We start from the raw sequence: 52,315 nt of genomic DNA, 5'->3' as shown, positions 1-52,315 counted from the left end.
ACACACACACACATATATATACACATATAATTGACCATATATATATATATGGTAATTTCCATGGTGGTGAGAATGCATCACGTCCTTGTCAAACTTCATGTGAATTAAGTCGTAATGACAGCTGCATCTTAACTGCACATAAACATAACCCTCGCAGAGTGCTTTAGTCACCACGTCGGCAGCTGTAAACCCTATTTCATGCATGGATGTGCACATGCAGGACGTATGCGCAAGAAAACATGTGCTCTGTGTTCTTCTGCACTGCCTCCTGCTGTAGAACCTGTCAGCTGCTGTCAGGTACCGCGTTTTAGCGCGATGGAAAACCGTAAAAGAGTGGAGAACCTGCTGTGGTAGTGTATGAGTATTCTCTGACTGGCTGTCTCTTTTTTCACTTTGAAAAGACCTCAGAATGGCAGGTCTTCTGTGAAACTTTTCTCCCCCCTACTCCACTCCTGTGCTCCCTCTGTCTCTCTATCGTTGCCTCCCGGTGTGCATGAAGAGCCCCATTCCTTTCTCTGCTTTCAATTTTGGCCTTCTTTTTCCTTCTGTCAGAAAGTGAGATACAAGTTCAACCTCAAAGCAGTGACCCGCAGAAGGGTTGCTGCATTCGCTGACAATATTAGAAAGCAAATAAAGCAGTCAGTCAGAGGGTTTGCCGAGCAGGGATGAAATGGCATGTTGAGAGTCACATATGGGAGAGAGAAGAGGGTGACGAGGAGAGCAGGGAGGATGGTGGTACGGGGTGAAAAGGAGAGGGAAGAGAAAAACCTGTACAGCATATTTGCTTCCACAGAGCTGAGTTGTTGCTGTTGAAGTCGGGTAATAAAGCTCCAGAGATTCCCATCAGAGTGACAATATTAGAGTTTGTTGGCTGTCTCGCATCTTCCTCATCTCTCTCTCTCTGTTTTTTTTTTTTTTTTCCTCCAGCAAGAACTAACAACACACTGCGCTGCATAATCATAATCATTTGGTGTCCTACATACTTCGAAGGAGGGTTATTAGTAAGTGGGATGAACTACAGGCCATTGGGAAATGCGATAAAAGGTGAATCTTGACCCTTTCGTCACCTTTGGCGGTAGATGCTGCAAAAAATATCTGACCAGAAAAATGTATGTTTTACATGGAGATAAGGACACTGAATGTGAAACCGCTGCACACAGATTGCTGAGATAAACGTGGTTGCAGATTTCTACCGCGAGGCATTGAGTTTTTGAAAAAAAATCCAAATAGACAGATATACCGAATGATTGCAACTGGCTGCATGGCGCTTAATAATGATTCCATATCTCGCCTGTTTTCACTCCTAATCATTTCATCAGCCGCTCTTCTCTTGCTCAGCTGCTCATCACAACCTCTTCATCCACTCTCGTCTTTGGCGCTGCGCTTTCGTTCGCATGAGTTCGCCCCCTTCAACAAAGGGCTTGTTTACGCTTCTCTCAGCATCTGGTTTCTTTACTGCAACTTGAATTTACAGCCGCCCACTCGTGCGAACACTTGTGCTGTCTGACAAAGTCCCACGAACTATTGATTTTGAAATCACGGAATTAACCTCGGCTGCATGATTTATGATGCATCTAAGGCTGCGTTTCCAATGACGTTCCTCTGTTGTGAGCTATGGCGTGTCAGCTATCGTTGGATTATTTACTTGGTGGATTGCTTTTCCTTCATATATATGTGCATGCTACAGCAACAAAATTGATTAGACTTGATCCAAATGGACCTTGCGCCTCTTTTCCTGCAGTGTTAGACAAACACACACAGACGCAGAGATGCATATATGCTCAAACATATAAAGAAACTGATATGAGGCAGTGAAAAGAAATCCCCCAGCTTGCTTGTTTCCAAAGTAATGACAATGCATTTGTTTGGCAAATACCAGCTTTGTCACATTTATTTCATTTTCACACAGAGGAGATATTTGAAAGCTGAGCTGGTTTCTTTACCGCTTTTGTGAAATGTGATGGTTTGGCAGAGAATAGTTTGGCACTCTCTTTGTTGACACTAAATCTAAATACTTAAAATCCGGTAAATCATCATTTTCCAGAGTGTTAATAGGTCCATTTGGCAAGATCTGGACCTCTGTTGTTTGTTCAGTCAGCACTTGTGTGAAGCCACAGTCTGGAAAAACTGAGGTTTCCATCAGTTTAATCATGTCCCCTCGCTTTGCACCACCGCTGCTAAAGGGTCGGCTTAATAGAGTCATCACCGCAGCACTGATAGTAATCTTGTCTGAAGGATCATTAGAGGGATTCAATCGGTGCAAAAGGTTTTAACTCTTACTGACCATTTGACAGCATTAGGGCTGCCGGTGAAGTTAGTCTAAAATTAGGAGTTGCAAAAACGAGCCCACATCCGCACTAAGTAGGCAGAGAATGCAGACTTTAAATCTTTTGTTTTGTTCCAGGTCTGTGGGTGTCCACAGGCATCTCCAGTCAATTTTAGATTTCTGCTTTGTATACTTTGTCCTTCCCTCAGCTCCTCCCATTCATCCTCCACTCTTTCTTTTCCTGAATCAGAGGGTAGTTTGGTGTCTTTGTTGCTGGATCCTCTGTTGCAGTCAGCGTAGTGTTTGATCTGCTGGGTGGCCTGTATGTATACTGCTCCTCCTCTACTCTGAAAGTCAAGCACACACTGATATGAATAATTAAAGCGCTGGGGAGAGGCTGAGTCTTCTCTTTTACAGAACTCGACATCCCAACAGTGTTACCCTGTTTGTCTGCGCGCTAAAGCTTTACTGAATCTGTTTGTGAATGCGTTCTCTGATGTTCCTCCCCTCATTCCCTCTTGAGATCAGCTGGAGCTTAATCACCGGTTACAATAACACTGACAGGAAATTAAGATTTTCTGGGCCATTGCAGTAACCTCTGAAGTTCTCACCCCTGCTGACAACTATCTCCTGACACTTTCTGTCACCGTTTTTTTTTTTTTTGTGCTTTCTCTCATCCGCTCATCCTACCTTTCTCCGCCGAGATTGGGGAAAAGGGCAAGAGGAGCCTGGCTGTGATATGAAATGCTCTGATTGCGTCTTGGACTCCTGTGTCCTTAAGGAAATTGAATTGACCGGCGGTTATGTCTCAATACAGTGAGCTCAGTGACCTCCCCCACCTCATTCTTATCAGCCCAGCCCCAGACTCAGCTTGGCCTTGTCGCCGGGCCAGCTCGTCACCGCTCACATCTGGCAGTGTGGGTAGCCAGAGAGGGGACACAGAAACATTTGAAATTCATGCCTCGGAGGACCCAAGATGCTGTATTAGAACTCCAAGTTGCCTCATGCTCTAGAGACTTGAAAAGAGCTACTGGCTATTTTGTTCTTCCACTTTTTCTCACCACTGTTCACCCGATTACACTCACGAGTCCACTTTGCTGCCATTCAGATTCCTCTTCTCCTCTCATGCTCTCACACACCTAACTGCCGACCTTCTCATCAGCTGCTTCTGCTGATATCCCCTCCCCTCCTGCTCTTTCCCTGTCTCCTCTCCTCATCTAGCACTCTCGCTCCACTCTCTCCTACTTGCCTACAGCTCCATTTTTTTCAGTGCCTGCTCTTCTTCATCTTTCCCCCCATCGCCCTCCTATGCTGGATTGTAAACACAAAGCACATAATTGCTCCCCGTGGCCCCGTGATTTCCTAGTAATTGCTATAACGATGCTTGCTGGTTTGCTAATGTCCCCCTACTCCAGTCTTTGCCCAAGGTCACTTCAGACACAAATAAAAGAAGGCAAGTTAAACAAACAATCCAATTGTTCTCACACGTCACCCAGGAGGAAACCTTCATTTCATCTGCTCTCCTCTTTGCTGATTTGATTGTTGTGAAGTCAGTTGTTTTCATATTGAAGAAAACTAGTTTGATGGCAGAGCATTTTGTGTGTGTCCCTGTGTGTGCTTTCGCCAGAAGAGACAACAAACTACAACAGTAGCCTGTCGTTTTCATTTTCCTTCGCAAAGTGTCACTGCCCTACCAGTGGGACCTCTTTTCCTATTGTGTGTCCCTGTCCATTCACATACTGTGTGCAAGCCACGCAGTGTGTACGTGTGTTCATTTCACAGTGAATTGCAGTCTGCTAGCCTACTATCACCAGCAAATTTAGCGGTTTGACAGTGCCGCTCCTCAGAGACTGCAGCATTTTGGCTGCTGTGTGACATCACCTGTTGATGTCACTGCAAAACTGCCATCTCAGTGGGTAGCTGTGCATGCAGCTTCAGACAGATTGTGAGAAGAGTGCACCAAGATGACATGAAGATCCCGCTCCCGTTGTGTCGCTGGGTTGCTTTGGTGATGGACGACCCTGTGAATGACTGTGACTGCAGAGCGGGTGGCCTGCCATGGGGGAGGCGGCGCCATCACGCACGGTCCCCCTCCATCTTCCCACTGTGATGAATGTAAAATTGATAAAGGCTCATTAATATGCGTAGGGAGAGGGAAAACCCATTGACTACCTCAGCACCTCTTGCCGCTTGTTTTGGGGAAATTAATTTAATAACTGGATCAGTAAAGCACCCTGATCACAGCCCTTGCACCAATTTGCATATTAATGTAGCACGGTGCATGCAGTCTGCACTGTTTATGGACGGGTGGGGCTGAGGCGACTGTTTTTTAATTACCTTTACTTTGTGCTGCTCGGGAGGTGTCAGGAGTGGGGTCTTGTCGCGTCGCATTCGAGGCTGGAAATGGCACCTTTTCCCTGGTGGGAACTTTCTAATGCTGCTGCATATTTATTTTTTAAAAAAAGAAGAAACAAAAAAGGCTTTCTGGTGGTGGGATTTTTGTTTTCTAATGCAAGCTGAAGAAAAATAATCACACCAATATGAATCCACCCTCATGGATTTCTTTCTTCAGTGGTTTTACTTTGAGGCTTTTGTGCTTTCCCCCATAAATGAATACCTAAACACTTATTAAACGTCAAACCTCAATATGTTTTAATGCATGTGCGAAATATGGTGCAATCATTTTATGAATGTGTGGGCATGATGAAGATTTATGCGGTGTTTAAAATGGAATACATATTCTATAGGCATGAATTATACAATAGTATTATGGGGGCAATGTGAACTCAAATGTCTCAACCTGAAGCAAAATTCAGCACACACTGTAGGCGGAAAGAGAGAGAGAGAGGGAGAGAGGGAGAGGGAGAGGAAACAGCAACAAAAATAAGTACGAGAAAGACGCACCATTTGATTACAGCTTAAAGGAACAGAGAATGGTATTCTTACAGAGGAAAATATGTGCACAGTAAAAAAAACAAAATGTATTGCCTGTATTACACATAGACAATTTTTATAGCCACACTTCTAATCACATAATACGGCAGATGCCTAAGACTTTAACTTAATATTGAGCATACTGGGAAGACCAACAATGGAAATAAAAGGAACATCTTCATAACTACAGCGTTTTATTGCAAATCCCTTATTGAGTTTGTGAGCTTTAATGTATATTATTGGTAATCTGGAGCTCCAGAAATAATGTGTTGTCCATATCTTTCTATCGTCCAATAGCAGAGATGGTTTCCAGTACAAAAATTTCACATTGGCAAAATGTAAAGTAATCAACCAACCAGTGTGTTGGGTAAGCATTTTCATATTATTTGCTATATTGGCCAGTGGCCATTTTGTTAAGCTATGCACGTAAATATGGCTCTATCTTCTGTCGACACAAAGCAGCTTTTGACAACAGAACATATGACCTTGTCGGATGGGCAGATATGAAGTGAAGGCACCTGTAATCATCTGGTGAGGCAGGTGTGAATTAGAAACAGCAGTTTCTGTGTAGAGTTGGTATTATCACACAGCATGTAGGGTAACTTCTGTCTGCACAGTTGTGCATGTCTACTAAAGAAAACCAAGATGCCAACATGTAAGCCAGTGTTCTTGTAACAGAAAAAAAAAAAGAAATCTCAGACTCAAACCTGTGCAGTCCACTCCATGAGACAGTGGAAACACTGGGGAAGTTTCCTTAGAAATGAGCCATTGAATCTCGGTGCATTCTGTGTTTTACTCACACAGCACTACACGTCTCTAAAACAGTCTCCCCCCCATTTCCATTCCCATGGCCACTGCCCCTGGCGTTTTCTGACAGAGCACTTTTTTTTTGTCTTTTGAAAACTTCCCCATTTGTTGCGGAACAGAGAGGACAGAGAGAGAGGAAAGGGTTGTGTCTCTTCTGAGAGCCCCCTCGTATCTTTTGATCTTCTGGGGGAGAGAACAGCATCTTGTCTCAATGACATACAGTATAGAAGGCCTGTGATCTGACAGTCTTCTCACCTAACCTGGATTTCACTTTGTCTGTCACTCAGCCTGTCTCCCTTACAACCCCTCACTTCCTTTGCCTGAACTTTCTAATTTAGAGTGCTGCGTTTGAAGTTGCTTAAATTCCATTGCTGCTCATGATCCACCTTGCATTTCTAATACTGAGGGTGTTTCACATACCTGCAGCCTGCCTGTAAACACAAACTCTTTTTATAAACACGTCCATCATGATGTACTAAGTTTAAATATTAGCTTGCAACTAATGGCACGTACTGACAAACAAACTGGAGCATCACTGAGAGTTTTTGATAAAGTAAGATCTGTTTTGGCTGTAATTTCAGTGTGCGTTTCCAGGATTACAAATAGAGCCTTGTACAAAATCTGTTCTACAAAAAGCACTTATTTAAAACCATTATCATACTTTGAAGTCATAGTCCCCATCTGGGAGGCTTCTCCGTTTAAGTAGGTTAAGCAGTGCTTAACCTGTGAAAATATCAAGTGATTCATTTGTTCATAATACTTAGTCATTTGTTTTAGCTTTTGGACCGCGCTGGTGTCTTTACAAGATATTTCTTTTATTGATTTGTGCTATTTTTGAGAACAATTCGTTCTACTGTTGAAAATGAAAACACTTATGACATCACATTTTGGACGCTGCAGACACTGTAGAGCATCCAGAGTGAAGCAGCTTTCTTCCACACACACCTTACCTCCACCCCAACATCAACCTCTAAGCTCAAGGGAGGTTATGTCTGTTATGTTTATATCATAGGCACTCCTCAAGAGCATGCTGTGCTTCGGAAGCGACAAAGTCAGAGCCCGAATGCCAAATATACTCAGTACATGCTCTGTATTCACATAATAATAATCAGTTTCATGCAAGTTGCTTGGAACTGCAGCTATTCTCAAGTGATTCTCACCCGACACTGCAGGCACAGTAACTGCATGTTGCCAAGAGAACGACTTGAACTTATATATAGGCCAAGGAAACACGACAGTATGTCACCACCCACAGTGGCAACTGTAAGCTACATTTTGTATCTGCAGGTTCAACAACATATGTACAGGATCAGTTAAAGAACTGTTTATGCACAAAGTGTTCATGGGGAGAGGAAAACTTTTACAGGAAGAGCGTCTGTGGATCTTGTGGTGGGAGACACAACAACTAAACTGTAGTACGGATCCCTCCCAGTTTGGGTTCGGGAGGCAGACACCTCTTCTTCTAAGATTATGAAAACCTTCCTCTTTGATAAAGTTTATAGTTAGAGCTGCTCAGGATCACCTGAACTGTGCCTTAGTTATGCTGCTATAGGTTCAGACTGCCGGAGGATTCCAATGAGGCTCCTCTCCTCTCTTCTCTTTCATACATTTATACATCTCCATTACATATCACTAACTCCTCCGAGGTCCTGCGCTTCTTCTCTCTGCAGACGTTTATGGACGTCTCTCAGCTGCTGACCTCAACGACGCCCAAAAATATTTATTGTTCTGTTCTGTTGCTTGCTCTCCATCTGCTATCCTACTATCCCCACCCCCTCATCCCCACTCTCACCCCAACTGGTCGAGGCAGATGGCCGACTTTCCTGAGCCTGGTTCTGTCGGATGCTTTTTTTCTTTTTCCTCCCATTGGGCTTTTTAAAAATTTTTTTTTTGGTTCCTTCCTACCGTTGCTGACCACTTGTTCAGAGGGAGTCCAAAGGCAACTTTGGATTGTTGGGTTCTCTGTTTAAATCCATAAGGTCTTCACCTTACTATGTTAGCACTGTGAGATGACACGTTATAAACTGTGCTATACAAATAAAATTTAATTGAATTGAATCCCTGGTGGTTTGCTACGCATATAAGTTTGCTTACCTCTTTTCATTTTGCAAGTTCACAAAATTAAAGTTGTGTTGAGCTTGTCAGTGTAACTTCCCACATAAGATGAAACTCAAAACAAAAGCGTCACATAGATTTATTTTGCTGCCACAAGAGATGCCACTGCTTTCTGCACAAAGGCGTATGCACTTTATTGTCCCAATCATCATATCTTACTTCTCTGTCTCTCACAATCTACTTTGTATTGTATGTTTTCTTTAGAAAGTGTCATTCATCTCCTCATTACTTTTCCTCCGGTTAGTTAGACTACACTGTTTGCCTGACTTTGATGTTTTGGTGAACATTAGACATTTCCAGCTCTTGCTTGTGCTTGCACGGATGAACAGGAAGCATTCAGAACAAAGAAATACCTCTAAATATTTCTGCATACCATGAAAGCAATCCAAATGGTGTAATTAACTCTCAAGAAATTGGTCTCAGCTGTAATGTATTAGATTGTTACTGACACCAATTTAAATGTTGCTTGCTGCTTTTACAAATGAATACATTTACTTATAGGTGTGAGTCATTAAAGCGGGGAGGGAGGGAGCGATGGAAGGAGTGTGAGCTGAAAGTATTGCAAATGCTTCCTCTTGAAAGTGAAGGACGTCGTATTATATGTTTCAGCATTGTCACCAACACAGCCTGAATGCACCAATTAGCATATAACATTAAAACCACTGACAGGTGAAGTGTATGACATTGATCATGTCGTGACAATGCAGTGTTGTATTGGGAAACCTTGGGTCCTGGCATTCAGGTGGCTTTTACTTAAGCCCTTTTCATACATCTTTACCGAACATTGCTGTCTGTTAAAGTGATAGCATTCTGTCATTCACACATAGGTCCCTTTTACAGTTTTATTTTTCATGACTTAATTCAGACATACCAAGAAGAAAGACTTGGATTTTTATCATATGCACAAGATTTGGCAGCACATAAAGGTTGAAGGAGCTACTAATAGACAAAAGACTAAACCTAAACTAATAGCAAGCTTATCCAGTTTGCCCAAATGAGTATGGATAGCTCAAAACAATATTAGCAAGCAAATTTACTACTGAACAACCAATCTATTAGATTTCATCATTAGCAATAACACTACCACAAAGACAATAGAAATTATCAGTGTGAGTTTCTTGTTCCTCGCACGACCACATTGCCTGCTGAATCACAGTGGTAACAACAACACTCACCGATGGCAGCAGCTTCCCCCAGCAGGACAATGTGTCCTTAGCAGCTTGAGGAACACGATAAAGAGCTTACAGTGTTGATGCAGTCGTGCCACAACCTTCGAAACCACAATCTGATTGAGCATCTGCTGGATGTTCAGGGCTGCAAAGTGGATCGGTGGTTAGCACCGTTGCCTCGCAGCAAGATGGTCGCTGGTTTGCGTCCTGGTGAAGACACTCAGGATCTTTCTGGGTGGAGTTTGCATGTTCTCCCCGTGCAGCGTGGGTTCTCTCTGGGTTCTCTGGCTTCCTCCCACAGTCCCAAAACATGTTGAGGTTAATTGGTGATTCTAAATTGTCCGTAGGTGTGAATGTGAGTGTGCTTGTTTGTCTGTCTCTAAGTGTAGCCCTGCGATAGACTGGTGACCTGTCCAGGGTGTCCCCTGCCTTCATCCTGAGTCAGCCCCCCGCGACCCTAGTGAGGATTAAGCGGTGTATAGATAATGGATGGATGGATGTTTAGGGACAAAGAGGCCCCAAACCGCAAGCCACAGGACCTGCTGCTAATGTACTGGTGCCAGACATCCCCAGAACTGTTCTAGCTGCACAAGGAGGTTCTACACAATATGACAAGTGGTTTTAATGTTATGGCTCTCTGATACATCCCCATTTAAATGACAATATGAGAAAAAAAAAAAGAAATAATTCACTTTGCCTTATGGCAATGACTTCTCACATCCTGTGGCATCTTGCATTGGAGTTCTTGACATGTGTTGTTGCTTAATAATCTTTTTCTAAAAGTTATTTGCAGTTATATTGACTTATCAGACTGTTATTGCTCATTTCTGCTCGTGGCTATATTGTGATGTTTACATTTATGTATCCTGACCCCTTTTGTCTACCGGCACACCAGAGCTAAACCTTCATCTCTTTCCTCCAGCAGCATCCTACTATAATTACAAAGAAGAGGAATCCAAGAGAGCACTCAGTTTAGCGCTTCGTGGTAAACCTTTACTACCTCAGCGAAGTGTGCGATGTCCGGACATCAGGGTCATAAAACTGAATCATCCATGGCTGCAGCCTCGAATGATTCCACTGTCCTTCACAAAGCAAGTACCTAATGAGATTAGGGATGCAGGTGCTGAATCAATAAAAGTTCAAAACACAATTAAAGAGCCAATTAATGAGCAACGTTCTTTGAGGAGGTGAGAAGAGAAAACTGACTTTCTCTCATGCTAACCTTTTATTCCATCTCCACAACCTGGCACCTTTTGCATCCCTGTTGAGTTCAAACATGAATACGAAATGTGGGGGAAATTAAGGAAACTGTGTGCAAGTTATGTTTAATCATGAGGAAACAAATGTTCAAAGCCCTGTTCAGAGTGCCTCTGTGTCACCTCGAGGGGCAGGGAGTTGAGAAAAAGTTTGCTTATTGTGAATCTGACGGAAAGGATGAGTTGTTCCAAGTGTGACTGATGGTACGATTAATGAGAAAGGTGATGCAAACAGGTACAGTGAAGGAAAGAATGAAGGAGCAGACATATGAAACAAGAGTGGGGTCATTTGTGAACATTCCTTTTAGAGAACAGAAGTATCTGTAACTATTAGATGAGTAGAAGGGATAGAATGCAAATGTGCTCTGCTTGTATGCTACACTTTAATCAAAGAGGAGTATCTCAGGACCAGCTGCACTCACACAGATGATTGTGTTTCCATCAAAACAAACCCTTCTTCCCAAGGATGGCTGCATGATTAAAATGGGAACAGGGTTTGCCTCTTAATTCTGGAGTTGTTGTCTGTATCCCTGCTCCTGCCTATGAATCCCAGCCCATGCACTCCATCAAACCAGTTGTATTGCTGCCACCTGCACTCAATCAACACAAGTGCACGTGAGAATGCATGTTCACAGCCACTTTAAGTGAATCAAGGCTGCAACGCCACTTTGTAATCTTTTGTTCCTTTCAGATTTCGCCTCTGCATTAATGCAAGCTGCTCGCGCTGAGAGATTTCTGTAGGTTATCCTGCAAATAAAAATTCAGTATTGGTTACTTGTTATTCAGGCCAACTTTAATTTTAAAGTTGGTTCCATTGTTTCCCTAAGGACCTGTACAGCTCTGCATTAAGGAAATGTTCTGGCAAAGTCACTGCTGACCCCGACAACAATGAAAAATTTAACTGAAGAAATGCCTGAGGGTCTTTCAGTGTAAACTAAGTGCAGTTTCTTCTACGTTAGATCATGCATGACAAGCAGCTTAGCTCTAAACTTTTACTCTGCTATTTTATACTATGTGAAAACTAAGCAGTGCATTTAAGTCCAGACTTTCTCACTTCCCGTTTCTTCAGATAAGTATTGTCCCAGTGGGTCTAATTATAAGCAGCAGCTATAGGTGGCATAAAATCAATAACTAATCACTGTTATTTTATACGACTAACTTTTTGCACTTCAACTGTTACGACAATTTGAACCTTACACCACGCTTTCTGCTTATCCGCTGAACTGACACTGCTGATTTTAACTTACACCAAACTATTGCTTTGCAGTCATTTTACTGGTTTCTGCTTGTTGCTGAATGTGGTCAATCAATTAAGACTAAAGGCTGTGCAATATTTTCATTCATTCAATATTGAATAACAAGCATTTTAAATGAAAATGAAGCTGCTGTGTTTGCAGGAAACTCAAAACTCTCACCCAAATGGAACATCTGCACATCAGATGTTTACCGCAGAATGACCGCTCACGGCTCTCTTGGAGACAACAGGACGTCCTCTACCTCCAACCAGAACCTGGTAATAGTCAGTAAGTACCAATTGTGAAGATAAGATTGCTTTCCCCCCTGTGACCTTTTCACCTTCTCCTTCTTCGAACATTCAGAACTTTCTACACAAGAATTACCTGAACAATTTCAAATCCCAAAATTAAAGAAATCCAACATCACCGGAGTGATGATCCCCACACCAGGTCATCAGAACCAGTATCAAAGAACACCTCATATCTGAAGTGTTTGTGGAGAAGCACACCCTGATACACAAACATCCTTCCTTCTCTTCTTGATATTGTTTTAATCACACGTGCAATGGTATTTCACATTTCACATAATAGATATTTAACAAATGGATTTGTACATTTGAGAAATGAACTAAATTTGGTTTCTATAGGGATTTGGACTCTGACCTTTCCTGGACAGTGAAGCTCAAGACCAGCCCTTGGGATGGACACATCCATGACTGGTCAGATGCTGATTTGAATTCGTCTCCAAAACCTGCGGTATAGGTAAGTCACTGGAATGCAACTCAGGATTTTTATGCCGGCTTAAAAAATAGGGTCTGTCTGCTTTTTACATGCTCTTCTACAATTTAAGTTGGGCTTTGTTTGTCTATGTTCTACTTAAAGATGGGCTTCTTAAGTTAACTATTACAATGCAATGGTTTCTTTGTATTTTTACTTCAGCACACTTTTCCAAGACAGCTCTGCAAAAGTGGCGTCCTGTCTCTGCGTTCCTGAACCAAGTCATCCAGCAGATCATCATAACTGCAGCAGCTTCCCTCTCCCTCTTACAAAGGCTACGTAAGTGTCATTTTCTTTCTGCTAAATGGGTGCATTTAGAAAGTACAACTGGCTTCGATTTTAATATGATTCTAAATTGATCACTGCTTTACCAACTGCTTCCAGGGACGATTACTGTTAATTAAGTAGTGTGTTTACCTGCATTCACTTATTTACTGTTTGTTGTGTGTTACGTTATTGTTGTTCATTGTTTGCTTGTGGTATCAGTTAAATGTTCTGTGTATAATTATCATTGGTTCTATTGTGTTTTTCTTTGTTTGGGAACTGTCAGTCAATGAAGTCAGAGTTCATGACTACAGTCTATAATACTGATCAATACAAGTAGATTTGATACATTTTTCATATTCAATCTAAGATGTTCCTCATTAAGTTCTCTCAGATGGCCAATTTAAAAACATCTGAGTGGTGCCTCTGATAAATGAATGCAATTTTAATTCTGAAATGTCGTTAAACATTTTTGCTACATATAATAAGTGATGCAGCCACGTGGGGCAACACGTTTGCTACACTTGCATTCATTTCACAGATAAATCTTTCCTCCAGTCGTTTACTTTAGCTCCCCCGAATCATAACCACCACTTTCAGTTCACTTTTTCTCTTACCGTCAAGATGATCCTGAGCGAAGAAGACACGCAAATACTGTTGCTCAACAGCAAGGGCCGTGTGCTGACGAGTAAGCCTTAACTGGAGATGATGCATCCTGACATAGATACGATGATGCAATACTCAAATGGGGTCACCCATAATGATTTGGTGCTGTTCATCACACCCCTCGTTTTTTATTGCTATCACTTGCTGGCCCCTTGTCTGAGCATTGGTTGGCACAACAACACACGCACTGGGGCTTGTGAAAGTTGCCTTGCAAGAGAGACAGCGGTTATACTTCTGGCAGCAAACACTTGTGGTAATTCAAATAAAAAATTCAACACACACTGGTTAATAGCATTGGAATTTATGTCTCTCTCTCAGCAACAGGAAAAATAATTAAAAGTGAAGCAGCAATACGGTTTAAGACGACAGATGGGGAAAGTGACTTTTTTATTGTAACTAAATGTGTTGTTAAAGTGGATCACAATTTTAATGTTAGTTCTGCTCGTGTCTGTTGTGGGATCCATTTACTTGCAAACCTTAAGAGAGAAGAATATGGATGTGAATGGATAGATTTTTCCTGCATATTTCTTAGACGAGTGCCTCTTTCCAGTCTCTTGGCTTTATTTTCAGTTTGTTTGAGTGCAGAGATTGCATTATCTGTGTGCAGTAATTATTTCCTTCCCTGCTCCCTGTTAAGGAGAAAGGTTTGTTGGCCAGTCTTGACCAGCCATGCCTGACATTAACTACCTTTTTGTGCTAGTGAAACAGTAAACTCCAGACTGTAGTAAAAAGTGATCTGTGAAACGCTTCTTTTTTTACAATGAGCAACACTTTGCTATGTTTTTTAATTGCCTAGACATTCAGAATAGGTTGTGCTATTATTTTTCCAAGCAGCTGACTGGACAGTCCAATCATCTTTTTTATTTTTTTGTTTAGGCAGTGTGAGAGCAGAGTGTGGTAGATCTAATTTTACAGTAGGAGAACATTCAGTCACTGTTTAATTAACTGCTTGTTTTGTTAACTAAGTAAATCTATATCGACATTCAAAGCGAAATTGTTTTAGCTCCATAACATTTATTTTTCTTACACAATGTGGTTTAAGCACCACTATTTCTATCTGATACTGTTGTGTGCTCTGTATCATTGTGTATTATGTTTTAAATGTCAGCCACTACTGTGTATGAACTCATCAGGGTTCTCTTCGGCTCAGCACTTATTGATAGAAAGGTCACCCAGGATGAATAGGATCACCATGGTTACACAGGACAAGAAGAGTGGAACCTCCTATTTTATTTTATGTCTTCAGTGTTCGCCAACGCAACTGCAAAGAGAGGATGCACCCTCATAAGCCTTATAAATGAAAAGAAGAAAAGCACAGTGGGCTGTTGTCTTTTCTTTTTTTTCTTTCTTTATTTTTTTTTTGCCAAAGTGTCCTCTATACAGCACAAAATGCCAAGATGGCTTCAGGGATATTTTCAGTATAATGAAAACGTTGCAATGAAAGGTCTGCAGTCTGAGAGTTTCATGTGAGCGCTGTCCCTTGTGTTTGACCATTTCCCTGCTAAAAGCACCTGAGAGAAGCAGAGTGACTAACAAGATTAAAGCAGAACTGAGCTTGGCAAGGAACGAAAACTGCGAAGTGTCATTTTTCTGCTCAGATGTAAATACGTTTTACATTTTGTCTCTCGTCGTCTGTGTGCTCTGGATCCTTCACACCACCACCTGCTCCTTTTACCAGATGTTCTGCTTTCACTTTCAATTCACCTTGGTAAAATGAAATGTAAGTGGTGGCTGTTGTAGTTAAATTCAACACTGTTTGAGTACATGGAAACATTTATCACCCAGAATGTACAGAACTGTATGTCCTGGTTTTTTAGATGGAAAAAAAATGATCTGTTTTCAAAGATATGGTGTAATGCAGCCCCAGAGTTTGCCTTGTCAGTATTCACATGCTGTCACCGCATCATTTTAGATTCAGTTTTAGTGGTGACAGCCACTCACTATCTAAGATAGATGTAATTATTCCAGAATTTTAATTATTTTTAAATTATACCATTTTGCATATTTTCTGTTATTTAGAGATTTTAGACATTAGTCTGAAAAACAGCTTTAATTTGACTCAAAACACATATTTTACATTTTTGTGTGTCTCAGTTTAGTGACAGTGAACAACAAGGAGTAAACACTTGCAGATGCCTTAGGTTTAAAAAGCAATAACAGAGGCATTAATAACAAATACATAAGCAATAGTACACCGATTGGTGCTGTTGTTAGCAATGATGCGCCACAGCAAGAAGGTTGTGGGCTCAAAATGCTGGTCAGTTTTGACTCTTCTGTGTGGAGTTTGTATGTTCGCCCTGTGCTTGCATAGGTTTTCCTGTTCAAAACCGTGCACGGAAGGTAATTTGCAAATTGTGTGAATGTGAGCATGCGTGGTCGTCTGTCTTTATGTGTTACCTCTGTGATGGACTGGCAACATGTCTACGATGTACCCTGCTGTTCATCCGATATCGGCCTAGATATTCTCCAACTACCCACAATGCTCTGCAGGACAAAGCTGGTGCAACTAATGGATGGATGGACATTTAAAGTTGTGTTTTTACACAGTGTCTTTCCACAGAGTTGTCCCCCCTTTTCCAAAATTTGAAACAAAGGCCACAATGAATTACGAAGTCATAAATGGTAAAGAGGATATTTATTTCTCATCACAAATAAAAAGAACCATGCTTACTCATCACAGAAAGAAAAAAAAAAAAAAACAGAAGCGCTCAGTCTTTATCGACGCTAATGTCGGAGTGTTTTATGAGAATGTGAATAATAGCACTCTATGAAGATTGAAATTCTTTAAAAAAGTCTACACCCATACACTGAAGCCCCCCAACCCACAACCTGTACCCATCTCCTCCCAGCTTCTTCATCCCTCCCCGAACAATGATCACAGCATTATTTGAGTAGATCAGTCTGAGCCCTCAGTCCCCAGAAGTCTTAATAACCTGGAAGAGTGTGACATTGTAGAGCACCTGGTGTCCGTTGTTCCAAGTATACAGGACCCTCTCTCTGGGGTTATAGTCCATCATGGAGATGTGGGAGTATTGATTGTGGAAGGGGATGTCTGTGTACTCATAACTTGATGTGTTGGTGTAGTAGGCAAAATAGATCTTGGCACCAGCCAGGTGGGAGTTGGTGACGTATAACGTGCCGCAGATCATAAAAGACTCTCCGGCACTTCGCTTGGGGAAGCCTGTGTCCCAAGTCTGCAGCACCTCCAAACTCTGGGGCTCCAGGCGGCTGATGACAATGTTCCCAGCATTGGGGATGGTGGTGTAAACAGCCCAAAGGCCATTCTCATCCGCCATCAGGTCGATGTCAGAGGAGCCACCCCAGGAGTAGGGGAAGGTGTTGTTGTAGCCGGCCCCACTCAGACTGCGCTGCACCAGCACACTTCGAGAACGGAAGTGGTACTTAATGATAATGTTGCTCTGGTACTTGTTGTAGTACAGTGAGCCATTGTAGACCACGTGGCCTGTGCCGGCCCAAGGGTGTGGCAACAAGTGCTGCACAAAGTTCTGGCCTTTCATAAAATCATTCATCGTGCGGTACTCCAGGACACGCCTTCCCTTGAAGTAGCCATCCATGGACCACACCTGTGGAAAGAAGAAAAATGAATCCCATTGGAAAGGGAGAGCAAACTAAAGGAGCTAATGAGAGAATCTAAAGGTTATAGGAGAATGTTGTTGTGTTACGCCTGAAACACCTCTCTGCAAGAACATTGTAAGTGATGTTTCATTACTGCTGGTGGCAATGCCCTGAGCAAAGTAAGAATGTTGCGTGTGCGTGATATAATCTGCACCTGTTTGAGTGTGAGTGTGCGCCTTCACACAGTTGTGCATACTAGAATGTGTGTTCAGAAATATTGATCTCTCCTGTATGTGGGAGTGAAGATGTTGCCTTCGCTTTGCAGTCAACCACTGCTTGTGCTCCCTGCCCTTTCCAGTCCACATTTACAGAAAATCAATCCATTTAGCAACTCTATCTTTTTCCTCAAGCACTCTCAGCGGATCTCTGCACTGACATGGCCCCTCTCTGGCTGCATCTCCCATCTCATTCCCTCAGTGCTTCCGCTGAGGCACAGTTCAGCTTTTAATTGATTCAATTAAACCGCAGTTGGCTTGGATATTTATTTTGTCCTTAACATATCAAGGAAAGCTTTGCTAAGCAGTAGCTCTCGTTCATTTTTCTTTTATTTTGTCCTGCTTTTGCCTCCATCTCAGGTGTAGAATAGGCACTTTTCATTTGCAGTGGGGAGGTGGAGAGGAAGAGTATGGGAGGAGTTGGGGGTGGTGAGGGACACCAGCTGAATTATGGAAGAGGAGAGATTATGGAGCATTAAGCTTTGTTTCTCCTATGCTTGCTAAATGAGTCCCTGGAGCTGAGCGGGATGCAGGAGCTGAGCCAGGCTGAAGCTCTCGCACATCCAGACCAAGTTTCTGTCTCTCGTCTGTTTGGCTCCTGAGCGACGATGGCATTTCTCAAATATGATTATAATGATTGCTGCGGATGTTGATGTGGCATTGTTGATGTATTTGGCTATTAATACAACGAGAGGCTGATCTAAAGAGTCTAATATGATCTCAGCAAGTCAGGTGATTAAAGACAAAGATCAGGGCATTCAATCACGGAAAATGACCTTTTCTGACCGCAATATCTGTTTAGCCTGTTATGATTCATTGTAGGGAAGAAAAAGGCCAAACTCATCTCTCCTCTTAAACTTCATCAGTTCTCATTCTCCCCCAACAGATGGTTAATAATCCACTCTTCTACTTCCCCATTTTGCTCACTCCACATGCCCCACAGTGCCTCTAGTTTTCCTTCCTGTCTTACGTCTTTTTCTTCCTGCTTCTCGCCCATGCAAACCCGTCATCTCTAATCAGCTGAAACCGTTACTATATCATCTCAGTCCAGAGCATCTCAGCACACTCCTCGTAATTACCCAGGTGATTTAGAAAACTTTAGCCCAAACAACTCATTCATTTCTCCGCTGATGATGAAGTGATTAATCAGCTGGAGTTGTAGTGGCAGAAGAAGACATGGAGGAGGGAAAGAGATGCTATCCATCAGCGACTGAGCCTCGCATTCCCATTTCTCTCTCCGTCTCTTCTCCTCTTTGAGAGCTCATGAGAAGTCCTACTCAGGCAAAACAGTCAATCAGTCACTGAAGTACCATGACAGCACTGCTGTGAGGTTTGTTTTTTTTCTACTGAGCAACTGATAGAGTTTGGTTGACTTTGGCTGTCCTCTATGTTTGGTTATTCTATATCCCTCCGATGTTTGTTGAACAGTAAAGTGGGTTGTAAAGACTGAGAAACTCACTCTGTTGTCTGAGCTCGGTATCATGGTATCTGTCATCCAGGAGCCGAACCTCGAGCCTGAAGCACGCACTGTGATGGGATTACTGACTCCGGTGAGCTTCCCACAGCCTGGGGTTAAAGAAGTGGAAGAGGTCAGGAGGTATGTTTGCTTATACACTCAGGAGAACACACACACACACATTTATTCCTATAGATCACACTTTTCTACTTTCCTTGTATAGTGTTTCTGAAAACTGATGTTCCATTAGGCTTAGTTTTAGACTCGTGTTTTTAACTGCAGGGGTTGTATTTGTGAGCATTTAAAATATATTATTACTACTTTCATAACGTGTCGAGACTCATGTCTACATGAGCGTTTTTTTTTTTTTTTCTTTCGAACAATCTTTCTTCCTGTTTACATTTTCGGTTGTGGATCTTTACTAAACACACTGTCTTGACTGACTGATTCATTCACCAACTGATATTTAATCTAATGCATTTTTTTAAAAAAAATCTTGTGTATTTTGTTGCATCATTTTCATGAGTTGTCTGTTTCCATTACTGTCTTCTATCTTTTTCACTGCTATTTTACCCAGTTTTGTAAAAGCACTTTAGAAAATTATATAAATATATAAGCATGTGAGCATGATTTAAAAATGATTACCTCAATGTTAGACAACAACGAAACATTAATGAGCCAGAGGCTGAACTCTAACTGCAGTCTTTTTTTTGTTAAGTCATCAGTTTATATATGTGGGGTTTTGTAAAATCATCAGTTTAAGCTAACACATTACGTGAGAACGCGATCAATTATGCATTCAGTCTTTTTGGGCCATTTTTTCTCAATTTATGCAGATAATTCGAGCTCTGAGCAAAGTGGAGATGTTGACAATGTGCAACAGAGTCTTGACCACTGGTCATCCTAATTTAATCACCAACTCCTTTCTGCACAGCTGTTGCCAAACTTCTCATTGTTTAAATGCTAAACTGATATCTGATAATAAGTTTCAAATGAAGTAACAATGACCACACACCCACTGATCCACATCCTTATATATAATGTACCTAGTTTCTGCATGCAGGAGTGCAGCCTGGTCTCCAGTAGTAGGACTCTCTGGCGCAGCTCCTCGTAATCGTAGGCCCCCATCTCCTCCTGGATGGCCATAAGCACCAAGGACAGATTCCTCACCTCCTCCCGAAGACGCAGGATCATCTTGGCATCGGCCTTGTACTGTTCCAACACTGGCAGCAGGGGGAGCAGCTGGGTCACCTTGTCTTTCAACTCCTGCGATAGTTATCACAGAGAATTAGACAAAGGGGTGGTGAAGATTAAACCCCAGGGGAAGGGCGAGGACAGGGCATGAGGTTGGATGTGCTAGTCTCTACAGGAGATAATGCATAGACGAGCTAGCCCTTCAATCTTCTACTGTTTCTCGTTTGCAGCTTTTGCCTCAGTCAGGTTTTTTTCACGAAGCCTGGTGCAGGTTCATTTGTTCAACCCCATTAGCACCTCACTGCTAATGAGATTTAATAAGTGTATTCCTGACGTTTTGACTGCACACATCTCTTTCCTTTTAACTACTTTGCACATCACATTGTCTCCTAACATTTATGCACTCTACCAATAAGCAACCTCTTGTGATTTTCCTGTTTTTTTTTTGTTTGGTTTGTCATTTTACTGATCAAACACCCACCTACTTGCTTTTTGTGTCGTCTTCTTTTTACTATCTGTGGAGACTCTTTAGGATAGGAAAGCCACTTAATTAAGACATTACTTTCGATTTTTCCAAACGTCTGTTTGCTGTCATCTGTTTTGGGGTGATTAAATTTCACCCACAGTAAGGAGCACGCACTGCAACTTGTAAACTTGGACTGTGACTCACTGTGTGTTTGGAAGTGAAAAGAACAATGTGTCTTTAGGTAGGAGTGCAGGAAGCAGCAGGAGAACCGAGCTGCCTGCGTGGAAGGCGGAGGGCTCCAGAGAGAAATAGGTGTATCAATAAAGTGTGGCCGCCACAGGAGGGGCTGTTTCCTCCTTGTTAAGGTTTATCGTAAATCTGGTGATGGAGCAGCTCTCAGCCCTGTGGCGCCACATCATAAATCTCATTTTCACTTTTTCATGCCGCGAAAATTCGCTCTCGTTAATCTCCCACGCTCTGCCATCGGCAACTTTAAGCTGCACGCATTCATCAACCAACCTGCTCTGGTCAAATCCTGCCTTTTTTTTTTTTTTCAATGAAGTTTTTTCTCATTGTTAGATAGGATATTTGCATTCTGACAAACACAGACGTATAATACTTTCCATTCTGCATATTTTAGCCATCCCAGGCTTTACTGATAAATTGGCTAATTTCATAAACATCTTCATTACCTTCGTAGGAATAGCTTTCATAAAACACACTGGAAGCAAAACACAGTCATTCGTGCCTGTCCCGGTGCTGAGGCATGGTCCTAGTGGTAAGGCATACTTAGCATTTATCAGGGCATCTGTTAATCAAACTATTTTATGGTCCATCTAATATCTGTAAGAGTGTGAGAAATGTGGAGAAAACCTGGGCAGGACAGCCTGCTGACAGGAAGACAAAAAGGCCCACTGATAATGGCAGCTAAGCCTTAGCTTGTAGAGAGATAAGGTAAAGATAAATGTGAATATATGTGCCTGTTATCTACAAGCAGACACCAGAATGTTAAGTATATAGAGGAGAAAAAAACTCCCTTCTTCTAGTCCCAGGGATTTAATAATTCAGGACTATGTGAATTTATTCAGATTTCCTCTGTGCCTATGACTCAACAACTCCGATATAGATTGAATTTGTGTACCTATGTTTATGCGGTAGTCTACCGAGAGTCATGCAAAATTTTATTGTCTGTGAAGAGTGAAAGAGATTGCAACGCATCTGGCCAAGTTTGGCCACATCAAAAGAATCTGCATTCACTCGACAATTGTATACATACACCACTGTACAGGAGGTGACAGACTGCCAATTACCTGAAAGCCCTTTGGATTGAGGCTGCGGGGATTTTCAGAGGCCACCTTCAGCTTTCCGTCCACCACTTTCATTAGACTCTCAGTGTTCCTTACATACTGCAGATCTCTGTATGTCCGCAGGTCCAGCACCTCCATCGACTGGCTAATGTTTTGAACCTGGGGCATGCAAACAAACACACAATATTTTAATTTGGTAATGTTCAGTCATAAAAGAACAGTTAGGAGTTTGTCTCAGTTTATACCCAAGAGCGTGCAGTCACCACTCATTCTGAATCTAATCAAAATTACATTCACAAAAATGATTGTACAGTTCAAACAACAACTCATGGGTCATCACAGGTATGAAGTTCACATGTTCTCAGCATTTGCATGGGTTTTGCGTCAGTCTGTAGGTTCGCCCTTCAATAAACTCCAGACCTGTTTTATGTTACGATTAGTTCTGGCTACCCAGGGATAAGTGGATATGGAAAAAAAAAAAAGATTACCCTTAAGGCATCAGTTTATTGCAAATTCCTCATTGCAGTATTCCAATTTTGCTGCACTGGACAGGTTTAGCTTCATGTCAAGCATAGCCTTACATGGCACTAAAAGAAAATTGTGGATTTGTCCCCTATTTTTGCACTGAAATCTAAATTGAACTCTTTAACTCTGTGCCTTGTAGGATGAAGCTGTATGAGGGCAAAAAAAACCTTTGCTACAACATGTGCTATATTATAAACTGTTAGCAAGCTTTTGAAATCTAAATGATTTCTTAGTCTATAAAATTAAAAATAAAGCCCTTACTTTGAAAAATTTAACACAAACTTCAACATTTATATACTCAATTAAACAAAACAAAACAAAACAAAAAGCAGAAATGTTCCAGATGAAACACTAGGAAGTTGAAAAAGCAGCACAGTTGTCTGAAATCTATAGATAACTATATAGATGACTGGAAATGCAGAATAAATGTATAAATTATGCAATAGAACTCAACAGGTACCACTTAGGTGGTTAGCTTATAAATATGCCATAGCTATCAAATAAGGACAGCAAACCCACAGAATGATTATATGATTACAACAGTGTACACAAGTTAATAGATACATAGAAAAATGTAGCAGAATGAACCTCATGGAGGAGCAAACATCCTGTTAAGTGGGTGTTTATTGAATCTCAGTTCTCAGAGGACTCAGTTTTGCACTATGTTTAATTTTTACTAAGTACTCAGCTTGTTCACTCTTTGACAGCCCACTCTGTTGCTGCATAACCGGCCTACTGCTTCATACACCCCCTCATCTCCTGCACGTTGCACTGAACTGGCCAGAAATCATCCGAACATTGACAAATGTTACAAGGCTGTCGTGCTTATAGGAGACTCACGTGTACATATGTCCAGCTACCCACACAAACAGACGCCCACCCACACAGACATCAAAACTCCAAGTGCACAAAAGATATTTATTCATATCACTCCTAACGAAAACAAAAACAGACCCAACTCTCAAAGGTCACATTTTGGCATAAAGTCTGTTTTGCACCAAATGCCTGACTTGCCTACTCTCCGACAGCCCACTCAATTACTTCATGTCCAGCCTACAGTTTTCTACACCCAGCTCATCTCCCACATGCTTCATGAACTAGCCTGGGAATATATGGTCAGAAAATATTTTCTCATCCAATTAAAACTTGTTTGACAGCAGTGCATATGGAACAGTTGGAGGAATGTGTAAAGGTAAAATGTTCCAGCAGCCTGGAGTCCAAACAAATACAGTGTCACCATCCTCCAGGGCCGCGGTAGCAGTTGGGATTGCTCCGTCCTCTGAGCCGTAGTAGTAACTGATACACAAGCACTCGGCATTTCACACTTTCCCCTGTCACATAAGATTGTCCCCACTCCCACCGTCCCAGATTTGGAATCATTCGCAGGTGTGTCTGCTTCATGTCCAGTGTGGTGACTCACTTTGAGCCGCATCCCCAAAAAAGTGTGTTTGTGTGTATGTCTGACTGTGCCCTCGTATCAAACTGTATCTCATCTCAGCTCAGTCAGTCAGACGGAGAGGCCAAAAGGGGATGAGGTGTTCAGAAGTCTGCTGTCAGTGCTCCCGAACCACCGTCCTTCAGGGTCTGCTCTGCTTTGGATGTCATTTTGTCTGGCTTTACAGAGAGCTAACAGAGGTTTTGCACAAGGCTACTTTACATTCTTCAACAGACGGCAGTTTTGACATTGTTAGCGAATCCTTGGCTTATTCTGTCAGAGAGAGCTTCTGGGTGCATTTCATTATGCTAACTTATTCTTCCTCGTGTCCTTTCTCCTCCTGCGATGCGGAAATCCTTCCCTCTCATGGAGGGTTTTCCAGTTCTTTAAATGCACCTCAAGGAGATGAGGAGGGAGGAGGGAGGAGGCGTCTAGAGGAGCTTAGAGTGAGGAAACACCTCTCACATTCTCACTGAGAGGAGGTAGGATGCAAAGAAGAGAGGAGACCAAAAGCACCCTTTGTGTCATGATTTTCCGTCCTTCGTTCTTTCATTCAGGTTTTTGTGATTCACCCTCCTGCCTCTGCAGACCGATCACTCCTACCTGCCCTGCTTTCCACCTGTTTATTCACACAACCTGCCTGTCTTCCTCACTAACCTGAAGTCCCGTTCCCTATTCCCTCATTAGCTCCACAGCGTATATACTGGTCCAGTTCCATTTTCTTTCTGCCAAATTGTCTCTGTGCCATGTGCCTTAACTTTCCAGCCTTGTGTCCTTTGCTTCTCTGTTTGATCCTTATCATGTCTTTGACCTTGCTTGTGTTACTGGAGTCTCCCCCCTGCTCACTCTGTATTTGTTGGCCTGCTCTGTGTTTTTGTAATCTTAAACCTGCAAGTTGTAGGTGAAGCTAGGTTTCTGTTTTCATGCTTTTAGGTCTAAGAATTTTGATATTTTGTGGCTCAGGTTCACTCAAACAGTTCTCCCACGTACTCTGGGTTCAAATCAGGGTGTTTTCATGGGCATGGAACCACAATGTGTTCATCCACACCGACTCACATAGTCTCTGTACTTACATCTTTCACTTGTGTGCAGCTCAAATAGTGGTGACCCCTGGTGCCCTCATTATTTGATGGGAGTTCTTGGCTCTAATAACTGATGTCTTACAAGCAGAAAGAGTAGCCTAAACACCCACACTGTATAAATAAAATGCAAATCATTAGAAAACAATATATTTGTAAAGCCTCGAATAATCTTCTTCTGGTGACTGTCAGAGAGATGAGGATTTCACTCTGTGCTAATTTCTTATTTTAAATAATAAATTTTAAGGGGCGACATGCAAAACAGTGAAACAACACAAGCCACGCCCTTAAAAATGCTCTTCACGTGGAGTTAACAAATAACATCACGTGTCTCACAAATATAGATATAATGGACTGTTTTGCTGTGCGAAAACATTTATTTGAACCTTATAGTTTTGAGGTTGAGATATACAGAGTTTTATTTATTTTTTTTAATTTCACGTTTTTTATGTTCTCACCTACCAAATGTTCTTTTCTGTAAGAAGTCACCGTGATTACTGCGAAACTCCCGCATGCAATGTTAACATTTGTCATTATAGAAAGTTGACAAAAAATACCTATGAGCAGCGAGAGTACTTCAAAATATAGAAAGCTATTAAACTTTCTTTCTAGTCAATAGATAAATAGAAAGAAAAAATACATTTCTTTACAGACAGATAGATAGAAAGAGAGAGAGATGGAGAGAGAGTAGGAATGCAGCTACTTTCTTTGAATGGCTTTAATAAGTTTTGCTGTTTCTCTGCCAGGCTATTCCTTTTCTGTTGGAATATAGCCTACTCCTTTTAAGTGTGTATGAGTGTGGATTTTGTCTGTATGAACCTGTGCTTGAAACGGCAGCAGGCAGAGACTGTCAGGGGAAAAGGCAGACTTGAATGAGAATGAATGCAATATGTGAATTCAGGTGTCTCATTGATCCATCAGGGCCTCAGAGCCTATTCAGCATCTCAATTTACCTCCACCTCTCCTCACAGGACCACATCAGTGTCTGCTCCCCTCTGTCTTCTGCTCTATTCGACTTATCTGCTCCTCGGCTTTCACTTGCTCCGCGGATCCGCCCTCTCTTTCATGCCATCACTAGTTTTGATTGTCCACAAAAAAACAGAAAAACTAAACAAAACAGAAGAAGAAGAAGGCAGCTCTTTTATGAATGAGCTGCAGAGCTGAGAACAGCGGCTTGGTGGTCCGCTGAACCGTGGCCCATTAAACAGTTGTAAGCTGCTGAACAGTGTGTATTTAATTTCGAAGAAGACAGGTGGATACAAATGAAAAGACGCAGGTGTAGTGCCTCCAGATCTGGAGAGTCAACAAGCAGCTGTGGATCTCTGGTGAGCCGGAGTCCTCTACCTGCTCTTTTTCTGCCCAGATGTGTGTCAGTTTATGCTCCAGACACTAGTTGGAAATTGCATTTGCATACAGAGCCCCGTTGGTCAATAAAACTTGACTGCACGTAAATAACTGCTGAAACAGTATATCGTGCTTTACTGGTCTGTGTGTGAACACGATTTGTATGGCATTAAATTTATTTCTTCATCACACACAGCACAAGAATGTATAAAAATATATTGACTGACATTTTTCATGGAAAAAAAAATTTGGTGACTGCAGCATTTACTGTAAAATGCAAACCAGGCTTTTGCTATCTTCACTAATTTGTAAAACAGTTAATTTTCTTAATTTGTAACTAATAGATTTATATTTATGAAAGAAACATTACAAGGTTGAGGTTCAGTGAATCCAATTTCATGGATAAGTTTAGGATGTTTCTCACATTTAGACAATTTATGCTACATTCACTTTCAGAAACTCTTTTGCTCAAAAACAGTCTTTCGATTGATGTCATGTTCATCTGCATGACTGATCAACTGTGAGGTAAAGGAGGACTGTTCATTTCAGCAGCCTGCGTGTGACAGACGGCGCCAGACACGACTGCCGGTGTTGGCAGTTTGTATTTTTGTGTCTGTGTGGGTAACAGTCGTGTCTTGAAGTGAGTGTGTTATTGACAGCTGTCACCTTCTCCATGAGCTGGCGAAGCTGCCTGCTGCGTGGGTCGCGGTTACACATGTTCTGGGCTGGTGCGACCACGGTGCAGATACACTTCCCATCTGCGTCCTGTGCCGAGCTGTAGATCTGCCAGCCTTCCTCTGGGCTCGGGTAGAGAGCCTGAAGAAACAGAAAGAAACATACATCTTAGACTAAGCAAAGAAACTGGTTGTTGTTTGTATGTGCTGCTACCGAGCAAGCTTTTCAAAATGCATGAGGATGGACGAGATAGTTTATTCTGCCAGCACGCATCAGCAGTATTCTGAAAAGTTCTCCTCACTTATAAAACATTTCTAAACCAATGCATTTATCTAATACTTTAAAGTGTTACAGAAAGTGTTTGGAGAAAAAGGGAGTCTTTGATTTGTTCCATATCGTGATTAGTTGTGCCCATTCTGTCACCGTAAGTAGCTGCATAGCAATCATTTCTCCATTGCATTATTTTTCCTCCTTGCAACTCTGTCAAAATTACTCCTCCCCAAAGGCAATTAATGGCAACGGATCTCCCAAACTACTCAAAATCACTTGCAGTCTATTTGCAGTGTTAACTGGAGAGCAACAAGGATAAAGAAAGTGGAATCAGATTGACAGAGGTGGTGTTCACAGCAGTGAAAACACCAGAAGACAGATGGAGGATAAAGAGTCATACAGAAGATAAAGGAGAGGGAGAAAACAGAAATGGGTGTAGATTAAGATAAGACAAGAACATTTGTTGAAAGTACACAAAGGGATGGAAAACAGAGCGACCTGGCAGGGATAGAGTAAGGGCTCGATGGAGTATGAAGAAAGACAAAGACGAATGGGAGGAAAATGGGGATTTCAAAGAAAAGCGGAAGAAGGAGGGATCTGGCTGAAAGCAGAGCATCTAATAAGTTTGGACACAGAAAGGAAATGGAGCTGTTCAGGATCGATAATGCAGCCCCTTACCAGTGGAGGAGGGGTGAGGCTAAAAGGATGGATGTCTCTCTCCGACTAATCCAATCAAAAGTAGTGCTGTGCGCTTGCGAGCACATGCGCATGTATACAGTACACAGTTTACGCAAAGGCTCGTCCTGCTCATTCATAATGAGTCCACACACAGTCAGCATATACAGCAAAGTGTAATGAGAGAACCAACAGCCATTTTAGTGATGAAATTAAAGACCCATCCGCGTAAGTGGAGGGAAAAAGTCAGGAAATAAAATGTTGCGGCTCGGCTCTGTGCCGCTCTCCTGCTTTCCTCTGAGCAGTGCTGTGCTCTCGTCTCTCCTTGGGTCGGGGGATCAGATTAAAATGTCTTGGGGGACGGGGGGACTGTGTGATTGGAGTGTAAAGTAGCAACCACCCTGCGAGCCAATGTGCTCACTGTCACATCTTGTCACTCCTGCCAATCCCTTGGCACTCCTCCCCCTCTCTCCCTCGCCGCTCCTGCTCTCACAACCTTTCCCTCTTCTTCCCCTCACCATCTCAGAGTGAGTGTCTTACATCTGACTTACTTCAAACTAAATTGTGGCAAACAGACTGCAGTTCTGGGAGTGACTTAAATATCCTGTGCCAACCATAACAATGACATATTACACGCAATTCTTTCTATGCTTTATCTCTTTCATTATATTCAATGCATATTAAGTAGATGTATGATTTTTCTTTAATGAATGCATTTAAATTTAATTATGCTAAGTAATAAGTAATATTCTATTCATACAATATTACATACATACATTAGTAATGTTGCTGGATGACTAAATGTTCTACTTTCTATGTGAATGACTCACAGTGGACCGTATTGGCACTTTGGCTAAATGATCATTTTAGTATTTTCAATATTTGTGAGTCATTGTGCAGCCAGTCCCTGCAGTGATTTGTGTTTTTTTTCCGTCAGTCAGCACCTTTCTTATAATTAGTCTTCCTTCTTTTAAGCAATTGAGCATCAGAATGCTGCTCTCTGATGAGACAACAGAGGCCTAGAGTAGCCAGACCTGGAGTTAGGACAAGACAGAGGAGGCCGTCTCCACAGCACAACCTCCTCCACTTTCTTTCAGCTGTGTCTGATGGTCTGTTTACTCCTGCCACTGCCTGGGGGGTCATGGGTTGGGGGTTTCTTTCCCCATTTCCATTTCCCTGCCTGCATCTCACTCACTGTCAGGATTTCTGATTTGCTGTGGCACATATATGTGTGAGTGCTCATCCGTGTTAAGTTTTCCTCTCAGCATGCCCGTATATTTCTGTACATATCAGATGATGATACAAAAATAGCACATATATGTGAAGCATGAACATACACTACTTATGTGAATTCTTGTTGTTAAGTGTTGAATAATGCATGCATTTTTGACCTGCGGTAGAAAATGCAGCTGCATTACTGATCTACACCCAAGAGGATTAGTTTGGAATTTGCTGCAGTTGTAATGCATGCTTACTGCAAAACTGCAGAGCATATGTAATGGCTGCTATAATTCTGTGGATGTGTGAGATAGTTGATGTGAGGCCACAGCAGGAAACAATGGCTTCTCATTACAGCTGATATCCCACAGTGCTAACAGGTGGAGGTTAGCTACTTTAAAATTGCAGAATCCACTTAAATTCTGAGGGGATGTGCAGGCTTCAATAAAATTACCTCATATCCATACATGTGGGGGTTGTCTGCCTACGCACCAGATATCCACTTTTGGTTCAGAAAGATTCTTACGAATGGATGCAGAAGTGTGCATCAATTTTTCATATCCCTATCAGCTTCAAAGGGAGTCACAGTTGGTGTCACACTGACTGTTTTTTAAAACGATATCTTACATAGTGGGCATTAAAAAGGAATAAGTTCAAATTCAAAAGCCTAATATTGGAGGCATGTCAGCTCCATTATCATACTTTCTTCATTTTCCAACATGTTTAAACTCATGCTGTGCTCTTCATGGGCTTCTCCCAAGCCAGTGAGCTCTCACAGCAACACATCTTCTCCTCTCTTCATTAATGTTTCATAAATGCTGGGCTGAAATTAAGAGCTTATTTGAATCAGTTCCAATTTCATTACCACCCACCTATCCATTCTGCACTAACTTCCCCATTGTCAAAGCAGTGGCAGTTCACAGAGCAGGAGGGGAAGAGGTAATTCTTAAATGCAAATGTGCTTTGTCCCTATATGCTTTGTGCCTGAGTTGGCTGCAAAGAGATCTATATATCATAGCTCATAAGGAAGTGATCTCTCAGGGCGAACATAGTAAACGGAGATGTGTTTTGGAGCATTTGCTTATTTATGTAAATACGATCAAGCCCCGTCTCTGTAGACGAAGAATGGGTCATTGACATTAGTTCATTTAGGAAAGTCAAGCTATGCGGCGTGTCAGATATCTCATTAGTGTTGGAAAAACAAACTTCTCAATATCTAATGTTATCTCGAATTTCGTGCAAGACGTGCAGGGTGAAATGGAGGGTAAATAATGTTTGCATGCAGTTGGCAGTTCATGCATTAGAGTGTTACGTTTGAGCAGTGATGATACCATAACCTGTGCTACCACCATCATGCTATCAGCGACGGCTAGCTGGAGCACTTCAGGTTTGGGGGGGATAATCCTCTCCTCCCAGACACAGACGGCGGTTTGAGCAGAGAGGAGGCGTTCAGTTCACTGTCCCAGAAATTCATCCATTAGATGTGAGGGATGAAATAGAATATGTAAGTGCCAGATTTGAAGCTGTCACATGGCTGCCATGCAAAAGCCCATTAAGGAAGAAGACAGCAGCAATGAAAACAACAGGAAACCGCAGAGGGCAAGAGAAATGAAAAATCAATTGGGCTTGCTTGCAAAAACGAAAATTACTCCTTAAGATTTCTGGCTGGCCCCTTTTGTACCACCCCAGGGTTCCCTCCATTCCCATGACATCACATTTGACAGCCTTGGGTGCGTAAAGCCCAGCCATCATCTGCTGGCATGTCTTCCAACCACAACCTCTCATCCTCCCAGGAGAAAACTGATTAAAGCAGGAGCCACTGATACACTCATAGGCAGAAAGAGAAGAGTTGTGGTTTGAGGAAGGCTGACAGAGAAGAGAGAAATGGCTCTAATTTCCTCTAGCTTAGTTCAAATGCTGCCCAGTCGCAATGCTGAATGACACCTTTAGGTGAATCCCTGCTGAGAGAGGTGAAGAAGAGATGCTATTTTTTTTCCTTCTGTCTCCTGTATGCTGCAGGAAAATCCGATCCCCTATAGGAACTAACTTACATAATAAGACTATGTAGTTTAGGGGCAACCACAATGAAATCTAAATAAGCAACTTGTGCCATAGCTTGAGTGATTCTCTGTGGCGCAAAGAAACTCAGAATTCTTGTGTAGTTAATGATTAACAAAGTTCAGAAGGATTATCCAATTAGACAATCGAGCTGGTGGTATCACTGTCGAGTTGCAGGATGGACTTCCTCTGGCGTTTCATTAGACCGACCCTGGAGTTGGCTGCTGTAAAGCCAGAGTTAAATGAGATCATAAATCTACAGCTCTCTACTTTATGAGCATGACGGGAAGTCTATTATAACTTTCATAAGCAGCAGGCAGAAGGGGCAAACAGGCAGAATCAGGCGTGGGTTCTGAGCTATAGGAGAGAGCTGACCGCTACACTGTGAGCAGAACACTGCAACACCACAGAAGCTGGACAGTGTAAGAACAGCAGGACTGAGATAAAGCGGTGTATAGAGAAAGACAGAAGGATTATAGGAATGAAGACTGCATCAAGGAAAGAAAGCCTGAGAGTGCAGGATAATAAAGTAAGAAGGACTACCTATATACTGTAATTTATCTCTTTCTGCCATGTCCATCCTTTAGTGCCAGCTTTGTTTATCCAAGTTCTACAGCTTCACTTTACTCGACCCCCCCTTCCCCTTTGCAGAACAATGTTTTATGCCTTAACTTGTCTCAATACTTGTCCCCAAAAAACTAGAAGCATCTGTTTCTGCTACACAGATTTCCATCTAAATTATGGCCAAACAATCAGATCTCATTTTTCAAATTTGGTGGTTATTGCTTTAATTGACTGCATACAGATAAACATGCAAATACACTCCCCCACTCTTCAAATGAACAATCAGCCAATGCTCAATGCACCAGCCAGCTGCTGGCCTTTAAAATAAAACTCAGTAAAGATTCCCAGTGAAGTATCTGGCCTCTTCTGCTCCCAAGGAAAACCGATTACCACAATCAGCACAGCATGGTTGCCAGTCAATAATATGACTCATAAACTCATCATGCCCCTCTCCCTGCTGCCTCCTTTTGCCTCCCTGCTGCCTTGCGCTATCTCCCACTCCATCACTCCCGTGACTGCCACCCCTCTGAGTGGTGTCCTGCTCACTTTCCATCTGCACCTGACTTATTCCAATCCGGATCACGCTTGGATGACAGTGGGGGTGGGCAGATGCATCAAGGGTGTTTCTGAAGTGGGGGGCTTAGTTTGAGAACTCTTGGCGAAGTGAGAGAAAATGACACTCACCAGCGTTCAGCACTTACAAGTGAGCAGCTACAATTTTATTCTTTTTGGAGAAGGCTGCTAGCGCCATGCCAGGTGCCCTGGTGAAAAGCATTTGGCATTCACTCTGCTTTTTCATGGGTACAAGATAACTCTATCACGTCTGCTGCTGAACAGAGGAGGGAGGCTGGAGAGTGCCAGGGTGGCTTGTGCGAGAAAATGCTCTATAAACTGTTGTACCACAGTCACTGCTTCAAGGGTGGAAATATGAATTAAGGAATAGTGTGAATTGGGAGATCATCAAATTGCTCTTGATTGAAGGCTGAAGCAATGCTTTAGACTTAAGTTCAAATGAACCATTTCAAAAGTCTAACTCCCCAGACCGATCAATACGGCTTTGTACACAGGCTATCACATAATTAGTTAATGTATCAAAGGAATTTAAAATTTAATAATATAGATCGGCTCTCTGAGAGATTCTGGCTCTGCACACCAATCCACATTGACCACGCACTAGAGGACACCTGTCAGAGTCTGAACTCAAATAAATTTAGCTTGAAAGCACCACAATAAACATTAAAGCAAAGTGTGCAAATAAAAATGTGCAGCTGTGTTTAATCTTTAATCCATAGCCGAGAATCAATCTTTACAATCCGCTTTATTGGACGGCACAGTGGATGCGATAAAGTTTACAGTCTCACATCCTGACAGACAGAGGCTAGGTGACCCCAATCAGATTCTGAGTCCTGGCTCATTGTACACTGCCATTTGTTGTTTCATGCTCCCCTTTTGATGATGAGAATATTATATTCACTCTTCTGCCTCACAGCTTTCTTATTTTAGATATCAAAGGGAGCATCACCAAACACATACACACACAGACATCCTGCTGTTCTGTCTTTCAATGCATTATTATGGAGCTACGACTCCAGTACGTTTATGATTTATGTACGCCTGACTAAAATATATAATTATTCAGAAATAATGATTGATTTAATGATGTCACGCACTGACTTGATGATTGAAATGATTACTACAGTAAAGGAGACATCTTCTGTTTTAACAGATATTCTATTTTGACTTTACATAAGGATACAGCAGGGCTCAATTCTAGGACAAGCCCTATTTTTATGACATATCTTGCCAGTGAAACTTGTTTGCATGGATAATGTCTCCTTTTACTTGTATACTTATGACTCACAGCTTAAGTTCTCACTCTCTTTTTTTTTTGTAGACTGAGTATAATGATACTAAAATAAACAATAGATATTGGGCAACTGATGGCTCAGAACTCCTTCCAGCTAAACGTTACAGTTGTTATTTTTGGTGATTAACATTTTGCAAATTTGGAAGCCCTTGATTTCCTAACTCTCACTGGTGATTGATTTAACCCCCTAAAAACTAATTTCCATGTATCAAAATGACATATTTGAAAGTTGTTTTTTTTTTTAAATGAAAATAATCCCCTCATGCTTTAAAAGGCTTAGATGTAACACTACACCTCTTTCTCCATCCACCCGCTCACCAGCTCACCTACGACTCAGCCCAAACACTGTAAAACTACTCCACAGCAGTAAGCTGTAACATTTCAGCCGCGTATGTTCGAGCCACAAAATAATTCTGAAGAAGATGATACAGAAAGCTTGCAAGTTCACAGAATTGGTTCCTGAGGTTTCTTACGAAGTGAAATGAAGTCTATATTCCACATTTTCTTAAAGCTATCATCTATGTACTGCTGTTTCAAGGTGGCAACACTCTGCCATGGCACCGACTGACTATGCCCATGATACGCCCTCCAGGATATTAAAAAAAAAATACCAGAGGAATATGCTAGAAGGGTGAAGAACTTCATTTTCACTGGAGGGGGCCTTTAAACCTGTGTTCAAGATTTGAAGTGCACTCTCTTTCAGCTTTGAACATTATGTTGCTTCTTCCACTTGAGAGACATCACTATAATCTGACCCAGCCTGTCACACAGACAGAATTATTCACACTCTTGTAATGCCCTGCTCAGAAGACTTACCTGTTTGAAATGTGCTTCACAGCCCTCTATGGGTCATTTGAGGGCTTTTAACTGCAGCCTCCAAACTACAGACTTAAACTCACTTTTTGATTCATGCCTTTTTTTTTTTTAATCTCATTGACTTTATAACTAAATGCAAGATGGATGACCAATTACCTTTTTCATATATATCTTTTATAGTTGTTGTATTTTCACTCAGCACTTTGTAAACACTGTTTTGAAACGCGTTATACAAACTCTTTTTATTGATTAATTAAAACAAATTTATTATATGAATATAAATAAGACATTTTTATGTGTACAACCTGGCAGATCTATAGCTTATCTTGGCTTGACCAAACTGTATAGTCGCACTAGTTTCCATGGAAGTGTTTCGGGGTCTCTGCGCTCATTAAGGAACATGGTTTTGCACTATCCAGATGTGTACACAGATCCAGGCAGTGCTGTACTCAGCGCCATCGCAGAAAGGCGCGTATAAACTCACTCAGCTGTGTTCTTGGATCAGCTGGTTGGAAGACGGGCTTTGAAAGCAAGTGAAGCAGATTTTGAAAATAGCTCAGAGCTGGGAGAATGTGGAATGCAGCATGCATGGGTGCGAGGGTGGGGAGCAGCCATGCAATCGCCACTGGCACGCTAACACCGGAGAGTCACAAGACCGTAGCTAGATTGTCTTTGATGAGAGCTCTAAACAATTTGTGAGTCATGACTGCTTCTAAGATCATCACGGGCAAATGTCTCATTAATAGCGATGGGAATTTGAGGCGAGGTTTTACATTAAAGTTTTATTCACTGCCATTGTTTATTAGGGGAGATTATTCCTGTCTCAGAGCAAAGACATTTCCCATCACAACAGACTGTTATACTGTAATAATTCCTGGCACCATCAAACTGGCTTATCAGTATTGATGAAACTTTGATGAAATAAACTTCAATAGCAGCGTTTTTCCTCCATTGGTTATGAATGAGCGTTGCCTCTAAGAAAATATCCACTCATGATTATGTATAATATTTTATTGTATCCAGTCTTTTGAAATGCAAATGATAAAGCTTGAAGTCATGAGCCTTGATTAGAATGAGCTGAGTGAAAAGAAACATGGCAACATTTTTTATTCCCCTTGACCCTAAGCAGGATAAGTGGGAATAGAAAATAAACGGATGGTTATCCAGGCCATACCCTCCAGGGAAACGAGTATTCAATAGGATTACAGAGCTTAGTGTTGTAAATAAGCCAAACATGTCTGATACTTTGACACGACTGATGATTTCACTTTGAAGTTGTACACAAAATTACCTGCTGACATGTGTACAAGCTGTAGAAAAGATAAACAGTTTTAAGGAAAATATGTTTAGCTCAGTGCTTGACATTTTCACAAAGATAACCTGGTGCTAAGATGTATTTTCCTTTAGAGAAAACATCTCAACCTGACACTTCACTGCAACATTAAGGAGACATAAAGTGGTGGATTTTTGTTGTAACAAAGCATTATAAATTATTAAGTCTTCTTTGCACAGATGGACATTCACTCCTGAGACAAGAATGCCATACTCAGATTATATATATCTGAACAAATAAACATACTCGTGCACAAGCATGTGCTTGTACACACACAGATACACACATCCAGATGGTCGTGCACCTCTTGGGACGTTCAATTTTATTCTGTCATTTCAACAGACCCGGACATTTGCTTAATGGGTACGATGCCATAAAAACGCACTCAGGATAGAAGCAAAAGCAATAATTAACCGCTGATGAGCCAAATGTCTAATTCATTCCTCTGCTTGATGTTTTTCATTGTCTTAGTTCACATTAGCACAATGAGATAAACATAAAGAACTTTCTAATTTGTGTGTAACAAAGACAAATATTGTAGGTACACAAAATGAAATATAAAGCCATAAACAAACTGAAGCTAAACTGCTTTATTGTTTTTTAAAGACCTCTCCGATGCCAGTATGACCTCTCAGTATGAGGTCAGTGTTTTATTTGAGAAGAGTACAAACAGAGACAAACAGAGTAAGAGAGGAAGAAGACATACTCCAAACTGTAAAACTGTCTCAACCTCTCAGTGTTTCCTATCACCTCTGAATCTGACCACCCTGGAGGTGACTGACAGATGGGATCAGCCTGAACATCACTCAGGAAAGCTCTCTACCTCCCTGGCAAAAACATATGATTTACCACAGATGTCCACACTGCATTCTCCTCTCACCATCCCTCACAACCATGAGCTCACAATTCAACATCATATTTAATGTGATTCTCACACCAACATGTGCATCATTCATGCTTGGTTGAAACATTGCTCTAACGTGCATATCTACCTCCATCACCTCTCTCTTATGAATACAGCTCAGCCCTTGAGACTTGAGTCTCTCAGTCCCACTCCCATCTGCACATCCCTCTCTGAAACCCCTCCGCTGCTGTTTTCAAACATATAAGCACATGCTAACTTAATGCCAGTAGAGTATAATTTCTTCACTTTCTCCTGCCGCCTTCTGCTGTGTCACTCTCTTTCATCTGTTACATTCTCTCTTTCTGCCTTCCATGTGCATGCTAAAACAAAAACAGTGCACACACTCTTGTAAAAAAAGCAAATAAAGTCATACGCACGCTGACAATCCTCTCTGAAGTGCCCCCTCTGGAGATTGTGGTCCCGTTGAGCCCCACCAGAGAGGGCAGCGTCTGAGACATCCAGTTGGTCACCATGGCCATGGTGCTGAGCACTGCCCCGATCTTTAGCATAGGAACGCTCATGTTTGCTTCCTGTGGGGCCCCGGCACAAATGGCCCCAGAGCCAGCCCTACCCTGCCCTACCCTAGACCTCGGCTCCAGTCAACCCCACTGTGCTCCAGACAGCCTAGGCAGGGACCCAGCCAGTCAGCTTCTGCCTCAGCCTGAGCAGCAGCAGAGCCCCCAGAGCTGGTAAAGCACAGTTACCAGACTCACACACCACTGGCTCAGTCAATGGACGGGCAGAGACCGGCTAGAGCAGAGCAGCTCACATCCAAAAGCATCACACTGGAGCCTTCCCTCTCAGAGTGACTACCTCAGCTTCACCCCCTCCCTCTCTCTCTCTCTCTCTCTCTCCCTCTCTCTCTCTCTTTCACTCTCTTTCCACCTCTCTCACTTCCACACTCTCCCCTTATGTCTCTCCCTCTCTCTCCCCCTCTCTTCCTCAAGATGCAGAGCTGCGCATTGGCTCCTCTCTGTCTCATCCCCTCCCAATCAGCCTCTGCTCTGTTCTTGCCAGCCCTGTTTTGCATGCATGTATCCATTCTTTTCCTTTCCTCTCTCTTTCTCTGACATTTGGCTGCTCTTTTATGACTCACATCTTGGTGCGTGTGTGCGCGCACACGTTTCTCAGGCAAGGAGATCTGAGAGAGACGGATTTCAGAAGGCTGATCTGTGCTCTATGTTATGTGACATGTAAGTGCCCAGGGCACCTGAGTGCCATCCTAGTCACAGGACACTGTCCTGCAATTTCATCACACTGTCTGTGCTGAATAGAGGACTGTGGGTATAGAGGGGATAGATTAAAGGTTGGGCAGGTGCTCATCAGTGGATGTGTGCAGGTGGTTCGGCAAGGTATTAATGTGGGAGAGATCCAGGTGCTCCTGCCCACTGCAGCTTCTGACAGCTCATCTGTCATTCTGCTACATGACATATCCCAAATCAGCCTGTAGCGGCACTTTTACAGTATCTTACCAGCGACACTCTGCCTGAGCTATAACCATATAATCATATTCAGCTACAATGTCTTCTTAATACTCACTGTGTAAAATTATACTGACACTCTTTGGTACATGAGTGCACATTTGAATGAAAAATGAGTTGATATAAATGTTACAATCATGGTTCAAAGCACATTATAGCTTTCAATACACCTTGGATACAAAGCTCACATATAAAGCTTTGTATTTATATGGGTACTGCCTGCCTTTCTTGAAAAAGGGGGCTCACATGTTATTTTTTTAAGCGATGCAGTTTTACCATTGTTGCACTGCTGTAATCCAGCCGGCTTCAGCTTTCAACACAATCACAGCAGGTAAGCCAGTGTCAGATATCATACCAACTGCTTCGCTTGCCTAGGTTGCCGCCATTTCACCTCACGAACTGTGTCTCAAGCCTGATTTCAGCTTATTTCAAGACAGACGTCAGACGTGTTCTGAAGTCTAGATTGACCCTGTGGAGGAATTTTTTTTCTCCAACTCATAGCTGACTGAATTTTCCACTCATCTCTCCAGCAATAGGCCAGATGGAATGAGGTATGAAGGGGTATGAAAATTGGAGGATATCTCAAATTTCTCCTTGAAGCATTTCCTCGCAACAATTTCTGGCGAGATATTGGGCCACAGGCAGTGTCATTTTACGCCCTAAACAGCCATGCATAATGATGACGGAATGGCCAGCTCAGACAAAATGGCCAGGTCATCTCCCTTTCTCGCTTTCTTCCTGGTCTGCTGACTTATTCATTTTGTCAGCCATGGATGGGCTCCCCTCCCCAACAAGTCACATTGGGTGAGTGATATGGGCTCCTCTGTGTGGGGTGTTCTGTGAAGTGATATGAGAAGAGACAGCTTTCTGAGCCCCATCCAAAAAATGTCAGCCTTCCTCAGCTCACCTGCCTGCTCCCACATCATCTTGCCAGTGTGGTTCCCTCTATTCTTGCAGCAAGACTGTCCCCATGTGGTTACCGACGGAACTGCAAAGTCAACCCACCCGGCACACAGCTCAGCGATGGCTGCTGCATGTCGATGTTATTGAGCAAGACTGAGTCTGGTGACAGGTCGCTGTCACTTTGTGGGAATGCTTCAGAGAGATGCGAGCATGAATGCGGCAGCTCTGTTTAGAGTCACAGTTTTCTATGTCTAACAGGGATTTCAGTGAGGAAAGAAAAAGATTTTATCCAGGGTAGCGTACACATAGACACACTTAGGCTGGTTCCTTAGCAGGGTTTTGTCAATGTTCGGAGGGATGCTGAACATTCACAGTTGCTGCGTGAATTATCACATGTGCTGTCATTACAATAATTATTCTTGACGCAGAATTTGTTGTTTCTTAACTAGATAATTTCATATTTTAAAGCAAAATCGGCATATCTGTAGTGTTCTGTGGAACATTACATGCATATACAGTTTTACAATAAAATTCTATTAATATATTTTAAAGTTTAAATTGTATCTGCCCACAATCTTGATGTGGATAAAGACAACTATATTTTGTAATGTCATATTATATACCCACCAGCCACAAAATTAAACCAACTGACAGATGATGTAAATATGATTGATCATCTCATTACAATGTAATGTTCTGCTGGGAAACCTCAGCTCCTGGCATTAATGTGGATGTTACTTTGACAAACACCTCTTCCTAAACAGTGTTGAAAACTGAACCCATCCTGCCCTGAAACAAAACCTCCTCAGGAATGGTTCAAGGAACATAACAAGGACTTTAAGATGTTCACTTGACCTCCAGATTCTCCAGATCCCTATCTGATCAGGCATCTGTGTGCTGGAATAAGTCCAATTCACTCAGGCCCCACACCGCAACCCATGAGATCCAAAAGATCTGCTGCCAATGTCCCAATGCCAGACACAACGGGACACGCCCAGAGCTCCATTGTTCATTCCCTAATGGGTCAGAGCTCTTTTGGCAGAAAAAGGGGAACCTACACAATATTAGGCAGTTGGATTTAATGTTGTGATTGATCCCTACATATTTCCTTCGATTTGCTTTTTAAAGAGAATGCAGTAATGATCATATTCACAGGGTGGCAGCAAAGATTTAAACATGTGTATAGACATCTTTTAACCTTGAATCTGTATCTAACCGAGCTCCTTTACTCGGCTTGCTCAAAGAAAAATTATGATGGGTGAGTGAAAAATAAAATCACTCAATATGGTGATTATTGGTGCATCATTTTGGATAAAGAAAAAAGACAACAGCCACCAGCTGTGAACGCTATGCCAGAAGTAAGCTAGACAATTTATTGTGATAAGAACAAGAAAACCATGGCTACAATACATTTCTTTCTTTTCTTATTTTTCAGTGGCACCATTATGCGCAGGTTGACTGCTGAAAATGTGCTCAGTGATGCATTATGCAATAGCAGGGTAACAGAAAATGCTGAGACAGTAACCATACACACAATACTCAACACTGGTAAGGACTCTATTTTGACATAACGCATTCCCCAGCCGCTGCCGCACAGCTTTTATTATCAGAACTATCGGCCTTTTGCCAAAATGTACCTTAACTTTAGCTTGAAAGCCAATTCTTAACCTTTATGAGCCAAGACATGCTTCCTATTTTTTAAAAACATCACACCGAAACCTTAAACTGGTGCTTTCAAAATAGAGACAGGCCACACACAGTTGGAGGCAGTCGGAGTGGGTGATGATAGAGGCCATGTGTGTAATTCTTTTTTTGTGTTTCTTTCTTCTAAACACAGAATAATTTTTGTGTGATCTTAAAACAACAAGCTCTGAGCTCTCATGATCACAAAGTAGCTATTTTCTTCTCAAAATAACCCAAACTGTGTTGCTGTGATCAATAAATAAACACATGCAGTATTCTGATGTAATAATCATCAACAGTAAGCAGACATAGAGCAACTTTTGTTAGTTCGGTCATCTCCAACATTCCACATAAGCAGATAACAGGTTCAACGGTTCAATCATGGAGTCTTTGACATTTTTACACATTTGTCCTCGTAGTTGTCAGTGTAAATCAAATTAGATATAAAGTACTTGTTTGACATTACTGTGTGAGCTGTGGTCCTACAGAGATAGATTAAAATACAATAATTTTAGATTACACATGAAGACATAGATTATTAATCAATGTTTAAAATAATAATAATAACTATCAATTTTTGCCAATAAAAAATTCTGGATAGATGCTGTGCCTGCTGATCGTACAACAACTAAAGTGATGGAGGCTCATGCAAGAAACTACAACATCATATCTTTTCTAAGACGCTTTCATCTTTGCATATTTGCCTCCTCTTTGGCTCATCTTTTACTCACAGCCCACGGTCAACAATGTACGTATTTGCTTTCGCTGTGTGGAGTGGAGTGCTCCTGGACTCTTTAAAATTCCATTCACACCATACGGGTCAGATGCCATCTTTTGTAAAGTGATGGACCCAATAAAGGGTTGGAATAATGAGAGTGATGAGGACAATCTGTCATACCTCAAAGAATTCCAGGCTCTGCCAATCAACTGTCTAATCACAGAGCTGGTTGGCAGAACAAGCTTTCATTAAATATTTGCTAGAGAGGAAGTCAGCCATTTAACCTGTATTAATTTAATCCTTTTTGATTAATTTTCACAGCAATTCCATTCCTCATAATTTCCACTCTAGTAATTGGCCAGCCTCATTTTCTCTGCGACTGTGCTGTGTCATTATCTGCAATTCTCTGTCGCTCCCTTTTGTTCTCCTTCTCCATGAATTTTATTTAGCCTTTAACTCCCCTCACTCTCTCCTGCTCCCTGTTGCTTTCCTTCGGCCCCTTTGGCAATGAGAAAAAAATGGCATCATATCATGTGTTTCTCCTTTACCCTGCATGTGTCTTAGCCTATACTATTTCTGTCTCCCGCTCATGCACTTTCATCAGTGATCTTATCTGTCTTGTCGCATGCTTGGGCCCAGATTTGCAAGACATAATGTAGATGCTGTGGAGCATCTACAGGCATGCGTGTTGTGTAGATTTTGGTGCTGTGACACAGTCATGCCAACATTGCCTTGTGTTTTATCATAAACATCTGAAAAAAAAAAATCCACTCCACTCCTAGCCTGTGGGTGTGCTCTATAAAGGGCATTTTTAATCAGTTCAAATGGTAAAAATGCCCACCAACTGCAGAAATGGCAGCGTTTGTGCACACCCATGGATGGCAGTAGAGCGCTGCAAAGCCCTGAGGCTACAGGGACAAGCTCTGGGTGAGATAACAATACTGGGGAGCAGAAAGCACCAAGCACCATCACTGAGCACAAATATAGAGCCAGCTACAGATTCACAGCTAAAATACAATACCAAATTACACCTCAGCTAATTAACAGACCACCTTCATAATGATGCAGAACTGTTACGATTGAGGCAGAGAGGCCGCTCAGAAACCAAGCCCTCGCCTGAGCTCCGAAAGATGCTGGAGTCATCTGGCTCTAAGAATACTGGCTACTTCTCTGAGTCATAATTCATTAATTAGCTGATGGACATGGAGGCCCACTGCCTTCTGAATGTATCAAGATCAAAATCAGCTTAAATAAAGTGTGACCTCATTACCATGGCAACTATTTAAATGGCATAAATAGGCTGTACCCCAAGGTTTAGGCCAGCAGACAGAGTTGTGTGTTTTCAACATGGAGTGTTTAATCTATTAATGGCTCCTGTGGGCCTTCGATTACGGAAGATCATGTGGGGTTTTACATTTTATAGTAGTGACAGAGAACTCAGGAGGACAATAGCGCACCCATGCATCAAGCCTTGCATGCATTACGTTCAATGAACACGTCCTGTTCAGATGAATATGTTCAATAATTCAAGCAGGGAACAATTGCACAAATAAAGAGGGACGTCAGTCACAGTCTGACAATCGAGGTGATTAAAAGTAAATGGAGATGATGTATGTGGCTTGCATGTGGGAGTCAGTTGCCTTGTATGTTCCACTTACATCCGCACCGTTTTAGAAAGTTAGACAATAAAATCTCCTGAGGACAGTAAAATTATTTTAGATGCTGTAGCAGTGGGAACTCTGTAAGATGTTTTATTAGTGCATCCAAAGCTTGTGTGTTTTAATGTGTCTATTTTTGTGTTTACATATGCATGCAGAGTTTTGTTTGTGCATGTCAAAGCTTCTTCATATTTGTGTCCACTTGCATGAGCAACGATTTCTCTCCACTGAGCTGTGAAATGCCTACAATACCCTCTAATGGTGGTTGCCACAGTGCTGTGTGAGAGACCTGGCTGAGCATCATGCATGTAATAGTACCTTGGTCACTGTATGAAACAAAAGCAAGGAACAAAACAGCACTAATGCCTCAGGCTTATCCTAATAGTGGTTAACTACAATAATGGCTGTTAACAGGTGAAAATCTGTCCTTCCAGTGGGAACGATTGCCAAAGAAAATCAATATAGTAAGTGTGTCTAGTTGGCTGTATTGACTATACCACACATATAATGCCCTGTGGTGAGTCCATCCGCTGTTTCTAAAGTATAGTTTGTAGAGCCCTTCCATTCAACCCACAATGAACATAAGGAGATGCATTCATAGTTTCCATGAGGTTAGATTCAGACCAGGCCCCCTGAGCTTCAGTGTTCTCAGTCTCATGAAATAATACAGCTGAATACAGATATTTTTTTCATCCGCTAGTGTTTTAAAGGAACATAACCCTCAGATTAAGTGAAATATTTAAACCTAAGCCAACATTGCTTTATAGCTGCATCATTACACCATTAATACAAAATTGTAAATATCTTTGCAATATTTTAATGTTCCTCTGAGATGTCTCAGACCCTCCACCTGCATTATTAATTAGCCATATAAGGGACAACCTAAGAGGCTAAACTGCAAGAATATTTGCACTCTGGTGTCTTTAACTGAGCTGGCATTGGAAAAGTCTTAGCTCCGTATACAGAACAGCTTCCTGAATATATTGCTGGAACAGGCATTCAGATTTTATTCATAGAAGGATTGATTGCTCCTGATTGCTCCCTTGATTACAATCTCAACAGTCCATGGGGGCTTATGCGGTATTATTTGTAGAGTATCTGGTATGATAAACTGTATATGGTTGAATCTCAGATAGCTCAATCAGACACGAGCAGGGAGCCACATTTTGCTTCAGGCTTGCTAAAGAAAAGCCTTGATCAAAGCAATAGACAAGCGCTACATGTAGCAATCAGCTGCCATGCATTCTGCAGCACAGCATGGCTCAGTGTTCAGCCCTGTCTCATGCCAGCAGCACCAGCTGAATACAACTCAGTGCAGTCCTTCCTCAGGCAAGTACTGTATGCCCAGTTAAATTGCCCCACACACAGAGGCACTCACACATATGCAAATGGATACAGTTATGCATTCACACACACAATTACTATGATCATTTTTGTGGCTCCAAGGATCTGTTTTCCAACGTCCCACAAACCTAGCCTCTTCTGGATCCAACAGCAGAAAGCCAGCGCCACATCCTGACCTTTTATCCCACACAGCTAATCAAACATTCTCTCTGTTACATAGGGAAAGCTATTCCTGTAAATGGAGTAATTACTGGCAGCAAATTGGAAGTCTTTCTCCCAGCAGAAAGGTAGCCGAGGCTCAAAGAAAGCCTGCTAATTGAGACTGCCCCCCATGGCTACTCGCCTCTTCAAAACGCCCTTCATCGAACTGGTGCTGGCCTTGTCACAATCATCCAGAATAATTGAGTTTTTTTTTTCATCAAGATGGTAGCTTGTCTTCCACTGAGTTCTGGCAACCTAACTTTTCCCTCAAGTAGCAGCTCCATTTTGGACGGCACAGCTGATAAAACACATCTAATTGACATGCTAAGATTTACAAATCTGAAGAAGGCCTCCGTACAGAATTTTACTGTTTGCTGCTGAGAGCATTTCCAGATCTGCTTCCGCACTGCTGGAGTTGAGTGCTATTTCATTGTCTTATTACTGTACTTCCAAAGTGCTTTGTTTCATTAATGATGTGTTCATCTATATAAGGGTTTAGAGCTGTTTTTACATGCCATGTACCTAGTGTACCTTGTTAGAGCGCTATAGAAACAGCCAGTGGACAAAGTGTCTGCTTTTTCTCATTTGGTGTCCGTCTGAGTCATTGTTTACAAATGTCACAGTCACAGGGAGAAGGTATCGCCATGATTAGCTAATCACTGTGGTAGGCTACACAAGAGGAAAATAAGCCAAAGAATGACACAAGAGATGGACAAAAAGGCTGTAAAAGAGACTGTGAGGTTTTATTAGAGGCAGCAAGAGAAAACGAGAGGATCTGAAAAGAGGGAAAAGGGTGGATGATGTATTTGAAACTCCCAGAGGAGATGAATTTACATCTTGTCTGTTTTCTGTCACGTTTGCAACAGCGAAGCTAACAGGACCAGAGAAGAGTGGTGAGATCCAGCCAATTACAGTCCATTTCGCTGAAAGTTTGTAGCAACCACTTGCTAAAAAAAAAAAAAAAAATAAATAAATCACAATGCTCTGTGCTTGACATGGTCAGGAGCAAACAATGACCAGAACCCATCAACCATGCACTGTATATTAGCAATGAAGGGACAGAACCAGCCTGCAGTCTTGTGTCCAACCTCTTTGTCAGAGCTCACACTGAAGCCTCCATTTGTATCCTCTGTCTTCAGGTTATTAATGCTCACAGAAGCTGTAACATTTAATTAGGGAGATGTTATTAGTGCAGCACAGGCACAGTGTGCAGTGGAGAGAAATCCCAAAACAGCCCCTAACTGAATATTACATTTACAGCCAAATGGAGTTATGGGCAAAATGGTTAGGAGAAACTTGTAGATAAACAAATTAGATTGTCACTGTGTGTTTTAACGGAGTTTTGCCATGCTTGTAGAAAAAAAGCAGAGAGGATTATTAGTATATCTAAACATACTTGCATTAGCTGGTGTTTTTGTGCCTTCCCCCAAACATTCCAGCCATATAATCTGCAAAGTCTCTGCTGCTTTGTCAAAACAAGGAGCCACTGATCCGTTCAATGATTAGACAAACAAACAGACAGGAAAATATCAACAAACTGGAGAAAATGAGTATACAGAGACGAAATGAGAGGTTTGTACAAATATTATAAAGGGGTAATATTCCGAGAAGTTAGCCGAGTGTGAGATTAGAAAAATCGTGTAAGCTAAGTGGGTGGGAAGGTGTTGGAAAGGGGAGAGGTAACCTGATGGTACAGAGTGGCCGTAGAGCTTTGTACTACACCACACAGGGCAGCACTGGATCATCAGGCTGGGTCTCTCAACAACAAATGTAATGTTAAGCAAGTGCAAGGCCATAAATTGGATGTTGAATGAGAAATACTCCTCAAATTCAGTTTCCATCCCAATATACAAATGATAGAATCTGTGTACTTTGGAATATGAAAGATGATGTGTAGGCTAAACAAAGGCAAACAGTAGCTGTGCGAATTTGTCTGCAGAGTTCCAGATGTTGCACAGCGTGATCTTCACAGGGAACACAATGTATGTATGTCAGTGCATATCTGCCTGCAGATATGAAATCAGAAAGGCCATCCATTGCATTAAAATTCCACGCAGAACAAGGAGGGATGCAACATGATTTTTCTTTCCCTTCAGGAGGCATTTCCTTTCATAATCACTTTATTATCATTAGTTATCTTTGAAATGTGGCTAAAACTCCATTCCTCCCACAACATATTATTGGTGATTATTGCCTCTGAGAAAGCATTTAGAATAAGATCCAACCACTAAGCAAGAGAGATCAGAATGACAGAAATACCTTATAATAATCAGCTTGAGAGGGTAACATGCATTCCTGGCCCCCAGAGATTAAATCCTTAATTAGAAGTTTAATGACACCAATGCAAGGGTCCACCTCTGTACAAACACAGTGCATTTGTCTTAATTTGAAAAGGAGGACATTTGTCTCTTGCAGCTCAGAATAATCTATTTTTCAAAGTTCCTTGCTGGAATTCTCCATTTAGTGCCAGTTTGCTGCATCAATCGATTACCCCCATAAACTTTTTTACTGTGTAAATTGCTGTAAAGTATTTAATATTATGCACAGGCACAAATCAGTAAGTTTTAGCATGGAGCGAGTCCCAGTTCACATTTAATAGTCTTGTTCTTTGGTTTGGATAAGATCGACACAGATTTAAGCGTGGCAGCTGCAGTTATCGATCCAAAACATACCAAGTAGAAAAATGTGCCTGACAAGTGAGAAGTACTCTTCTCTGAAGATCCCTGCACCAGCTCATTGCAAGCTGTTACTCTCACTGAGAAGAGTAAGAGATGAGAGCTGGGCCTGAGAGGGCCAGTAGCCTGAGGCACTAAGGCGTAAAGAGAGAGACCTCTCCTGAATACCTATTCATCACATCACCATTAGTGTGGCTGAAGCACTCAGCTCGGCTGCTCAAAAATATAACAAGTATTACTGCATTAGATCCCACAGCATAGTTTGACATGATAGGACTATCACTGCTGCCTGATATACAGCCCATACTTCAACCAGCTTGCTTTTGTCACCCTGATACGCAGCAACATGCAGACATTATGTAGTGTATCTTTCTACTCATCAACACACACAAAAACTCAATAATAGATAAACAAGTGCGCTCTTTAATTATCACGAGAGCAGGTTTTTATCAGAGCATGACGTTTCTTAGCCCTCCCTCCCACAGAAATGCCACTCTACATCATTTTCTTCTCACATCTTGTCTGTCAACACTCATCCTTTCTTCCTGCTGCTTCCTGTGTCTCTCGCGCCCGAGCGACAGGATGCACATGCCATTGTTTTGCCATGGCCGTGGCTGTATTGATTAAACAACGTAGAGCTAATTAAAGACGATCTGCAAGAAGTGTCATTGCCAGTGATGGGGGAAAAAAAATCACAGCGACAGAGTGATAGGCCTCTAATTATTATTCTCCTTTTGGTTAGGAACGGAACGATAATAACCCTGCTGGCACAGTCAGAGGGCTCTCTCAGACTATTTCTCCCTCTATCCCTGCCCGCAATCTCCAGTTTTCATTTCTAGCAACCCTACTCTCTATTTTCCTCCCCAACCTCTCTCTCTCTCTCTCACACACACACACACACACACACACGCACACACACACCAACTATGCCGGCCTGCACAGCTACTCCACTGGGCAGTAATTCAAACTCAGTTCACATCCTCTCACTTTGTACTGACGCTGCCCACCAACCCTGATCACCACAGCATCTTCAGTTCACAGATCCGTCGACAGTCTGCGTGTGTGTGTGTGTGAGGGTGTGTGTGTGTGTGTGTGTGTGTGCGTGCGTGTGTGTGTGTGACTAAATGCATGTCAGATATGCATACCATATGCTCTTGCATATATGTATTGCAAATAGACATTTTTAATGCAGTACAGCACTTTTTTGTAGCTGTACTTGTTCCCTCACACACAGGAGCATTAGCATCATTTAGATGCAATATGCATACCCATTGCCAAGAGTATTACTAAAGGACTAGAGGGGCAAAAGGATGCTTTCTTTAGAGTAGAAGAAATGCATTTTGTCCTTTGTACAAGATGTCTTTGTGTGTCTGAGGCTGCAGATTAGTGGAAAAAGAGTGAAAAACATCCTTGTTTGTATACTCACTCCATTCCAAAAAGCCCAAACAGTGATGGTATCATGGAACTGCTGGATGCAGGACTCACTTTAAGAAAAGCTCCTATCAATTTATATGCCTATCTAAATCAGAACCCTCTGATGTATGAAAAATTAACGCAAAAGTCTGTGAGTTACATGACATTCCCTCAATTTTGTATGTTCCATCAAAGCTAGATTACATGTCTTTGAAAATATGTCATCAGTGTTGCACCTATCATTCTATTTGAATTCTTCTTTGATAATGATAAATACTGAGTTCCTATTTAACACCACACAAATGTATGTCAGTGTTTAACTGTGACTCCTACTTCAACATGTGACGTTCGCATTCAGCGTTACACACTACTGTGTCCATGTGTATTTTGTAGGCTTGGAGGAATCCCAGGGGTTTTGAATCAGGCAGCATAATGTAATTCAAGCTGGTGTTCCTTCCACTGGTGCGTCTTGTTATCTCACCTCTCCTACATGTAGTGTCTCTATCAAAGGACCTCTCTACCTTGCTCACCGTGCGGCTGCAGAGAGCAGCTCTGCCAGCCTGCTTGATATGCAGCAGTGTCTGGTGGCTGCTGGGCTCCCACGCCTCCCTGACTGGAGCCTTTAAGCCTTGGCGCAGTCAGAGAGAGCCTCCCTCATCAATGGCCCTACTGAGTGGCTGTGACAGTGCCACGCGGAAAACACATCGATTAAATGGTTCCTCCAGCCTTCTGCTTCCGCTTCTACTGTGCTGCATAGCTCTCATCCTTCATTCCCCAAAATGAAAGCCCCGCAATTGAGTTAGCTTTCAACATGGGAGGCAATTCTGTCACACTCACACATGGTGGTGAGGAGACGATTCTGAGGAACAAACGTAGCAAGGATCATGTTAAGCAGAAAGAAAGGAGAGACAGTACAGAAGAGATAAAAGCAGAGAGCGAGTTGCTGAGGTAGGAAAGAAGGAAGCATAGTACAATCTGAGGAGTTCAACCAAGATTTACTCCGTCTCTTGTTTATCACCTCTCATTCAATGTGTCAATTGCTGCCGCAGCTCTCTACTCCATAACATGAATGTGAGCAATTAACTCGGGCTTTCAAAGAGAAAACTACACTGCACAAAATCACCGACTGAGAATTTGACATGAAAACCAAAGACTTTTAAAGGAAACAAGTTTCGCTGGAAAAGGGGTATGTTATCCAGCCACGTGAATGAGCAGGTGGAGGCAAAATCTATGTCTGGTGTTTGAGAATGCATAACACTCTCTGATGTGTTTCTTCCGATAAAAGTGAAGAGATGTGAAGAGCACCGTTCAAGTAGCAGCTTGCCCAATCTGCTCAGTCTTATGAAAGCTTTTGTATCAGAGCGGGAAGAGGAGCTCTAGGCGCAACAGCCATATTTATATTCCAATCTTCTACACAGAAACCCACATTGCCAGGCTCATAAAAGATTCATCGAGCAGGGGAAAGCAAGGTCGTACAGAAAACTGGTCAGGAGGTGCCTACTGCAATGCAAAAAAGAGCAGATGGGCATCCACATGCACAAAAAAAAAAAAAAAACAAACAAAAAAAACTGAGTGAGTCCCATGGTGGCAGTTACGAGGGTAACATGTGTTGTTACCCTTATAACCGGTGGCACCACTGACCCAATCATCGAGCATCTCTGCGCTCTAATTGGCATCTGTCACTCACGCAGCACACCACGGCAGCTTTGATAGCTTCAGCCATGTTTCATTACCTACAGTCGATCCCATGCATTGTTGTGGATCCCGTTGCTGACATGTTTGTGAACTAGAGAGCAAAGGGGAGAGGGAAAGGGAGCCACAGACCATGTGTGTGTGTGAAAGAAAGAAAGAGTGCACATGGCCGTGCGTGTGTGTGCCTGTTCTGGGTGTTGTCAGAGAAATGTCACTCTTGCTTAGAGTCACAGACATAAACCTCTGGGAGTCCTGCACCCTCCAGCACACTCACACAGAAGGAAAGAGAGAAAGTGGGGAAGAGAATGCGATATAGGGATGATATTCATCCCACCAGTCAAGCTGATCCTTCTATACACTGTTGACAGCAAGCAGACAAATAACATCCTATGCATTATATTAGCACTCTGAATGTTTTAAGAAATTATGTGCATTAGTCAGTCAATGTAAAATTGCCCGGAAGACAGAATAAGAGTCAAGAGGGGACATACAGGCTCAAAAGATGACACATGTAAATCTACACTGCTTTTATCCTGCATGTATAAAAAAATAAAAAAAAGTAATCAGTCCCTAAGTGGAGTGTACAGCTGGCTGCTGGTTAGCTGCCAGGTTAACCATGTCTGTACAAATGAGAAAGCTGTAGCAACTGTATTTAGTACTCAATCCCAAAAGACCTTAAAGACCTTTCTAATGGCGATTACAAGCTGCCCTGGAGTCAGCCAGCTTGGTCCATGGGAATGTTAATGGTCATTTTAGGACAGCAGGCCGCTGGGTTTTCAACAAGACAGAAAACAGCAACAGAGGTCATTTAGAGTCCACACAAGCCCCAAGCATAAGTAGTGGTCAGCCTGTGGCTCGGAATGAGTAAGTGGCCATTTAAAACATGAACTAAATACCAAGGTTACCAGACTATTCTGTCTGATTTTGACAATCCCTGTTTTAAGTGAGAGTGTCCCCTGTCGTTAGAATATCAGTAAAATATTCAGAGTATCAAACAACATGCAGTATGTCTCGTGACAATTGAATAAACCCAACTATTGTATGATCCCTAAGCTTAAGAAATCGGAAGCCAAATAACATGCAAGGCTTCTGGCTTCTGTATGGTTAAGTAGTGAGACATTTGATCTACAGTGTGAGGAGAAGCTGCTGTAAAAGTCTGACTGCTACACAGAATACCGGTAGTATGGTATTATACACTGATTCGCCACAACATTGAAACCACAAGTAAATGAAGTGGATAACATTGATTGTCTTGTTACAATTCAGTGTTCATGCATTCATGTTGATGCTACTTCGGCAAGTAACATCCATTCAATCATTGCTCCAGATCAAGAGCCCCATCCTTAAGGTTACTACCACTGAAAAGGTATGACCATGCTGACACATCCTCTTTACCTCAAATCAAATCAACTTTTAAAACAACCTGAGTGGACCAATATCACATACACAGGTTCAACAAAGCAAAACAGGATAAAGATTTGTTTAAGATCAATGTATAAAACAAATACAAAAGTATGAACAACTAAGGACTATTAAGAAAAATCAATAGCTATTGAAAACATGTACATCTTGAGACTTTCCTTAAAAAATTAAATGGATGAGAAACATTTGATGGACTGAGAAAGGTTATTCCAAAATTGTGGAGCGACCATAGTCCCCTACCCACGAGCCTCGACTGTGGAACACTTAAAAGCAATTGGTCTGTAGGATCTGAGAGGCTGGGAGGTGGAGTGGAGGTAGAGAAAAACAGAAATGTACTCAGGTGCCAACTCATGCATGGCTTTATAAACAAATAAAAGGACCTTAAAAAAATCAATTCTGTATTTAACAGGCTGCCAGTGCAGGGACGCTAGTTTAGGAGTAATCCTCTGCATTTTTCAGTACCAGTTAGGAGTCCTGCACCAGCTGCAATAATAATAATAATAATAATAATAATTTATTACTTTACTATTTTGCTGCTCAAAATTACTTGTTTTTTTCTATTCTAATGTTATTTTGGGTTAATTCTTTTATTTTCAGTG

The 52,315-nt window shown here is 42.0% G+C and overlaps 1 protein-coding gene across 1 annotated transcript; it reads right to left on the bottom strand.

Annotated features, from left to right (window-relative positions):
- Positions 1–16,105: 16,105 nt before the first annotated feature.
- On the bottom strand, positions 16,106–37,047 carry olfm2a (olfactomedin 2a). Its single transcript, XM_008283081.1, has 6 exons — positions 36,904–37,047; positions 26,813–26,962; positions 21,767–21,922; positions 19,843–20,062; positions 18,800–18,906; positions 16,106–17,073 (listed from the first exon to the last, which is right to left on the bottom strand). The coding sequence occupies exons 1-6, from the start codon at positions 37,045–37,047 to the stop codon at positions 16,399–16,401; spliced, it is 1,452 nt and encodes a 483-aa protein (XP_008281303.1). The 3' UTR covers positions 16,106–16,398.
- Positions 37,048–52,315: the final 15,268 nt, after the last annotated feature.

This window comes from Stegastes partitus, unplaced genomic scaffold, assembly GCF_000690725.1.
Source record: "Stegastes partitus isolate 25-593 unplaced genomic scaffold, Stegastes_partitus-1.0.2 Scaffold297, whole genome shotgun sequence".
In the NCBI taxonomy this organism is placed as follows: Eukaryota; Metazoa; Chordata; class Actinopteri; family Pomacentridae; genus Stegastes; species Stegastes partitus.
This window is presented reverse-complemented; position numbering and strand designations above follow the sequence as displayed.

Coding starts and splice junctions, on each gene's coding strand:
- olfm2a (XM_008283081.1), bottom strand. CDS start 37,047: ATGAGCGTTCCTATGCTAAAGATCGGGGCAGTGCTCAGCACCATGGCC. Junction 26,963..36,903: donor CTTCAGAGAGGATTGTCAGC/GTGCGTATGACT, acceptor CTGTTTCTTCAG/GCTCTCTACCCGAGCCCAGA. Junction 18,907..19,842: donor CTCCTGCATGCAGAAACTAG/GTACATTATATA, acceptor CTTTAACCCCAG/GCTGTGGGAAGCTCACCGGA.